Here is a 65,209-nt window from a genome sequence, read left to right as displayed (position 1 = left end):
CCCAGGCTGGAATGCAGAGAAAAGCAGAATTTCTAATGGAGGTGTCACATGTGGTGAAAATACTGATTTTTCTTTGCGTGGCTTCTACGCACTTTTTGCAGTGCTGCATTCAGATTGATGAGGAGCTGTTTGATGTGGCCAATTCCTCCCTCTTTTTGGAAAAAGAGCAGGTGCACTAAACCAGCAACCACAGCCAGCCCCGTGCTGTGCTGAGAGCAGCCACACAGGGGTCTCTACAAACAGAAACCCAAGAAGACCAGGACAGACGCAGGACCCAGACTCAAATATGAAAACTCTCTGGGCTCTGTCCTATGGCCTTCCTATGAGTAACTCATAGCCTTGATCCAGTGGAATCTGGCCTTCATTAGTCTCAGTGGCAAGTTGGTTACGTGGAAAGTCTCTGTTCACACACTTGTGCGAATAACTGTAGAGACTTTTGTATTGTTTTCACTTTACATTAGGCCGTGAGTATTTATGCCTGTGGCTGCAGTTTGTATTAGTTTCCTGCCCCAGGAATGTCCTGCAGCATGCAGCTTCCATCCTACCAGAGCCTCAAAACTTAAAAGCTAACACTATTACTAGGGAGGATTTCGCAGGAAGATGGAGAAAGTGTTGCATACGCAGAAAGGTTAAACTACTCTATGCATGTTTCGGCAATGTGTTATCTCAAGAACTCATCTCTGTAGTCCATCAGGGCAGGATCTGGGCTCACTTTTTGATAATATTCCATAAGCGAGGTTCTTCCCCACAGTGTTTAGTCTTCCGACCCTGGTACAGCCTGACATGATGACATCCTACTTTCATGTCGGTCATGCTGCAGGGAATATTCTGTGAGTGTCCTAATAGGCTGGAATCATTTGCTAGGGTGAACCCCATCTTTGGTGCTCACTTTTCTGTTATCTTATAATTAGCTTTATTCTAAGCAAATCCACGTCTATTTTATCTGTTTATTTACTTATTTTTTGTATGGAAAAACACATTTTTATTTACTTATTTATTTAGAGACAGGGTCTCCCTCTGTCACCCAAGCTGGAGTACAGCGGTAGAGTGGTGTGATCAAGGCTTATTGCAGCCTCAAACTCTTGGGCTCAAATAATTCTCTCACCTCAGCCTCCTGTGCCACCATGCCATGGTAGTTGATTTTAATTTTTTACAAAGAAGGACTCTCATTATGCTGCCTGGTATGGTCTCAAACTCCTGGGCCCAAGCGATTAATCTCAGCCTCCCAAAGTACTGGGATTAAAAGCATGAGCCACTGTGCTGAGCTGTGCCTACTTTAAAAGACTGAAAATAAAGAATAAATAAACCTTTGCCAAATTAAAAAACAAAGCAACAGTTTCCAGGTCTTACATAAAGAGAATTCTGTGTCACGAAGAACGACAAAAAGCTTATTTAGGTGTTAAAATGATTTGCTTATATTTCAAAGAAGAGGAGAAAGACGGTACGTATAAATTTTCCAGGCCAGGCACGGTGGCTCATGCCTGTAATCCCAGCATTTGGGGAGGCCAAGGCAGGAGGATCTCCTGAAGCCAAATGTCTGAGTCCAGTACAGGCAACATGGTGAAATTCTGTCACTACAAAAAAATAAAATAAAATAATTATGGCTGGACATGATGGCTCAAGCCTGTAATCCCAGCACTTTGGGAGTCTGAGGCAGGTGGATAATGAGGTCAGGAGTTCGAGACCAGCCTGGCCAAAATGGTGAAACTCTTTCTCTACTAAAAATAATAATAATAAAAAATTAGCCAGGCATGGTGGTGAGTGCTTGTAATCCCAGCTACTCAAAAGGTTGAGGCAGGAGAATTGCTTGAAGCTGGGAGGTGGAGGTTGCATTGAGCCAAGATCATGACACTACACTCCAGCCTGGCTCACAGAGCAAGACTCTGTCTCAAAATAAATAAATAAATAAATAAAGTTAGCCAGGCATGGTGGTGCATGCCTATAGTCCTAGGTAATTAAGAGGTTGAGGCAGGAGGACTGCTCAAACCCAAGAGGTTAAGGTTACAATGAGCTATGATTATGCCATTGCACTTCAGGCTAAGTAAAAGAGTAAGTTTCTGTCACAAAAATTAATAATAAAAGTTTTCTAAATTACATTAAGAAAAGGGAAAAGAGAAAACACTCTTTATTTTCATATGGGAGAATAGATCCTCTCATTTCTAACTTGTATTTCCTTCTGCAAAAACTTGGTCTAGGCCCATGGTCTTGAACTACTGGACATCTGAATTTTAGTAGGTGCTGGATTCAGGCAACTGACGGGTGGCCTTGGGCACACTGTGTGCACATGAAAAAAAGGGTTTGTGGGGAACTAAAAGGTAAAAGAGGGGAAAGTGCTATTAAGAACCCACAAGTGGGAGACAGTACAGGGTTGGTTGAAGGACTGGTTCATGCTACAGATACTGACCCAGGTGAAACTTTGCTCTGACTTATTTCTATGTCCATGCAGGAAGATGAGATTATGATCAGGTGGCACAGAAACCTGGGATGGTGAAAAAAAGGTTGCCTGAGCTCTGAGTGGAGAGACAGGAAAAGGCCTCCCTAGATCCAAAAAGCTGCCCATTCTTCTCCAGCTGTGCACCTGATTAGATACTTTCCCCTCCAGCATCCATGATTGGATATAGTTCAATTCCCCACCCCGCCCCCTCAGGCCATGAGTGACATATGTGATTTGACACTGGGTTGAATAAAGCAAGAATTACAGGTTTTTCCTGGATCCTTTTCTGGCAGGGCTTCCTGCATGCACCAGAAACTGGCCCTGCCTGTAAAATATTTGCATTTACATTTCTATGTAAGATTATTTGCATTTATGAATAATATACATGTGTTATTCATACATGGAAGCAATATAATGACAGTTATTTTAAAATTTCAGATGTTTTACTTTCCTGGCACATCTAGGCTTTAGAGCAGGCAACCTCAGATTTCAAAAGGGAGGCAATTCCTTAAGAAATAATACATGAGGCACATGTGAATTTTAAATATTCTAGTGGCTACATTTTAATAAATACACCTGACATGCTTGCTGGTGCCTGTAGGTTGAACTATTAGGAAGACTGAGGTGGGAGGATCACTTGAGGCCAGGAGTTTGAGACCAGTCCGGGCAACATAGAGAAAGCCATTGCTACAAAAAAAAAAAAATTGAAAAATTAGCCAGGCCTGGTGGTGCATGCCTTCAGTCCCAGCTACTCAGAAGGCAGGATCACTTGAGCCTGGGAGGTCAAGGCTGCAATGAGCCATGATCACACCACTGCACTGCAGCCTGGCTGACAGAGCAAAACCCTGTCTCAAAAAACTGATATCTGGAAAGGCATTTTCTTTTTCTGCAATGTAGCCAAACAGCTAAGTAGGTATTGAAGCCATCCTTTAATTTTTAACATGGCAAGAATGTTTTCTAAGACCCCGAACTCCAGATATGCGATGGGGCAAATCCTGAAGTGTACATGGAAGTCTCTCACAGCTAAAGCATCCCTCACCCCTATCCAGCGCTTCTTACCCCTGGAGCAACAGAATCAGATGCGGGGAGGAAAACTTTCAAAATCCCTTAAACCCAAGTTGTAACCGATCAATTCTATCAGAATCCTTGGAGCTGGATCTGAAACAAATACGGTTTAAAGTTGTGCAAGTGATTACAATGTGTAGGCAAGCCACAAAACCATGGCATTAACCAACAGCTTTCGTTAGAAATGATTTCTCAAATGAATGTGAAAACGTTTGCTGCCGAATTGTGACCTTTCAATTTTACCTGCTTTTCCTACAAAGTATATTGTGCAGACCCAGGCTCTGCTGCTCGCTCTGTTCCTTATTCACCCAGTGCCGTGTGTGCTCAGTGCATCCTGTTCACGGGTCACTGTGCTGTGTGCCCCGGCCTGGGTGAGCGTCATTCTTCCGGGAGAAGCTTGCTGAAAACAAAGCTGCATTCCAAAAAGTTAAAACCATGTTACTTACTGTGTTGAGGTAAAAATTAAAAGACCCAGAGGGGCTCACCCAAAAGTTTAAACATAAATAAATAACTTGGAACATCAATAAACACCTGATGATGTCCTGAGTGAACATGTCCCACTTTAAAATAAAACAAAATATTACTATTATTCTAAAATATTAATTTAAGATAGTTATGCAAATATGTACTCTTTAAATTTTTATTGATGTATAACATGCATACAACAATACAGGCACAAAACATTTATGGAATGCTTGATGAATTATTACTAAATAAGTACACTTGTGTATCTAAGAATCAGATTTGTTCATACCTTGACACTTTCTCCTTCCCAAAGGTAAACAAGATCTTAAGAGCTAAGTGTAGATAAACTCTGTCATTTTGTACAAGTGTTTTATTACACAACATTAAAAACGTATACAAAGTACAAAAAAAGTATAACAGACCAGTCACCCAGTTTTAACAGCTACTAGTCATGTGTCATTTTTGTTTTAGCTAAACTTCCATCCATGCCCCCACCCCCAATTTCATTATTTTTTAGGCTTTTTGGATAAAATGTATATTCATTGCAAGGTACAATGTGAACTGTAAATAGTAGAGAGATGGTGTTTCGCCTTGTTGGCCAGGCTGGTCTTGAACTCCTGACCTCAGGTGATCCCCCTGCTTCGGCCTCGCAAAGTGCTGGGATTACAGGGGTGAGCCAATATACTCGGCCTGAGAATTCATATTTCTAACAAAGTACAAATCCATAAGGTACATGACGACTGCAGTGTCTATCTTCAGTAAATACAGTTTGATGAATAAAATGAAAAGCAGTTGACCTAAGGTGGGAAAAAAAAAGATCAAAGCATGGGTACTATGTGCCATCTTTAGGAACATTTTGTTAAGAATAACAAACCAACGAATTTTATTGTTTTAATAATCGAAATTGGCAAAATTTCTGCTTTTTCTTTCATAGAAATGCCCTTTGCAAGCAAAAATTTTCATATAGTAAGAGCAAAAATGACAACCATTTCCAAGTAAATGTCTTAGGAAATTAAGTAGCAGATATCAAGCTCATGACCTTCAGTTAGTTACCCCAAACTCACTCATTTACATAGCAAGTGCCGATAATTTTCATAGCTTCCTGTTAAAATTATATTTTATTGCCCTTACAAATTGTGACTGTTTTTAAATAAAGTTCACTAACTTAAATTTTGTATATGACATATGATAAATTCCCTTTCAAGTCACCTTACATTTACTTAATTTCATTAGGCAGTGTCTGTCTACCACCCAATAATACTTGGGGATTCTCCCCATTTGCACAGTCATCATAGCTGGGGAAACAGGGATTCAAAAACCCAGGCTGTTCCCTGCATATTTTTCCTCCTCAGACATCAGTTCATCAGTCAATCAAGTCACGTGAGAGTGGAGGCCATGTATTCCCTGTAATTCCTGGGCACTGTCCTCCATGGAGGAAAAGGCCGGGAGGTGCTGTTAGAGGATGTGCTCTGAGAGGCCGGGCTCCCTAAGGTGTGAGAGCTCTAACCAGCAGGTGTAGACTTCTCAGGAGGGAGGAACGAGGCAAGCATTCCAAACCTGGAGCTTCATCTCCTTTTGTTTCATCTCAAGACAATTCTGAGGGGCTGTTTTGGAACGTGTCTGGAAGGTGAATGTTGAAGAAGAGTGTGGGCTCTGATGTGACTCAGATGAGATCTTTCATGAGGAGGCAGGAATTCAATGCCCAGAATCTGGGCTGCTGTCTTTGAGGTCAGTAGGTTGCCTCTTTATAGCCAAGTCCATTGTTACTAGGTTGGAGGCTGGAGATTCTAAATGGCTTCCAGACCGCCTCTCTGATTCTCTTTGGGAGATGGGGTCTGAAAAAGACAATGTCAGTATTTGTGGGAAATTCTAAAAAGTCTGCTTGGAAACCTGGGAAGACCTCTTGCCTAGTGCCTAAATTCTCAATTTGCAGCTCTAGCCACGTAGATGCTTGGTAGGTATAGAGCTGGGTTTGCATTTATATCAGGAAAACCTATGTCAGAGTTGAAGAAGTAGTCAGGACGAAGTGTCTTGGTCGCAGGCCGGGGAACATCTTAAAAGCAAACTTCTAGCCTGCTGACTCTTGGCAATGAGTGTTGGGTCCTGGCCAAAGTGCCTTGAATGCAGGATGAGGCCAATCCATAAATCCAACTTCTAATGGAGAAATAGTAATATTTTTTCAGTTTGAATCAATCAGGGTGAAACTACCATGCTATTGGTTTGTTTACTTTTTATTATTTCTTATAAAATCTAAGACAAAATACATTAAATGCTTATTGACATATGTATTTATTCTTCACCTGGCTCGTAATATTTGCCTAATTTTAAAGTTTCTTCTATTTTGTAGGTTTCAACTTATTTTATTGTAAGATATTGTTAAATCTAATACAGGCATTGTCACTTTTACATATAATTTTATTTTATTTCATATATTTCCTATTGGCTTTTTACATTTAAATTATGGACTATTTCATCATATAAAGAGCTTCATTTCTATTTTAAAAATAAATCTTTGGGTTTTTTTGTCTTGTAATTTCCATATTACATAGTAATGAGATAAACAATGTTTTCAGGGTATTTTAAATTTTAGATAATTATTCATTGTATCCATGTGAAATTTGTTTGTACTTCGTGTGTGGGTTGGAGAACTGTTTTCACTTCTGATTCATCTTTACTGTGATCTCCTCAGAACTCATACCTCTTGTAGTTGGGACATTGCAGTTTATAATTCCAATAAATGGGGCAAATTCAATAATAACATAATACAAATGAGTTTGAAAGCAGGACATGTCTTCAAAGCACACACAACATGGGCCTACCTATGTACAAGAATAATAATTTATAACTTACAGTTTGGATGGAAAATAAAAGTACAGAAAATTTGTTAAAGAAAATTAAAATGGGGATCATCTCTCAATAATCTCTGAGCAGACAAAATTAGTTAGGTCTCATAAGTGACCTCAGCCTTGCTTGATTTGCAAATACAAGCAAAACTTAAATTATTTCTTGTAGCTGCCTATTTAAAAAAGAGAAATGAAGCTCAACCAATCAAGAGTAGCCAACAACCTTATATAAATAGAAACTGTCCAACAAGGTAAACAGACAAACAAAAAACAATAAAAAAAGTTGTGCTACCACCAATCAAATGATTTCTTTGTTTCTACATTTTTCCAATAAATACTTGCTTCTTACAATGTCAGTGAAGCACTAAATATCTTTTGGTCTGGTATTTTATAATTTATCAATTGCTGTTACTCAAATAAACGCTTTACAATTTCATTGTGTCTCAAATTACTTTTCAGCAGAATAAAATAAACTGGAATAAATATTACAAAAATGTGTACAGAATATGAGAAAAAACATAGAAAGTTTATGAAATATCTGAATGTAGACATAAGCAAATAGACAGTTTGTATCATATTCTTAGGCAGAAAAACTCAGTTTTATCAACATCAGTTGTCCTTAAGTTTATTTATAAATTCAATTTTGTTCCTATACAGATACCATTAAATATTGGAAGTACATGTTACTATAAAATATTATTATTATTATTATTTTTTTTTTTTTTTTTTTTTGAGACGGAGTCTCGCTCTGTCGCCCAGGCTGGAGTGCAGTGGCGCAATCTCGGCTCACTGCAAGCTCCACCTCCCGGGTTCACGCCATTCTCCTGCCTCAGCCTCTCCGAGTAGCTGGGACTACAGGCGCCCGCCACCACGCCCGGCTAATTTTTTTTTTGTATTTTTAGTAGAGACGGGGTTTCACCATGGTCTCGATCTCCTGACCTCGTGATCCACCCGCCTCGGCCTCCCAAAGTGCTGGGATTACAAGCGTGAGCCACCACACCCGGCCTTAAAATATTATATAGATGAAAACACAAGTAACAATAGACAAGAAAACTCTGAAAAAAAAAAAAAAAAAAAACAAGACTGACAAGCCCTGTGAAAAATCTTGATTGATTAAAAAACTCACAGGTCACTGAAACCAAAAATTCAGAAATAAATCATAGTGCCTAAGAAAGTGTCATAGTGCATCCAGGCTGCTATAACAAAATACTTTAGACTGGGTAAAGGATAAATAACAGAAATGTATTTTTCACAGTTATGGAGGCTGGAAAGTGCAAGATCAAGGCAGCAAATTTAGTAGATGGTGAGAGCCCTGTTCCCCATAGATGGTACCATCTTGCACACGGGACAAGGGCATTCCCTTCAACTTCCTTTGAAAGAGCACTGATTCCATTCATGAAGATGAAGAACTCTTGGCTTCACCACTTCCCCAAAGGCCACATGCCTAAAATTATCCACATAGGAATTTGAAAGGGGACATAAACATTCAGGCCATAGCAACAAAAACTACATGGAGGATGGCATCACTAATACATGAGGTGTAAAAATGTGTTGTTCTTATCACAAAGGAAATAAATGATTTATTCTTCATGGCATATAACAAAATAAAGGTCCAAAGAAAATATTTTTTTATAAATAAAAATCTATATGCTAAAAAACTAAGTGTTGATAAGTTTAACCCTAGAGCTTGTATCAGGATGTTCAAGGTTTCCGGGAATGAGCAAGGCCCCGGAGTTTCCTCCTGTGACATTTTCCTGGAAGTTGCTCATGCTGTTATTCAATTTGAAAGTAGGTAATATTGTTTGTTTCTGTTCCAAAATTTACTAAATTCCAAATAATATAGGGCTCTTTATGTGTAATTCTCAAACAATCATTCAGTCAATGGTGCTCTGCTGAGGAAGAGCACAGACACATCCACACGCGTATGATGCTCCTCAAATAGAGGACTTCTGCCTGTGCCGGAGCCACCTATGTTGCCCATGATCAGAGGCTTTCCCAGGCGAGTGTTTCTCTGCAGCCCTGCCACAGACTTAACCCTGAAAATCCCACTCAGAAGGTGACGGATGAACACCCACCCTAGCGTTCTAATCTAATGGATCCTCTCTTAATAATCCCTTCCAGGGATCTGGGATCTTTCCTGGATTCATCTGGCACACACAGCTAGGCTCAAAAATTTGGACAGAAGCTTTGATCCTCACTGGCCCTCCTGCCCTGTCCTACCAGCTTCTCTAGAAGTATGCTTCTCTAATTGCTCCTGAAAGACACCACCGAAGGGTATCTCTCTGTGCCAATATAATTGATGTCATAAAGTGAGAAGAGAAATAGGCAAGAGTCCAGCTATGCTAGAAGCTGTGTCTACTGTTCCTTACCTGATTTATGTCTCTGATTTACCTAAATATTGACAAATACAGATTCATCTCTAGGTAGTAGAAAAACAGAAGGAGAAATCCCAGTTCATAGAGGAAGAAGAAAATGCAATCAATGCTGCTTGGAGTCTCGCTTAAGCTCAGCCACAGGGTACTAAGTCTCTTCAGGAAAAATCAATGGTTGTCCATCATCTGAAAAACTGTATCCTTGAGCCTTGGGCACCGAGAATGCACACTGTCCACTAGAATTTTATGCCTACATCACAGAGAGATAGAATAGTCTCAAAGTATTCTTAAGAGTAATGTGAGGGGCCAAAAGGAGCTGAATACACAGCCTCTGCTTCACCGTCTGGTCAAACTAATAGTATTCCCAGACTCTTTTGTGGGCCTCACAAGGGGTTATTCAGAAAGAAAAAAAGTTGTTAATGTCCCACCATTTGCCGTAGCTTCCGAGGTCTAAGATGTTCATTCCCCAGGTTCCAGGTTCTCCCTCTACCTCCACAGAATCAGTGTCTCATTCCGGTACCTATAATCTCACCTAAATTCTAGTCGCCCTCTACTTTTTTCTAGACATTCTATATCTAGTAGAGCCAGGTAAAATAGAGACAAGAATATTTACATAAAACTTAACCAGAACTAAGTTGGAGTCCCATAACTGCTACTAGGCTGGGATGCAACTCAGAGTGTACACAAGCCAGGCTGGCCTAGAATTGCAGTTATGGGAAAGAAAGACATTTCACCCAGGAATTATTAGCATGAAATTCCAAATTTGAGAAATAGATTCCTAGATCCCCCAACCATTTCATCCTTATCCCTGGAGGCAGTCAGGAACAGATAATCCCCTTTTAGAGAAAAGCATACCTACTCAACAAATTATCTAACCAACATGTGTGGAAAAGGAGGGAACATCATAGAGTTGGCCAGTTTTAGTAGATGTGGTGATAAATGCCAAAAAGTCAGATCTCAATTGGTCTGAAAAGCCTAAAAGGTGGGACAGATTAGCTTCAAGGGACACATGGTATGGCTGGAGTCAGCTGACTGTTATGCTGAAGATGTCAACAGTGGTGACTGATATCTCAAGAAGTGGGCTAAAAGTCCACTTCTGGTTATTCTGCTAGGTATGGTCTAGGAATTGTTCAACCATGAGACAAATAGGTCAACTTTCACCAGCAACCCCAAGTCTGGCTTGCAGTATTAGACTCTGTTAGACACAGATTTAGGCTCAATCTGCAGCTTGATTGTGGTTACTCTCTAGAAAACAAACACTTACCATGGACTTCTAGATGAGTGGCCCATTTAGATCAGCATCTGAGATTTTTCCGGTTTGCAGCCCTAAAGACATTCAGACAGTCTACGGTTTCCATTGTAGATAACCAAACAGATAGAATATGGGCAATTACCCCAAACCCTGAGTTCTGACCTTTGAGAGGAGCAACCACTCATTTCAGGTTCTGTATGGCTGGCACAGGTTAAACAGCCACAGCAGCCCAGTGGACATCATGAGGTTTCAGCTTTCCTGACTCATCTGTGAACCAGGACCAGTCATACAGGAAATGCTCAGTCAATTGGGGGCCCCACAGAGACAGCAGCTTTGCTTCAGACGATAGAAGGAGGCACAAAATTTCAACCAGCTGGGGATGCCCTAGCCCGCTATAGGTCAAACTTAGTTTGTCAGGAGTTCTGTAGCAAGCTCTTAACTGACTTTCAAATCAGCATAACCAGTAGTAGTGTCAAGATGGCTCTGAGTCCAAAAGGCCAAAGAAAACCTCTAGGTGGAGGCTAATCCTTTACTGGAGGCTCTAAATGACAAAATACAGATTTTCTTGACTTCAGGATGAATTGATCAATGCAAATCTCCCCAAATATTTTCACTAAACCTTAATTGGAAAGTAAGACTCCAGATTTTGTAACCCTCACTAAAAATAAATCTCTGATTTTTTCACCTGGGATCTATGTATGTGTGTTGGAGCACGCCTTTACCAATCAGCGTAAAGTTACAACTCTCCTTACGCCTCTACTTTCTACTTGTGCAGAGTTTAAAATACAGAGGTGAGAGCTTAGGGTTTTGTGGGCCTTTGGCTAAGCGTGTACCTGGCCCTGAGCATCCCCATTTCCCCATTTTCTTCTTGATCCCGAAGACCATTATCACAGTCCTCATTCCCAGCAGCTTTTCCTCCTAGAGCTTTTTGGCATGATTATTCTTAGACCCAACTGATATCCTTTGTTCCTGGTGGACTGGGTAGTTCATTTCCATTTAAATGCTTTTACAAACATTAAGCTATCGATTTAAGATTTCTCCACTTTTTAAATTAAGTAATGCTGCTTTTAGCTTTCCAGGACTTCAGGGTTATAAAAAAGGAAGAATATAATTATTTTATACCAATAGTATGAAAAAGAGACTGGGATGACTATATTAATAGCAGAAAAATAGACTTAAAAAGTTACAAGAGACAATAAGACATTATATAGTCATAGAATGCCATTTGGCAGAAGATATAAATAGTTTAAACACTTACATACCTAATAATAAAACATTTAGACATAGAAAGCATAAGTTGACAGAATTAAAGGGACAAATAGGCAGGTCTAAAATAATAGTTGAAGATGTTAATACTCCACTTGAGTAATGAATAGAAAAATGAGATAGATGATAAATTAGGAAATAGAGGACTTGACTAACTCAATGAACCAAGTTGATCTAACAGATATATACGATATACTCCATCCAACAAAAGAGAGTTCACACTCTTCTCAAATGCACACGGGGAGTTCTCCAGGATGGGCTGTATAGTGGATCTCAGATTAAATCAATAACAGATGAAACGCTAGAAAGTTTACAAAATTGTATAAATAAATTAAACAACCAATAAGTAAAGGAAGAAATCCAGAGAAGTAGAACATACTTACAGAGGAAGAAAAATGAAAACAAAACATATCAAAAGTTATGGGAAACAGCAAAAACAGTGCTAAGATGAAAAGTTTGCAGCTAAAATACATTTAAAAAGAACAAAGATTTCAAATAAATAATAACTTTATCACCTAGCAAATTAGAAAAAACACCAAATTAGATGCAAAGCAAAGAGAAAGAGGAAATATTAAAAATTTTAGCAGAGATAAATGCAATAGAGATTATACAAACAACAGAATTCCAAAAAACAAAAGTTCATTCTCAGTTCTTCAAAAAATTAACAATTGGCAAACTTTCAGCTACACACACAAAAAATTAACAGCATATTCACATACTAAAATGAGAAATGAAAGTGGGACATTAATACTAATTCGAAGAAATAAAATGTTTTAAAAAGTGTACTGTGAACTATGATAGGATGATAAATTGGAAAACCTAGATAAAGTGGGCAGATTCCTAGTTATACAAGACTTGATTACAAAGAAATACAAAATCTGAATAGATAAAAATCTGCTAAGGAAATGGAATCAGTAATTAAACACCTCTTCATGAAGAAAAGCCCTTGTTTTGTTGGCTTCACTAGTGATTTAGATCAAGCATTTAAAGAAGAAAAATCCTTTCCAAAGTCTACCAAAAAACTGAAGAGAGCAGTTCCAAACTTATTCCATGGTGCCAGCATTACCTCATACTAAAGCCAGACAAAGAGACTACAAAAACACATAGACTAATATCCCTTATGAACATGGATGCAAAACTACTCAGCAACACCCTAGCTAAATACATTCAGCAGTATACTAGCAAGATTACACCCCACAACCAAGGGGAATTTATTATTGGAATGCAAGGAAGTTTTAGCATTTGGCTGGTTTCAGTGCAGTGGTGTTTACAACTAATTGATCACAACCAGTATAGATTTCTTTATTCTTTTTCCAGTCTCACTGGTTCACTTAGCTAGCCTTTCTTAACAAAAGTTTTAGCATATGAAAATTAATCAATGCATATGCCACATTAACAAAATTTTTAGAAAACTTTATCTCATTAATACAGAAAATGTATTTTACAAAATTCAAAATATTTTATAATAAAACACAATAAATTATGAATAAAAGAAAATCATCTTTGTAAAATTCACATATAAAAACTCACAGCAAACAACATGTTCTAGAGGAAAAGACCAAAATTCTTTCCTCTAAGCTCAGAAGACAGACAGAATGTCTGCTCTTGCCAGCCACTTTTATTCAACAGAGTATTACAAGTTTCATTCAGAGAAATTTAAAAAGACAATGAAATAAACTGCATCAAAATTTGTACAGAAAATATGTTCTTTTATGTAGAAAATCTTAAAGATTCCACACAAAAAATATTAAAACTAACAAATTCAGCAGAATAGTAGCATACAAATCAACATAAAAAACTGTTTTATGTAGTAATATGAATAATATGAGAAGGAAACTCTGAAAACAATTCAATTTACAATAGCATCAAAAGAATAAAATACTTAGGAAGTAACCAAGAAGTAAAATGCCAATTACTTTTGTGTAGATATAAAAAAATCAATTTTTAAGTTTATGGGGAATCTCAAGGGGCCCTAAATTGCAAAAATAATTTAAAAAAATACCAAAGTTATAGAAGTCACACTTAATGATTTCAAAACGTACTACAAAATTCCAAAATAGGATGCTACAAATAGACTAATGGAGTAATATAGAAAGCCAATATAAAAAACCCTCATATATATGGTCAAATGATTTTTATGGGAAATGAACTGCCTTTACAACAATTAGTGCTGGAGAAATTGGGTACCCACATGTGAAAGAGTGAAGCTGGACCCTTAACTTATACGATAAGAAAAAATTAACTAACGGGATCAAAAACCTAAATGTAAGAGCTAAAACTACAAAATTCTTAGTATGAAATGTAGGTAAAACATGTCATAACACTGGATTTGGCAGTGATTTTTTTTTAACAGGACACCAAAAACACAAGGAACTAAAGACAAATAGATAAATAGGACTCTATCCAGAATATAAAAAGAACAATTCAGCAATAATAAAACAAACTACTTGTTTAAAATATGGGTGAAATACTTAGACACTTCTCTAAAAATTATGTGAAGTGGGTAATAAGTCCATGAAAAGGTGCTCAACAAAATTAATCATTAGTAAAATGCAAATATAACCCCAAATGATATATCACTTAATACACATCAGCATAGCTACTACCAAAAGAAAACAAAACAAAACAGAAAATCAAAACAACACTTGTGTGTTGGTGAGGACGTGGAGTAATTAGAACCCTTGTACGCTGTTGGTGGAAATGTAAAATGCTGCAGCTGCTATAAAATAACAGCATAGTAACTAAAAAATTTACACATAAAATCACCATATGATTCCGCAATTTCACATCTTGGTATGTAGCAAAAGATGTGAAAGCAAAGACACAAAATAATACACGTACACCTAGGTTCACAGCAGCATTACTCACATCACCCAAAAGGTTTTTGAATTACCCGTGTTGTCTGAATTATCATCAATGAATAAATAGATAAAATGTGATTTATAAATACATTGGAATATTGTTCAGTTATGTAAAATAAGGAAATTCTGACACATAGTACGTCATGCACGAACCTTAAGGACAATGTGCAAAGTGACATGAGCCAGTCATAAATGGACAAATACTGTATCATTCCACTTATGAGATACTTACAGTAGTTAAATTCTGGCAACCCAAGTAGAAGAGTGGTTCCTAGGAGCTGGAGGGGGAGTCACAGGGAGCTTTTATTTAATGTGCATTGAATTTTGGTTTTGGAAGTTGAAAGAAGGTCCCTATGAATGGGAATAATAGTTGCAAAACAATGTGAGTGTAGTTAATTTTTCTCAGCTGCACACTTAAATTAGCTAAAATGGTTAATTTTATATATACTTTACCACAATGTAAAAAATATTTTTAAATAACCAAGCTATAGCTATCTGCAACAGCATGAATTAATATCATAAATATAAAGTTGAATAGAAGAAAGTAGATGTAAAAGTATACATATTATATAATTTCACTTATATAAAATCCAAAAAGTGAACACAACTGAGTTCTGGCTTCCAGTAATAATGAAGTAGACTAGTTCGTTGAATAACTATTTCACAGATAATTATAATAAAGCTTAATAAAATACTATATTTTGCTATATAGAAACGCACACTGTTTAGAAGAACTGAAGATTTTACTATGGCCACTGTAGATAGATAAGGATTGGGGTTTAAAATCTATTCAAAAACTAACTCCTCTTAAAATAATAGTTTTCAAAAGAAATACAACAGAATCCAGCAGTCCCTGTAGTTCCTATTACACAATTTAAAAATTCATGAGATAAGTTAAGAAGCATGAAAATGTAATCGATTCACAAGATAAAAAGCAGACAATAGAAACTATTTCTCAAGAAGTGCAAGATGCTCTAATCAGAGTAAGATTGAAAGAAGCTATTATAAGTATTCTCATGGGGGTAAAGGAAAACAGTCTCATGACAAGTGAACATATGTGTAACTGTGGCACTCCCAGTCCTTTGATCACAGGGCTGCGGGACTAAGGAAGGAAATTGAAATAAGTTTTCTTGTATTAGGCTGACTTGTCCCAGAGGCAGCAATAGGCACAGCCCAGACCCAGGAAAAGTCTTGGTAATAGTTATCTAATGTTGCGCTGGAGGCTCTCCCAACACTCCCCCAACACAGGGAAAAGAAAAACAAATTTCCTTTGTTTTATGAATGAGTTTATAGATTCTTGTTCCGGTAATTAGTGACTTCAAGATTCTGTTTTATCTAAGAAGTACACTGAAAGTCATGAGAAGCCTGAGTAGGCTGAACTGCAGCTCACCATAGTGAGGGTTATAGGATAAGCAATGCCCGGGAACCTAGATAATGGACATGTGTGGTTGCTTGGCAACAGTCATGTGCAATCATGTCTTTTTCCTGCCTCTGTATTCCTGCTTTCACGCCACTGTAAGTTTGCTTTCAAGCCAGCCCACCCCCTTTGTGAAGTGTGTATAAAAGTCAGGTGCTGTCTTTGTTCCAAGCCCAGTCTTTTTCAACGTGAGTCAGCTGTCCTGAGTGCACTCAATAAAGATTCTCCTGTTCAACCCGAGATCTCTCTGGTCCTCCTGATCCGCAACAGGATAATTCCAGCATGACCAGGTTCATGGGACAGTGCACGGCACTGAAGGAAAGTGGGGCACGAGGGGGTGCTGGCTGTGAGCACCTCTTGGGCTTGCTGGGAGATGTAGTCTTATAAAGACTCCCAGCCCCTTGATCACAGGATTGCAGCACCACAATCCCAACATACAACGGAATCAGGACAGTGCACGTCACTAGAGGAAGTGGTATATCTGTGCATGACTCGCTGGGCTTGCTGGAAAATGTTATCTCATGAGCACTCCTTAGTGAACAGTGCGCGTCACTGGAGGGAAAAGGCGGCTGTGCAGGCCTGGCTTTTCTTGCTGAGAGATGCGGTCTAATAAACACTCCCAGCCCTTTTGTCACAGGGCTGCAGGACTACATTCCCTCATGCACGGAGGAAGAGGCGGGTTATTTGTTACTCGCTGGGCTTGCTGGAGATGTATTCTCATAAACCTGCCCTTTGCTCACAGTGCTATAAGACTACAATCCCAGCATGCTTGGGGGCTCACGGACATTACCCTTCACTGGAGAATGAGGGGAAGGGTTGTGCGCAACTTGCTGCGCTTCCTGGGAGATGTAGTTTCATAAAGGACTCTCAGACCTTTTGTCACAGGGCTGCAGGACTACAATCCCAGTATGTATCAGGATCAAAAAAACAGTATCGGGATCAAAAACAGGATCAGGGACAGTGCGTGTGCCTGGACCGAAGAGGCAAAGCTTTGTGCGCCTCCTTTTGGCCTGCTGGGAGATGTAGTTTCATAAAGTCACCCAGACCTTTTATTACAGGGCTGCAGAACTACGATCCCAAGTATGCACCAAGATCAAGGATACTGCCGTTACTGGAGGATGAGGCGGGATTGTCCACGGCTCGCTGGCTTGGTGGGATATGCATTATCATAAACACTCCCAACACTTTGGTCGCAGGGCTGCAGGACTACAATCCTAGCCAGCACCGGGTCAAGGAAATTGCGCGTCCCTGGACGAAGAGGCAGGGTTATTGCTACTCGCTGGGCTTGCTGGGAGATGTATTCTCATAAACCCTCCCAGCCCGTTCGTCACAGGGCTGAAGGACTGGACTTCCAGTCCAGCATGCACTGGGCTCAGGGAGCGCGCACGTCACTGAGGAAGAGGGAGGGCTGTGCGCTTCTCGCTATGCTTTTTTGGGAGATGTAGTCTCATTAACACTCCTAGCCCTTTGGTCATAGAGCGCAGGACTGCATCCCAGCATGCACCCAGCTCAGGGACAGTGCGCCGGTCACTGCAGGAAGAGGCAGGGCTGTGTGCACCTCCTGGGAGTACTGGGAGATGTATTCTCATAAACACTCCCAGCCCTTTGCTCACAGGGATGCAGGACTACATTCCTAGTATGCACCCAGCTCAGTGACAGTGCGCTAGTCTAAGGAGAAAGAGGCAGGGCAGTGTGCACCTTGCTGGGCTTCCAGGGAGATGTAGTCTCATGGCCTCTCCCCTGCCCCTTTGGTCATAGTGCCTATAAGACTACAATCCCAGCATGCTTGGGGCTCATGGACAGGCCGCGTCACTGGTGAATGAGGGGAAGGTTGTGCGCACCTCGCTGCGCTTGCTGGGAGATGTAGTTTCATAAAGACTCAGCCCTTTTGTCACAGAGCTGCAGGACTACAATCCCCAGAATGCATCGGGATAAAAAAAGGTTGCGTCACTGGGAAAAGATGAGGGGCCTGTGTGCCTCTCCCTACGTTTTCTGGGAGATGTAGTCTCCTGCCCTCTCCCTGCCCTTTGCTCATAGTGCTATAAGACTACAATCCCCAGCATGCTTGGGGCTCACGGACGTTCCCCTTCACTGGAGAATGAGGGGAAGGTTGTGGCGCACCTTGCTGCACTTCCTGGGAGATGTAGTTTCTTAAGACTCTCAGACCTTTCGTCACAGGGCTGCAGGACTACAATCCCAGTATGTATCGGGATCAAAAACAGTATGCGTCACTGGGAAAAGCTGTGGGGCCTGTGTGTCTCGCTAGGTTTTCTGGCAGATGTAGTCTATAAACACTCTTGGCCCTTTGGTCATAGGGCTGCAGGACTACAATCCCAGCATGCAGTGAGTTCAGGGACAGTGTGTGTCACTGGAGGAAGACGTGGATCTGTGCTTGCCTTGCTGGGCTTGCTGGGAGATGCAGTCCCATAACCACTGTAGTCCTTTGGCCACAGGGCTGCAGCACTACAATTTCAGCATACATCGGGCTCAGGGAGAGTGTGCAAGTCAATGGAGGAAGAGGCAGGTCTGTGCGTGCCTCGCTGGGCTTGCTGGGAGAGGTAGTCTCATAAACACTCCCAGCCCTTTCATCACATCACTGTAGGACTACAATTCCAGCATGCACCAGGCACCGGGACAGTCTGCCTCACTGGAGGAAGAGAAAGGGGTGTGAGCGCCTTGCTGTGCTTTCTGGGAGATGTAGTCTCATTATTTCTCCCAGCCCTTTGGTCACAGGGCTTCAGGACTACAATTCCAGCATACACCGTGCTCAGGGACAGCACGCGTCACTGGAGGAAGAGGTGGACCTGTGCTCTTCTCGCTATGCTTTTTGGAGATGTATTCTCATAAACACTCCCAGCCCTTTGGTCACAGGGCTGCAGCACTACAATCCAGCATGCATGGGGCTCAGGGAGCGTGCGCTAATCAGTGGAGGAAGAGGCGAGGCTCTACACGCCTCTCTGGGCTTGGTGGGAGATGCAGTCTCATAAACACTCATAGTCCTTTGGTCACAGTGCTGCAGCGCTACAATCCTAGCATGCACCAGGCTCAGGGAAAGTGCGCGTCACTGGAGAAAGAAGCAGGGTTGTGCGCGTCTCGCTGGGCTTGGTAAGAGATGTAGTCTAATAAACACTCCCAGACCTTTCATCACCGGGCTGCAGGACTACAATCCCAGCATGCACCCGGCTCAGGGACAGTGCGCACTACTAGAGGAAAAGACTAGGCTGTGGACGCCTCCTTCTGCTTCCTGGACATGTAGTTCATAAAGACTCCCAGAACTTTCGTCACAGGGCTGCAGGACTACCATCCCAGTATGCACTGGGGTCAGAACAGTGCGCGTCAGGGGAAAAAGAGGCGGGGCTGTGTGCATCTTCTTAGGCTTACTGGGAGATATATGCTCATAAACACTCCCACCCCTTTGGTCGCAGAGCTTCAGGACTACAATCTTAGCATGCACCTGTCTCAGGGACAATGAGTGTCACTGGAGGAAGAGACGGGTTGTGTGCGCCTCCCTAGGCTTGCTGGGAGATGTATTCTCATAAACACTCCCAGGCCTTTGGTCAAAGGGCTACAGGACTACAATCCCCAGCATGCGCCAGTCTCTGGGATGAGGCATAGCCCTGGAAGAAGGGGCAAAGTGGTACACGCCCCACATAATACGCTGGGAGCTGTAGTCTGTTAACTGCTCTCAGCCTGTTTGTTGGTAGGCTTTAGAACTATAATCCCATTATGTACCAGGATCCAGGGTGCATAGCCCTGGAGGGAGGGACAGAGCAGTGTGGACTTCCCAGTGTCCAAAGCACTGCTGAGTTCTTATGCTATGCCGACTCTTTGACACGGACAGTGAGTACAGAGGTGGACCTGGAGGGCAGGTCTGGGCTGAGCGTTGAGGAGGGTATTACCCTACGAAGACACCTTACCTTTGCCCAAATCGGAGGGTTGTCCTCAGCCGATTGGCTCTATGCTTCTCAGGTTCCTCTTTCAGCTGCAGCCAGGGTTCCTTCCAGAGCATTGTACCTTCTGGAGCCCAGGGCGCTGCCTTCTTTCCTAAACTGCTGTGGAAACTGTCCTGATGTCTGAGACACTGTCCATTGTGCCGCAGCCTTCTTTTTTCTCTAGCCAGAGAGCGTGCTCAATCGCTTTTTAGAGACATCTTCCACCTGGCCTGCTTGTGAACAGCTTCGTAGCTCTGCAGGGGCTGACAAGGGCTGTGCCTTCCTGGAAACGTCACTCTCAATGGCGCCTTTTTCACGAATGTGAAAGTCGAGGCATCAGGAAGGTTAATTATTGGGTTGCAGAAAATCTGCTAAGAGCAAATGAGAAAACCCCATTTCCAAGGCATGAGTCTTGTGAACCATTTTCATCAACCCATTTAAGTGGACAAGCTCCAAAATGCAACCTGAAGCTGCTGACTAGGCATTTTACACTTGAAATCAATAGTCTCATCTCAAGTCAGGCCTGACTTGCCAGTGTCTCAGAGCCACAAATGGGACCTGATCCCTCAGAACAGATAGTGTTCCAGCTTTGTGGAAGCGATTTTTAAGTTGTGGAGCACTTGGGGTCGTTTGAAACCCACTATCTTCTGAAGGGACTTTACTTCTAGAATCATGTGCATTTTGATTTTATCTGTCCTCAAATGAACCTTTGCTCATTTAATAGTAAAACACATTCTTGGGTGGAATGTCATTGCATGCTAATGAGACATGCAATATATGCACAAATATATACAGCTACTGCATGTGTGTACCCACAAGGCCACTCAAAACATGCTTACTATAAACACTCTTTCCACCTTCTTATGAATAATCATGTAAAACTCCCAAGGAGTGTTTCTCCAGCAACAATTAATGCTGTCTCACTCTTATGAGCAGGCTGCCCTGGAATCTCTTTCTCAGACTGTACCGTCTATTCTGCAGTTAATGTTGAACGTATTCTTTTTCTTTTTGTGTGCAATAAATTTTGCTGTACTTCTTTTGCTGTGTGTCTCTTGTTTAAATTCTTTTAAACTAAGAAGAACCAGGTATTACATCAGCCATCAACATTTTTGGTGCCATGGCCCAGAGAGAGGTTTGTCCCTCTTCCATTAATTTCAGTTTCCTTTACTTACAGTGAATACTATGGCAGTTCCAGACTACCTGGTTAACTATCGCTGCTTGTTCCAGCGCTGTTTCACTAAAGTTCTGGGGGGAAACGTGTTTAAGTCACCTGTATTCTCTAGAGGGAGAATACATGTCGCTCTCCTTTTGGCTGCTGCGTCTGTACTAGCCATAAATACACTAACCGCATGGTTTGTCTCAACATTTCATATTCGGGCTACTTTGCTGCTTAGTTTCACATCTTTCTGGCCACAGTTCAGACTCAGCTTATCGTTTGCTGTCCTTCAGCAATACTCGATCGCCACCTAGTGGCTATTGTACTTATTTTCTGGTCAGGTTTTCTGTTTAGAATTTTGTTTTGTTTAGTTTTGAGTGGAATATTAAGAGAACCCTGTCCCTTCAGGCTTTATGCATTTCCCAGCTCCTTGAAATTGTTCTTCAAAGGTTTTCTTTGCTGAACAAAAGACGCCACAGTGAGGTAGGTGCCCGGCCGTGGGGTTTGAATCTGAGCATTGCAGGTGTTGTAATTGGGCATCATAAATGGCAAACCAGTAAATTAGGGAGAGGCTTGTCAGCCAGACATCTGCCCCCAGCCAGAAGCGGGGGTCATCTTGGTAGGGCTGGAGATGTTCACCGCTGGTGAGAGCTAGGACGGTGTATGGCAAATGCCTATTGACCTCCTAGAGCTTCAGTTAATGGGATCTCGAGGGGATGCGCTGGACACCGTTGGTGGTTCCACTTGTCCCATTGTGATGCCATGGCCTCCTGGACTTTAGTACATGTTTCTGACGTTGCAAGATTCTCTCGGCACCGTGGGAGCCGCTTCCTCTACTGTCACTGAAACATCCCCAGGATGTATATTTAAAAATTGAAACAGCTTTTTGGCTAGATGAACCAAAAAAAAAAAAAAAAAGAAAAAACTTATCTTCTTTTGTAACACTATTTAGCCTGCAAACAGATTAGCTGAGAAAACATGGCTGGAGAATGAGACTGTGAACTTTAACTCCATCCTACGGCTAGAACTTTTCTGTGGAAATCACGGAAAATGGTCTGAAGTATCCTATGTGCAAGCCTTTCTGGCCTGACAACAAAAACCCAGCTCTATGCAGCACCTGTGGGCTACAGCCTGGTAAGCCAGAAAGCCCCTCAGAAGCATTGGAAGATCATCTCTTATTAGGGGGAAGGGACCCCAGACCCCACAGCCCAACACCAGCTCCAGACAGGGGCCTTCAGGGGCCCACACCTCCTTTAGAATCCCCAGCGTCCCCACACTATCAGAGTCTTCTGTAGAATCTAAGCTTGTTTCACCTCCTCCTTATGCTCCTCTCTATCAGCCTTTGCCAGGTACAATAGAGACCAGCCCAGCTGTAGTTACTCGCAGTGGAGCTTCACACCGTGCAGGGCCAGAGGAATTGCTCCCCTTACAGAAAGTCTCAAATGGAGAGAGCACCATCAGAGTGCTTGTTCTCTTCTCAATGATCTAATCCAATGTAAGCAACAGCTCTGATGGCTCTCAGAGAACTTAAGTGCATTTAGTGAAGCCTTCCAGGCTCTAACTGTGACCACCATTCAACTTCTCCATCCATAGATGGACCCAATGACTGCTGACCACGTAGCTGCACAAAACTTTTGCTTATTGCCAAAAAATAGAAAAGACTTAAAACTTTTGCTGCTTTCACCATTTTAATGCAGAATTCCTTTGCAGCACAAATGTCACCATAAGGTGGAGCCTCGGGAATCCAGTAGAAACTATCTCAGAAAACCTCAATGGGTCCCCAACAAGCAGCAGAGGCCTCAATATAGTTCAACAACGTCGGGACTCCATGGCCACTGCAGTCCGACAAAACCAAAGAGCCTGGGATCTTCTCCCAGCCGGGCAAAGAGGAGCATGTTTATATCTAGAAGAAGAATGCTGTTTTTGAGATCATTCAGTCTGGTTTAGTCCAAGAAAAGATTAATAATATCATCACCCAGGCAGACAAAGCTGAATCCCTAGGAAATTCCATGGGAACATGAAAGCAACGTCCATTGCCTGCCTGGCTCTCTTTAATAGTACCAATCATTATCATACTTTCAGCTTTTGCTTTTCTTCCAATTTTGTTTTGAAATGTTAACTGATTTCCTGCTCTCTTGCTTGCGGCAACTCCATGTTTGCGTGATGGTTTTGCGAGGGCTTTCAACCTTTGGCTGCCAATATCTTGCCCTCTGGTCCCATGAACAACATGGTTTACACCCTGTTAGATCACACAGGGGAAACTTTAACGCGCAGCTAGGCAGAAATAACACCCACTCAGCAGGAAACAGCTCCAGAAAAAAATGGCCTAACCCTCAACCTCAAATATGATTATGGCCCTAAAATCTCTTCGGGTGAAATTGAGACAGAATAGATAGTCCAGAAAATGACCATGATCTCGGGATACAGAAACCGTGCTGACTGTACAGCCAACACAATGAGCCTTAGCATTCGCATTGCAATTGGGCTTATTCAAGCAAAGCAATCCTTATTAAGGACTTTCTGTTCTAGAAAGCATGTGCATTTTGATTTTACCTGTCCTCAAACTTAAGTTTTGCTTATTTTAATAGCAAAAAATACACCCCCCAGCCAGGGCACGGTGGCTCACACCTGTACCCTCAGCACTTTGGCAGGCTGAGGAGGATGGATCACTTCAAACCAGAAGCTCGAGACTAGACCGGCCAACATAGTGAAACCTCGTCTCAACTAAAAATACAAAAATTAGCAGGGTATGGTGGTGCATGCCTGTAATCCCAGCTACTCAGGAGGCCGAGGCATGGAGCATGGTTTGAACTCAGGGACGGAGGTGCAGTGAGCAGAGGATCACACCACTGCACTCCAGCCTGGGCAACACGGCGAGACTCTGTCTCAAAACAAACAAACAGAAATACACTCCTGGGTGGAGATCTAAGATGCTAACAAGACATGCAACACATGAACAAGCATGTACAGCTACTGCGCATGTGTACCCAGAAGACCACTCAGGACATGCTTACTAGCAGGCTCCTCTTCCCTCTCCTTATTAAATAAGAATGTAAAACTCCCATAAGGGGGTTTCTTCAGCGACAATCCACACTGTCTCACTCTTATGAGCAGCCCGCCCTGGAGTATATCTCTCACCGTGTACTGTATTCTGCACTTAACTTTCAAATATTTTTTTTTCCATTAAATTATGCTGCATTTTTTTTCTTTGTGTTTCTTGTTTAAATTCTTAAAAAACTAAGAAGACAAGAACAGAGATATCACATCAGCTGTCAACACGGCAATAAGTCACCTCCTTCCTGTGGGCATAGCCCATGCAGAAAGGGAGAGTCGCATCACCTAGGTGCTGGATCCAAAGATATGTCACAATTTATCCCATGCACAAAGTTAAGGTCATTGAGGAGAGTCGTATTAAATAGTTTCTCGGCCCAGGAATATGTCACAATGGCTCCTGTGAGCAGAGATCAGGCAGCATAATCACATAACTGGTGTTGCTGGACACAGCGATAAAGCCACGCTTTCATCTGTGAGCATGACACCGGCAGGGAAGTAGAGCCACAGCATTTAGGTGCTTGCTGCAGAGGTACTTAACAATCTCTCTTATGGGCAAAGCTCAGGTAAGAGAGAAGAGTCAAATCTCCAAGGTGATTCACGTAGAAATTTGTCACAAGAAACTTTTTAGGCAGGGCCCATGCTGGATCTTGTTATATTCTAGATATTAGTTCCAGGGATAAGTCAGAATACCCAAAATACACAGGGCTCAGTCAAAAAGGAGAGTCACATCACCCAGTGCTTCGTCTAGACATATGTCACATCTCTTTTATGGGGACAGCTCAGGTAAAAAAGGAAGGTCACATCAAATAGTTGATAGGGCCCAGAGATATGTCACATCGCCTCCTGCTTAAAGTGTCCAGGCCAAAGACGCACATCACCTTGGTGCTAGGCCCATGTTCATATATAAACATTCACCGAGTTGAAATGGTGGCTCATTTCTAAACTCAGCTCATAGGCAAGGGAAGACTCTCCTATCCTAACCTAGTTAATTGTACTGATGTTGACTCTGACACCTGGGCTTAATGCTACAAGTACGATCATGGGTCCCTACCATTAGGAAGGTCTCAAAGTTGATTACAACTCTCATTCATACTGTATAGGGCCATTGGGTAGTACACAGAGTGTGCTAACTGGGCCGAGCACACAGGTGAGATGTGACACTCATATGCACACCCAGCCAACAGTAACTATTGTCATCCTCTCACAGGAACACAGGTCAGTCTGCAGAGGAATGGAGGCTCTCATGCACAAATCCAGTCTGGTTGTTGAGATGATTATTCTTGGGCTTTGACCCAACATACAGGAGGTGTTGAATGTCATGCTACAACTGAGACAGCTGTGGCATTGTTAATCTAATTCCTGGACCATTCTGGCAGCTTTCATTGTGAAATTTGCCAGTGCCTAGCACTGAGTGGCTTGACGGTCTTGCATGGACCCAGCCCACAGATGGGATATTAACATATTTGCTGGATCCAGCGCATTGAGGGTGTAACTCTATTCTCCTTCACTGGCACTGCCCACAGTGAGCATTTTGACATATTCGCTGGACCTTGCACCCAGGTGATGTGAGTCTCCTCTTCTGCCTTGGGTGCTGCCCACAGGAAGCGTTGTGATATATAGCTTGGCCTCTCACCCAGGTTCTGTGACTCTCCGGCTTGTGCGCTGCCCATATTGGACACTGTGGTATGTTGCTGGGTCCACTACTCAGGCGATGTAACTCCCCTTCCTGGGCCTGTCTTACAGGGGCATTGTGAGATATCTCTGTGCTCATCAGCCGGTAATGTGATTCTCTCTCCTGCCTGGTCCCTTTACACAGAAGGGATTGTGACATGTTGCTGGGCTTAGCACCAAGTTGATGTTGATGTGAATCTTCTCTTGGATCGAGCTCACAGAAGGCATTGTAAAATACCTCTGGGTCCATCACCTATTTGAAGTGACTCTCCTCTCTTACCTGAGCATTGCCCATAAGAGAGATTGTGACACATCTCTGGGTCTAGCACAGGGATGATGTGACTCTTCTCCCTGCCTGGGTCATGCCCACAGAAGGAAGTGGGACTTATAACTGGGGCACAGCACACGGGTGATGTGATTCTTCTGCCTGGTCCTTACCTACAGGAGTCATCGTCAAATACCTCTGGGCCCATCATCTAGACTATGTGACTCTCTACTTCTTCCTAGGGACTGCTCACATAAGGATTGTGACATATTACTTTGGCCCCAGTACCTACATCATGTGACTTTTCTCTCATGTCTGGGCTCCATCTTGGAGACGAATGTGACACATAGCTAGGTCTAGCTCCTAGGTTATGTAACTTCTCCTTTTTCAAAGTCCTACCAACCAGGGGCATTGAACCATCTCTCTGGGCGCTTCACTTAGGTATGTTACCCCTGTTGCCTGGAGCCTCCCCTCAGGGGATATTGTGACATATTTCTGGACCCAGTACCTAATGTGATATTACTCTCCTTTCTTTCCTGGGCCTGTATACATTGTGTATTACAATATATGGCTGGGTTCAATGACTAGTGAGCAACTCTTATGCATAGGCCCTACTCACAGGGACATTATGACATTTATTTACCTCTGACTCTCCTCTTTTTCCTTAGCCCTGCCAAAAAGAGAGGTGGTGACATATAACTGGAACCTAGCAACCAGCTAATGTGAGCCCTTCTTTTGCCTGCACCCAGCATATTTTGGGTATTTTGATGTATCCTTTATCTCAACACCTGCAGGATGAAAGTCTTCTGCCTGAGCCCAGCCCATCTGTCAAAATTGTCATTCTCCCACACGAACATGGACCATAATTGATGTTCTGAAACTCACACTCAGAGGCAGTCAAAAGTTGGAAAATTTGCTCTTATATGTGGATATTGTCCGCAAGTGAGTCTGTGACTCCCTGACCAAGATCCAAAACACTTGTGAGGCTGTGACTACATTAAGATAACTCAGTTTTCAAAAGGGATTAAGGCTTTCATGGAAAAAACCCATTCCTCCATTGAGATTGTGACTTATGCATTTAGATGCAACATACCGGAAGTGTTTGACTCTCATACCTAGAACCGCACTTATGTGGGATTGTTAATCTCATCCATGGACCTTCCCTGCAGGTGAGATTCTGAAGTACACCTCTAGCCAGCACCTTAGTGATTTGACTTTTTGCCTGGTGTAGCCCACAGATGAAGATTGTGATATATCCCTGAATCTGTCATCTAATTAATAGTTAATATCCTTCTATTCTCCTGTCTTGTCACTGCCCATAATGGATATCATGACCTAACACTGGTCCTGGCAATTTGTTATGGTGACTCTCTCCTGTGCTTTGCCCGCACGAGCCATTCTGACATATTGCTGGGTCCAACACCCAGGTGATGTAACTCTTGTCTAGGCTTTGCCTACAGGGGGCATTGTGACATATCTGTGCACTAATCACCCAGGTGATGGGACTCTCTTGTCCTGCCTGGTGGCTGTTCACAGCTGGGATTCTTACAAATCGCTGGGGACAGACTCTAAGTTATGTGACTTTTACTGAGCGCTACCCACAGGAGGCATTGCAAAATATCTATGGGCTTCTCACCTAAATGATGTGACTCTTTGCCTGGGCTCATTTCTCAGGTGTATTGTGACATGTGGCTGACTTCAGCATCGAAGGTGATGTGAGTTTCTTCTACTGCTGGGGCTCTGACCAAAGAGAGATTACAATGTATCCCGGACCCAGCACCTGGGGGACTTGACTCTCCCCTCTTGGCTGGGCCCTGCATATATTGTGTATTGTGACATATCACTGGGTCCAACACCTAGGTAATGTGAACTCACCTGCATGGGCCATTTCCACATGGGCATTATGACATATCTTTTTGTTCACCGCTTAGGTGATGCGACTTTCCTCTTTGCCTTGGGCCCTGCATAATTTAGCTATGTGATGTATCACTGGGCCAATCGCTAGACAATAGGAGCTTCTGCCAAGGCCATGACTACTGGGGGCCTGTGACATAGCTCCGCATTTATCAACTAGAAATGTGATCCCCCATTTCTGCCTGAGCTCTGCTCACAAGAAAAATGTAGCATATTTCTGGCCCAGCAAACAGTGATGTGTTTCCTCCTGCCAGCGCTTAGTTTCACAGGGAAAATTGTGACATCGCTGGGCCCAGAACTCAGGTGAGGTGACTCTGTCGCATGTGTCGTGTTTTCAAGAGGGAGCAAGACATATCCCTGGCAGAACACCTAGGGATGTGACTCTCTTGCTTGTCCCTGTCTCAGGGGAGACTGTGACATATCCCTGACACAAACCCAGGTGATGAGACCCTCCTGCTTGCTGACTACCCAAGTGTGAGATTGTCACATGACATTCATACCTTAAACCAACCAATAGGAGAGATACTTTGTCTCATAGCCAGGCATAACAAAACGTGCAAAATTATGAGTCTTCTTTTACTATGAAGGTCAGAGGAAATAAGCACTCTTGCATACCATGTAAAGCACTCAGTTGGTACAGTGTCATCACAGGGCAGAACACAGGTGAGATTGTGTTCTCTGTATGCCACCCACCAATCATCAGAATTGTCATTCTTACACAGGAACAGAGTTGATTAGGGAGGTCTAAATCTCATACCTGAATGCAGTCCACAGTTGGAATTGTAACTATCATATGTGAACATCCAGTCACAGTTGGGATAGTGACTTTTTCTGAACCCAGGTAACAGCCAAATAAGATCCTCTTGTCTGGATCCAGCCAGCTGGAGAGATGCTGACTCTCATACCTGGGCTTATGGCCACAGGGTAATATCATAGGTTCATGTCAGCATGAAGACCTCAGAGTGGATGATGTTTAATGCACACTGTACAAGGCCCACAGGAGGTACATAGTGTCCTAACAGGGCCCAGCAAACAGGTGAAATTGTACCTCATGCACACTCTGGTAACAATAAGAGCTATCATCCTCAAAAATGAGCACAACCGGCCGGACGCGGTGGCTCACACCTGTAATCACAGCACTTTGGGAGGCCGAGGCAGGCAGATCACGAGGTCAGGAGATCAAGACATCCTGGCCCAACATGGCAAACCCCGTCTCTCTACATTTATTTATTATTATTATTTTGAGACAGAGTCTTGCTCTGTCACCCAGACTGGAGTGCAGTGGAACCATCTAGGCTTACTGCAACCTCTGCCTCCCAGTTTCAAACATTTTTTTTGTCTCAGCTTCCTGAGTAGCTGGACTACAGGCTCATGCCACCATGCCCAGCTAATTTTTATATTTTTGGCAGAGACGGGGTTTCACCATATTGATTAGACTGGTGTCAAACTCCTGATCTCCGAGTGATCCAACCCACTTCGACCTCCCAAAGTTCTGGATTACTGGCATGGGACACTGCCCCTGGCCATCCATCTCTACTAAATGCAAAAATTAGCTGGGCATGGTGGCATGTACCTGTAATCCCAGCTACTCAGGAAACTGAGGCAGGAAAGTCGCTTGAACCCAGGAGGCAGAGGTTGCAGAGAGCCGAGATTGTCCCACTGCACTCCAGCCTGGTGATAGAGTGAGACTCTGTCTCAAGGGAGGAAAAAAAAAGAAAAGCAAAGAAGAAGAAAGAAAGAAAGAAAGAAAGAGAAGAAAGAAAGAAAAGAAAGAAACAGAGAAAGAAAGATAGAAAGAAGAAGAAAGAAAGAGAAAGAAAAAGAAAGAGAGAAAGAAGAAAAGAAAAGAAAGAAAAAGAAAGAAAGAAAGAAGAAAGAAGAAAGAAAGAAAGAAAGAAAGAAAGAAGAAAGAAAGAAAGAAGAAAGAAAGAAAGAAAGAAAGAAAGAAAGAAAGAAAGAAAGAAGAAAATTGACTCTCATATATTGATCTTGTCCCACAGGTAGTGGGTGACCTCAAACCAAAATTCATTACATCTGCGAGACTGTAACTCTCCTAATGGACACAGTCAGCAGAGAAGATTCATTTATGAATCCAGTTCACTGTTGAGATTGGGACCTGGTGTACTTAGGCCCAACATACAAATTCTCATACATGGAATCTGGACATGTGTGGAGTTGTTCATCTCATCCTGTCACTTTCTACAGGTGGGATTGTGACATACATCTCTGCCCAGCTCCCGAGTATTTTAGCTCTGTTTCCTGTGTCCAGCTCACAGATGGGATTCTGGTAATCACTGAAGCCAGCACCCAGGTGATGTGACTCTGCTGCCTGGGTCCCTAACTTAAGGAGTGGATTGCAACATACCCATGCCTGAGCATTCAGGTAATGTGACTCTGTTGCCTGGTTCCTGTTCTCAGGAGATGACAATATCCCTGGCCCAGCGTCCAACTGATTTTACTCTCCTGCTCTCTTCTATATGCAGGTGTAATTGTGACATGTATCTTGGAGCACAACTCACAGGTGCAATGATGACTTCATATGTCAAACCAGCCAATAGGAGAGATCCTGCTTCTCCTACCTACACTTAGGGAAATGAAAAAAAACCCTTGGTCTCCTCGTTCAGATCATCCACTCTCTCACATATTACATAAAGCCCTCAGGTGGGACAGAGTCTCATCACAGGGCCCAGCACACAGGTGAAATTTGTTTCTCGTATGCACCCCTGCACCCCCTGACCATTTTGATTTTCACCCTCACATATAACAAACCCACTGGTGAGGTCCTGACTTTCACACATGAATGCAGTTTATGGTTGGAATTGCGACTCTCATATGTAAACATCTGGCCACAGTTGGAATGGGTACTTTCGTTATAAACCCAGCATGGAGAAAGGTGTGATTCTCTTATCTGGACCCCGCCAACTGTAAAGATGTTGACTCATATATAGGCTTAGGGCCACAGGTATGATGATGGGTCCATACCAGCATGAAAAATCTCAGAAAGAATTGAGACTGTCCATGCATACCATATAACACCCTCAGGTGCAACAACAGAAAGTCCTAATATGGCTCAGCACACAGTAATAAATGACATTGGGAATGCACACCCAGCCCAACATTTCAGTCCTCTAGACTACAATTTAATACTCATCAACTTATGTCTAACACTCAAATCATTATCACTCATTACACCATTATATATATTGAGTTACTCTTATTTCTAACAATTTATCTATACTCACCCTCTCTGTAGACATATTCAGTTATCTTTCTATATATTTATTTATAAAAACTAACATTCTTTGATATTAAATATTGATTAAAATTAAGCTCCTGCTACAAGCACTTGGAGCTAATGCCATGGGATTTATTTTTAATAATACATTCTTTTCAATCAAATCATTATTATTAAAAGACATAATATACATACAAATTGTAATGGTGTTACTTATTTTGTTACTATAGATCTCATAAAATTGCTTGTCTGTGAATGGCATGCATTATATGGATGAGTGTTGCTTTCTGCTACAAGTGTCAGAAAAGTGTAAGATGGATTGAAACAGGAATTTTGTTCTCATGAACCCATCTGGAGGTATCACCTGTTAACTCACATAAATGGCTCAATAAGGTCAGGGATGGCTTCTCTGTCATTTCCATCCTGGGCAATGGAAAGATGGCTCAACCCAGCCATCACATCCAGGTCCAAGACTGAGGAGGAGCCAAGAAGAGCATCAGTGATATTCACACAGGATCATTTTATCAGAAAAGCTTCCGCTTCCCCTTGAGCCTCTCTGCAGTTTCCATTATGTGTTTCTTAGCAGAGAATAATGCCCCAGGAACATCCCTGCCAGAGAGAAATGTCAGCTAGAGGAGTGGCTGCTTAGATTTTTCACATTCTCATTCCTGGTGCTATGTACCTTCAGAGCACCTGATAAAACAACTTCCTGCCTCATCAACTGCCTAAGATACAACTTTATTAAAACATATTTTTATTATAAATATTTCCATTATTATCATAAAATGTGAATTGTCAGAATCTCTGTTGCAGGCAGAATTCTGGATGACCACGGTATTAGTCTGTTGTCACACTGCTATAAAGAAATATCCGAGACCGGATAATTTATAAAGAAAAGAGGTTTAATTGACTCACTGTTCTGAATGGCTGGGGAGGCTCAGGAAACTTACAATCATGGCAGGAGGGGAAGCAAATGCATCCTTCTTCACAAGGCGGCAGGAGAGAGAAGTGCGAAGAGTGAGAGGGAAGAGTCCCTTATAAAACCATTAGATCTTGTGAGAACCCACTCACTATCCCAAGAACAGCATGGGGGAAACTGGGAAACTGTCCCCATGATTCAGTTACCTCCCCCTGGTCACGCCCTTGACATGGGGAGTATGGGGACTACAGGGATTACAATTCAAGATGAGATTTTGGGTGGTGACAGCAAAACCATATCAACCACCACCTATGATCCATCCCATAATGCATACTCCAGATATCTGCCCCTCTTTTGAGTGTTGGAGGAACCCTTGAACTTAGTTTTTCATACCTTGATTAGGTTACAAATCTGTGAACCTGTAAATACAATGGAAGGTAACACCACCCTTGGGTGTGGCACAACCCATAGACTTGATAAGCTTTCACTGTGGGGGAAGGGGGGGAGGGGGGAGAACCTCAGTGGTGCTCCTTGCCCTGCCTCCCACCTCAGGATGATGCAGAGATCCTTTGAGCTGACACCTGGGCATGTCATCCCCTTACCCCCAGGACAGCACTCAGCCCTGACCAGCTACTTTGTAGGGTGGGATGGGGACAGCTCATTCTCATTAGGTTAAAAATCTCCTGAAGCAATGAGTGCAATGGAAGCTAGCCAGGTGGCTCTAATGCAATCATCACAGCAAATTATAAGACTCTAAACTTGGTTGAGACCACAGAGCAAGACTAGCTGCAGGAATATTCCCACTGCGGGTGTGTAGACCTCGGAAGCCCAGGACCCCACAGGGTGAATGAGCAGCCTGACCTCTGACCCACAGACCTGTGAGCAGGTAAGTCTAGGGCTGGATTGAAAGCGGCTAAGCGTGAGGATGCGTCTTCTGCACAGATCTCAACTCACAGGCTCTCTGAATCCTGTTCACAAACCCACCGCCCTCGCTCCCTGACGCCAGAGCCGCCTGCAGCTGGTCAGGCTCAGCCCAAGGACAGGGGAGAGGCCGCGGCCCGCACCACAGCAGACATCAAGCAGAACACCCGCAAAGCCACCACCTGGGAGGCCCCCAGGAAGCCCCTGGCCACCAAAGCTGCCGGCAAGAGGGCGCCGCCTACAGGAGGGATCAGGAAGCCCCACGGCTACAGGCCTGGCACCCTGGCGCTCTGCAAAATCAGAAAGTACCAGAAGTCCACTCAGCTGCTCCTGCGCAAGCTGCACATCCAGCACCTGGTGCGCAAGATCACCCAGGCCATCAGCCCGGACCTGCGCTTCCAGAGCGCAGCCACTAGCGCCCTGCAGGAGCCCAGCGAGGCCTACCTGGTGCGCCTCTTTGAAGACACCAACCTGTGTGCCATCCATGCCAGGCACGTGACATTTACGCCCAGCGACATGCAGCTGGCCCGCCACCTCCGCGGAGCGGGTACTTAAGAGCTTACTCTCCTGGGATACCTTGCACTCTAGAGGGCTTCGCTTCTGTTTTGTTTTTTGTTTTTGTTTTTTTTTCTCTCTTCTTTCAGTTACTGGTAGTTCTGATGTTAGAAGTTTTATTCCGTTCTGGTTTGTTTTCCCCCATGGGGTCCAAAAGTAGCTAAGAATATGATTGGGAGTGGAAACATAAGCAGAAATCACAGGTAGTGACTGTGTTTCTATTTGCTTTTATTCGTAAACTTTTATTCTGCATTGAGGGTCTAATGCATTAGTGTTGAGTGGAAATGTCTCAGTGAGCAAGTTTCAGCACTTCAACTCTACATCAATTGTCAATACATTTGCTCTTTTGTTTGGAGAATGCCTCATTTAGACTATTTACAAGCAAATACATTTCTTCTTGATGGAAACTCGATGATATTTGTCGCACTTGATCAAACAGTAGATGAGACCCACACTTTGAAATTTTCTATATGCAGCCACATGGTTTCAATGTTCCCTGTCTCCTGGGCTCTTCCTGCTAGTTTGCTATGAAAATACATCCAACTCTACTTTCTAAAAAGTGAACAGACTCTCCATCCACAAGTCACTTCACATTACAGGAAGCAGAACAGCCAGTGTGGGTCTGTTTGTGGGTAGGAAAGAGAGAGACACTTATTAGAAGTTTCTAATGCAGTCCGTCACTGGTAGGTCAGTATTCTAGAACATGGTGATGGCCATGGCCATGACTGGAATAACCAGGGTCTTATTCAGGGAGGTGGTAGAAGCAGCCCTCGGTGTGTGTGAGATGGGGAATCAGACGCCCCACTGCAGCCCAAGCATTGGAAGGAGGCTGTTCACAGATGAAAACCCAAGGGCCACTTCAACATCTAGTACAAAATAATTGTCTTCTTCTGGGCCCCAGTCTAGATAGAAAGGCCTGTTCTTAAAGGACAAAGGACTGAATCCACTGTTTCTATGACAGGACTGCCTGTGCCCTGCACCTTCTGTGTTTTAGTCTAGGCTGAATTGACCTACGATTTTAACGTCTTTCTCCAACTGTTTCATTGATCTCATCTAGATGAAGGCAGCGGCTTCTTTCATAATTGCTTTGACTAAATATTTGTGCTTCTGAGGGCATATAGACACATTTTTCTGTTTCTTTCTACCTGAAAGAAAAAAGTTGTGTGGGTCCAAAGCATCCTGGGGACAGAAAGCTACTTTCAGAGAGAAAACCTCTTCCAAGAGACATGTGTTTTCATACTGAAGCCTGGAGTCGCAGTGTCTTAGCTTTTATGCTTGCTGCTTGATTTCAATAGGTGAAGCCTCCAGAAACTATTTCCTTATGGTAGTCTATCCAGAAGGCTGTGTCCTGAGCAGGAGACTGGAATTGATTTGAATGAATGAAAATTGAATTTTCATTTTGTCATCCACTGAACTATTTTCTGACTTTTGCAAGAATGAAATTAAAATTACACACCAAATTGTTGTCTAAAATGACTTTATTCACATTGCTACCAAGATTGTTTTATGTCAGGGAGGGCCCTTTGATAATATTAACATGGTAAAGTATTCTAGAAGTTGCATGGAAAACTTCAGAGAGAAAACAGACCCTAGAAACACTGTCTAGTCTCTGCACTCATTTCCATGCCTTCAGCTCTGAAGAATCGGTTTTACTGTAAACTATTTTTATAGCTAAGGTAATATACTGATCTCTCTCTTGTCCTTCTGAGAAAGAAAAATACATCTGACATGTAATTTTATAGTACATAAGATTCTCACATATTTTAATTTTCTATTATGGTGTTAAAATGCAAAAAATAAAGAGAAAATTCCTATGATTATAAGATTTAAGCATTAAATATTTTCATTAAAATAAAACACTTTTTCTAATTATACTGACATATAATTCATCAAATTCATTCTTACTCTGAATGTAAGAAAAATGGGAACAAATGTATAGTAAAAAATCAAATGAACTTCCTGTGTTCATGGTGGCATAGATGGAGCTTAGTCATCATCACTCTGCCCTAACAACAAGTATAAAATTTAAAAAGTGCAAAATTGGCCAGGCATGGTGGTTCATGCCAGTAATCCCAGCAAGTGGGATCACCTGAGGTCAGGAGTTCAATACCAGCCTGGCCAACACGGAGAAACCCCGTCTCTACTAAAAAAATAAATAAATAAATAAATAAATAAATACAAAAATTAGCCGGGCATGGTGGCGCATGCCTATAATCCCAGCTACTCGGGAGGCTGAGGTAGGAGAATCGCTTGAACCTAGGAGGTGGAGGTTGCGGTGAGCCAAGATCACACCATTGCACACCAGCCTGGGCAACAAGAGTGAAACTCTGTCTCAAAAAAAAAGTGAAAATCAACATCTCTTTTGACATTTCTCTGAGTAGTGAGGTCATAGGGCAAACTGCGGAGAAAATAAAAAGATCTGTGCTTTCCTCACTTCAAAGTATGCTATAAAATGATAGTAACCCAAGCAGAGTAACACTGGCTTAAAAACAGACACTTAGACCACTGGAGCAGAGTAGAGGCCACATGTACAGCCAACTGAGTTTACACAAAGGTGACAACAACAACAATGAAGAAATGACTGTCTTTTCAATCAATGGTGACAGGAAAACTAGATATCCACATGCAAAATAATCAAATTACACCCTTTTCTCTTAGCATATACACAAATACACTAAAATCTCTTTCAAACTTTAGAGCAGGACCCTCAACTATGACCCTATTACAAGAAACATAGGGAAAAACATCCCCAACGCTGGTTAGGCCAGTGATCTTTTAGATATAACCCAAAAACACAGACAACAAAAGCAAAAGTAGACAAAAGGAATTACATCTAACAAGTTTCTGCACAACAAAGGAAACAATCATCAGAGTGAAGAGACAACCAGCAGAATGGAACAAAATATTTGCACACCATATATCTGACAGGAATAAATTTCCAAAATACCTAAGAAACTCAAACAACTCAATAGAAAGGAAACAAAAATCCAAAATAAAAATAACTAAAAGACCTAAAGAGACATTTATGAAAAAGAGACAGAAAGGTATGACCAGTGGGTGTATGGAAAAATGCTCCACATCACTAACCATCACAGAAATGCAAATTACAACCAAAATAAAATATTGCGTCACACCCATTAGAATAACTGTTATGAAAACGTCAAGAGATAACAATTGTAGATGAAGTTGTGAAGAAAAGGGAAACCACTTGCCCTGTTGGTGAGAATGCAAATTAGTACAACCACTACAGAAACTAGTATGGCAGTTCCTCCAAAAACTAAAAATAGAGCTACAATATGTTCCACCAATGCCATACTGCTAAATATATATCCAGAGGAAATAAAATTAGTATACTGAAGAGCTATCTGTATGCTCATGTCTATTGCAGCACTATTTACAATAACTAAGATATAAAATCAACATAAGTGTCCAAAAAAAGATGATTGGATAAAGAAGATGTGATATGTATACACAACAAAATACATCTCCAGGTTCATCTTTGTGTTCTTATATTTTAAGGCTACTTAAGGAATAGCCTAAAAAAAATAAGGACACAAAGATGAACCTGGAGATCACTATGCCATGTTATGCTATGTGAAATATGCAAGGCATAGAAAGACAAATACTACTTGACCTCAATCTTATGTAGAATCTAAAAAATTGATCTTATAGAAGTAGACAGTAGCATGGTAGTTACCATGGGTTGGGGTGGCAGGGGTGGGGTATTTGAGGAGACAGTCGAAATATACAAAATTTCAGTCACACGGGAGGAATAAATTCAAGAGATCTATTTTACAGCATGGTGACTCCACCTAACAATATATCGTGCTCTTGAAAAATGCTAAGAGTGAATGTGAAGTGTTCTTACAAAACTACAATAACTATGTAAAAATTAGCTAGATTTTGACATTGTAAAATGTATATAATACATCATGTTGTACATAACAAGTATATACAATATGAAATGTCAGTAGACAAGATTTACCAATAAATAAATACAGAGATCCATGGTTGGAAGGGGTTGGTGTTGAAAGAAGGAATAGAGAAGCTAGAGACAAAAGATTTTTAGAGAAGTGAAACTATTTCATAGGACACTATGGTTGTGGATGCCTGTCATGATGCATCTGTCCAAACCCATAGAATGTACAACAAAAACATAGTGAACCCTAATGTAAGCTACAGATGTTGAGTAATAATAATAGGTCAATGTAGGTTCAATGATTGTAACTCACATACAATCTGGGATAGGGAGTTGATACCAGAGGGAGGCTATGCATATGTGGGGGAAGGATATAGGGGAACTCTCTAATTTTTGCACAATTTTGCATAAAACTAAAACTTTTCTATAAAATGAGCACAAAATTCTTAGCTAGAGCCATCAGGCAAGAGGAAGAAATAAAAGGTATTAACATTGGAAAAAAGCAAGTCAGACTATCTCTGTTGCCTGGTGATCTGAAGGTATACATAGTAAACCTTAAACACTCCTACAAAAGACAGCCAGACCTTATAGGTAAATTCAGTAAAATCTCAGGTTACAAAAGTCATGCACACAAATTAATAGCTTGCTATACACCAACAACAACCAAGATGAGAATTAAATCAAAAACTCAATCCCTCTTACAGTAGCTACATATGTATATGGGAATATACTTAAAAAAGAAGGTAAAAGATCCCAACGAGGAGAACTACAAGGCACTGCTGAAAGAAGTAATAGACGGTACAAACGAACAGAAATACTTTCCATGCCCGTGGATTAGAAAAACCAGTATTGTTAAAACAAAAAACCATGCAGCCCAAAGCAAACTACAGATTCGATGCAATTTCTTCCCAAATAACAACATCATTTTATGCAGAGTTAGAAAAAAAATTCTAAAGTTCATATGGAACCAAAAACAGCTAGGATAGCCAAGCCATCCTAAGGAAAAGGAATAAATACGGAGGCATCACATTACCAGACTTCAAAGTATCCCAAAAGGCTATGCCAAACAATGTGGTATTGGCATAAAAGTAGATCCATAGACCAATGAAACAAAATAGAGAAAACAAAAATAAAGCCAACTGATTTTGACAAAGCATACAGAAACATCAACTGGGGAAATAACACCCTATTGAATAAATGGTGATGGGAACATTGAATAGCCACACACAGAAGAAGGAAACTGGATCCCTATCTTTCATCACACACAAAAATTTACTTAAGGTGAATTCAAGACTTAAATCTAGGTCCTCAAACAATAAAAACTCTAGAAGAAAACACGGGAAAACTCTTCTAGACATTGGCCTAGGCAAACAACTTATAACAAAGACCCCAAAAGCAAATTCAAAAAAAGCAAAAATAAATCAGTGGGAGCTAATGAAAAGAAAAAGCTTCTCCAAAGCAAAATAAATCATCAGAGTAAACAAACAACCAACAGAATGGGAGAAACTACTTGCAAATTATGCCTCTGGCAAAGGACTGATAGATCCAGAATCTACAAGAAATTGAAACAAATCATCAAAGAAAACACAAATAATCCCATTAAAAAGTGAGCAAACAACATGCATAGACGTTTCTCAAAAGAAGACACACAAATAACTAATAAACAGGGAAAAATGCTCCACATCTCTAATTATCAGGGAAATACAATTTAAAGCCACAATGAAAAACAGCTGAGTTTCTCACCCACCTTTCCCCAACAGGAATGGTCATTATTCAATAGTCAAAGAACAGCAGGTGTTGGCGTAAATGTGGTGAAAAGGAAATGTTTAGGCATTGCTGGTGAAATGTAAATTAGTACAACCTCTGCAGAAAACAGTGTAGAGATTTCACAAGGAACTCAAAGCAGATCTACCATTCCATCCAGAAATCCCACTACTGGGTACACACCTGAAAAAAAGAAGTCATTATATCAAAGAAACCTGCACACATATTTTTATCACAGCACAATTCACAATTGCAAAGATATAAAATCAACCTAAGTGCCCATCAACTGATGAGTGGGCCCCAAGATGGCCAATCGGAAGCAGCTGTGGTCTGTGGCACTCACAGAGAGGAAGAGGGGCGAGTGAATGCAGCACCTTCAACTGAAATATCCACGTACTCACATTGAGACTGTAGGAAAACAACCTGACCCATGGAGAATGAAGAAAAGTAGGGTGGGCCGGGCGCGGTGACCCACGCCTGTAATCCCAGCACTTTGGGAGGCCGAGGCGGGCGGATCACGAGGTCAGGAGATTGAGACCATGGTGAAACCCCGTCTCTACTAAAAATACAAAAAATTAGCTGGGTGTGGTGGCGGGCGCCTGTAGTCCCAGCTACTCGGAAGGCTGAGGCAGGAGAATGGCGTGAACCCGGGAGGCGGAGCTTGCAGTGAGCCGAGATTGCGCCACCGCACTCCAGCCTGGGCAACAGAGGGAGAATCCGTCTCAAAAAAAAAAAGAAAAAAACAGAAACCAGCCAATGCCCATCAATCGGGTCGATAAAGAAAATGTTTATATATATGTATATACACCACTGAATACAACTCAGCCAAAAATAGGAAAGAAAAAAAAAGAAAAGCAGGGTGGAGAAACGGTCCACCCTGGAGCAACACAGAGCCAAGGGAACCCGCACCCCCTGGTGGAGGGAAGCAGTGAGTGATTGCACGCCCCCGGGAAACCACACTTCTCCCGTGGATCTTTGCAATCTGTGGATCAGGAGGTCCCCTTATAGGCCCGTGTCTCCAGCGCCTTGGGTCTCATGCACACAGCTGTGTGGAGTCTCCGCAGAGCAGCTGCTCGAACATGTACAGAGACCCAGGAGCTTTACATATTCTGGCCTCGGGATCCCTGGCAAAGGCATCTGCAGCTCAGGCAAGGCAGAAGGTCTGTGCATACCCCTAGGAAGGGGACTAAATCCTGGGGGCTGAGCAGCATCAATCTGCAGGCCCCATTTACATGGCAACTCACAAGATAGGACCCACTGGCTTGGAATTCCAGCCAGCCACAAGAAACAAGGTGGAGCCTGCCTGAGACAGGACAGAGACCCCAGGAAAGGGCCAAGCTGCTATCTATGCTGTTTGGTCAACTCAGCTGTTTCAGTCTGCAGGCTTTGCAGAGTCCAAATGGTCGGGATGAGGTAGGGTACCCCCAGCACAGCACAGCTGCTTTCCCAGAATGTGGCCAGACTGCTTCTTTAAGCAGGACCCCAATCCACTGCTCCTTGTGGGGTGGGTCCTCCCAGCCAGGGCCTCCAGCCACACCTGCCTCTGTTCTAGAGCTGACAGAGTTCTAATTTCTCCCTGAGTCTAAGTGTCCATGGGGTAGGGCATGCTGCCACCATGACTGTTCAGGCATCTCAGCTGGTCCAGCCTGTGGGCCTTGGAGAGCCCTAATGGATCAAGGGCTGAAGGGATCCCCAATACAGCACAGCTGCTCCACCAAAAAGCAGTTAGATTGCTTAAGTATGTCCCTGATCCCATTCCTCCCGACTGCATGAGATTTTCCCAAGCAGTGTAACCAGCCACCTCCTACAGATACATTCAAGCCAGTAACAAGTTTAGTACCCTCCTGGGACAAAGTTTCCAGAGGAAGAAGCAAGATGCCGTCTGTGCTGTTTTGCAGTTTTCAAAGGTGATAATTCCAAGTATGGGAAAAATCCAGGTGACTACAATCTGCAGCAGACACCCAGCAAACTGCAGCAGCCCTACAGAAGAGTGGCTAGAGTGTTAAAAAAAAAAAAAAAAAAAATCAAACAGCAAACAATAACCACAACAAAACCAAAACCCCCATCTAAAGGTCAGCAACCTCAAAGCTTGAAGCTAGATAAACCCACAAAGATAAGAAAGAATTTGACAATGCTTTTTATTTTCTCTTACATTTCTTTCAGATGAAATTAAGCTTCAGAGAATAACATCTCCTATCACATTCATATCACATTTTTGCATATCTAACTTGATTTTTTCTCCTGAACTTTACTAAGTGATATTGATATTCATCAGTTTCAATTTTGAAGAAAAAAAAAAGAAATTCATGTTGCCTCTTTTAATTCTTAAAAAAAAAAAAAAAGGATTAGCACAAAAAAAAACCTGAAAACTCAAAAACCCAGAGTGCCCCTTTTCCTCCAAATGACCACAACACCTCTCCACCAAGGGCTCAGAAGTGGGCTGAGACTGAGATGACTAAAATGACAGGATGTGGATAAAAATAAACTTCGCTGACCTAAAAGACCATGTTGTAACCCAATGGAAAGAAGCTAAGGATCATGATAAAACAATGCAGACTTAGACTCCCACACAATAATAATGAGAGACTTTAACACCCCACTGACAATATTAGATCATCAAGACAGAAAATTAACAGATATTCAGGACCTGAACTCAGCTCTGGATCAAATGGACCTAACAGGTATCTACAAAACTCTCCACCCAAAAACAATAGAATATACATTCTTCTCATCAACACACAGCAGTTACTCTAAAACTGATCACATAACTGGAAGTAAAACACTTTTCACCAAATGCAAAAGAACTGAAATTATAACAGTCTCTTGGACCACAGCACAATCAAATTAGAACTCAAAATTAAGAAATTCACTCAAAACCATACAACTACATGGAAACTGAACAACCCACACTGAAATGACTTTTGGGTAAATAATGCAATTAAGGCAGAAATCAAGAAGTTCTTTGAAACTAATGAGAATGAAGATAAAATGTACCAGAATCTCTGGGATGCAGCTAAAGCAGTGTTAAGAGGGAAATTGGTTGCACTAAACACCCACATCAAAAAATTAGAAAAGACTTGTTAAAAACCTAACATCACAATTAAAGATCTAGAGGACAGGAGCAAACAAATGCCAAAGCTAATAGAAGATAGTAAATAACCAAGATCACAGCTGAACTGAAGGAGATAGAGACACAAAAAAACCCTTCAAAAAATCAATGAATTCAGTAGCGGGTGTTTTGAAAAAATTAATAAAATAGTTACACTTCTAGCTAGGCTAATAAAGAAGAAAAAGAGAAGACTAAAATAAACACAATCAGGCTGGGTGCGGTGGCTCACGCCTGTAATCCCAGCACTTTGGGAGGCCGAGGCAGGTGGATCACAAGGTCAAGAGATCAAGACCATCCTGATCCAAAATGGTGAAACTGTGTCTCTACTAAAAATACAAAAATTAGCTGGGCATGGTGGCGTGCACCTGTAGTCCCAGCTACTCGGGAGGCTGAGGCAGGAGAATCGCTGGAACCCAGGAAGTGGAGGTTGCAGTGAACCGAGATAGCGCCACTGCACTCCAGCATGGTGATACAGACTCCATCTCAAAAAAAAAAAAAAAAACACACACACACAATCAGAAATACAGGGGATATCACCACTAACCCCACAGCAATACACACAACCATCAGAGACTACAAACAACACCTCCATGCACATAAATTACAAAATTAGAAGAAATAGATAAATTCCTGGACACGTATACCCTACCAAGACTGATCCAGGAAGAAATCAAATCCTCAAATAGACCAGTAATAAGTTCTAAAATTGAAGCAGTAATTAATAGCCTACCAATAACACTTTCTGATTTTGTTTTTATTTCCTCAGGTTGGAAACAGTTCAATGCTGACTCAAAAAAATCCATACAAGTATTTAAAATATATACAAGGACAACAGTTGCAGTGCTCCTGCTCAGACACAGCCTTCAGGGCAGAAGAACACAAGAGAAAAGTCTCTGCAGGCTTAATTTATTGATACCAGACATAATCATAAAAGCTAAGACACAGTAACTCCAGGCTTCAGTATAAAACCATACAAGTACCCCGGAAGAGGTTTCCCTCTCTGAAAGCATCTCCCTGCCCACAAAAAAATCAAGGCCCATGCACCCATCTTCTTCCAACTAGAAAGACACAGAAAAATGCCTCTATATGCTCTAGGAAGCCCAAATAATTAGTCAAAGTGATTATGAAACAAGCCACTGTCTTCATCTAGGGAAGGCCAATGTCAGAGTTTGAGAAAGACATTAAAGTCATGCGTAAACCCAGGGTAGACTGAGATGCAGAAGCTCCAGAAAACACAGTCCTGTCACTGGAAGATGGATGCAGTACTTCCTTCACAAACAGAACTTTCCCTCTGGCCTTGGGCCTAAAAAGAACATTTTTTTGGTAGTTGCTGTTGGGGAAGAGGCCCTTAGGCTCTAACCGGCGAACAGCCTCCCTTAAATGCTTGGGCTGCAGCGGGGGCATTTCTCCCCCATCTCACACATGTCCAGGGCCTCTTCCACCACCTCTCCAACCAAGACCTTGGCTATTCCAGCCATGGCGATGGCCACGTTCTCAGGCACCGATCTGCCAGTGATAGACTGCATCAGACCTGCAATGCGTGCTTTTGGGAAAGCTGACCAGCGACTTCGTAGCGGGCCAGCTGCTCTTCAGACATGGCAGACAGCAGGGTTGCCATCCTCTGAGCCTCATCTGCATCCACGGTGGGCTTCCTCTCCTTCTTTCCTTTGGTATCTGTTTTCTGTCTTTTGGCTGCAGGAGGAGCTGAGGCTGAGGCTTCATTGTCACCTTCTGTGAGGTCCATGACATCCTGACTCCTGAGCTCACCTTCCTCACCCCTGGGTTCTTCCAAGTTCCCATCTAGGTCCTCAGAGATTCCATTCTTGTTGCTGCCCTTCAGACCTCGGGGCATGGCGAACATCTCAGCAGACGCAACTGCTTGCCTGCCTGTCTCCATGGGTGAGATTCAGCTCTGCTCCATGACAGCAGCTGTAGAGGCAGAAGTTCCGGCTGGGATGGTTTGATTATGGATCTGCAATGAGAACCTTTCAAAGATTTTAGCTGCTGTGTTTCTGCTGAGCCATAGTTTAGCCAAAACTGGACACAGCTCCCTGCCTCCCACTCCCACACACAAACACACACACTGGTTTTTCTCGCTTCCACAATGTGAAGAAACTTGTGGATGGAGAGTATATTAGTTTTAGATCAATGCAGAATAAATTCTCACTCCTAGAGATGTGACTCAGGTGTGGGCTGTGGGGATCTCTGGATCTGCACAGCCACCGCTGGGGACTCTCCAGTGGGGAAAAATTTCTCTCTGGCTGGAGATCTCTGTGATCTTAGGGAGGTTTATTTCCTTATAAAGAGCTCAGATGATTGGATCAGGCCTAGCACCTAATGTCCATTGGTTCAGGGTATCCCTAATCTAATCAGAGATTTGTGGGCTCATCAATTCACAATTCCGCCCACACTCAAGGGAGGGGCAGATGCAGGGTGTGTCTCTGAGGGACAGGAAATGTGTGGGGCATTTAAGAATTCTGACACATGGGTGCACCTGGAGAGCATCATGCTAAGTGAAATAAGCCAGGCAGAGGAATATAAATACTATATGATCTCAATGGTATGTGCAATCTCACAAAGTTAATCTACTAGAAGTCAAAAAGAAGAATGGTGGTTGTCAGGGGGTGGGGTGGCTGTGGTTGAATGATTTGAGAAGACGTTTGTCAAAATACACAACATTTCAGTTACACAGGGGAAAAAAATCTCAAGAAGTATTGTACAACATGATGATTGTAGTTAACAATAGATCGTATTCTTGAAAAATGCTGAAAGCATGGATGTGCAGTGTTCTCACCAGTATAGTACATATGTGAGGTCATATGGCTGTCAGTTACCTAGACTTAGACATTAGGCCATGTGTACATAATTTAAAACATCACTTTGTACATAAGAAATAGGTACAATGAGATGTCTCTATTTAAATATGAATAAATAAATCAATAGTTGAGTGGTTGCAAGGGATGGAAGGTGAAGGAGCAGTGAAAAGACACCGTGGATTTGGACGGAAGTGAAATTATTCCACAAGACTCTTCCTTAGGATACAATACTGGTGGATACATGTAATTATGCCTTTACTTGAACCAACAGAATGTACAACAGCCAAGTGAATCCTAAGGAGAGCAATGGTCTTGGAGTCAGAATAATGACTAGGGCAGAAAGTTGATAGTGTAGGTGGGTAGAGGATATAGGGGACCTCTGTTTCTTCTGCCCAATTTTGCCATAAACCTAAAGTTTTTCTACGATATGATCTCTATTTTTAAAACAAGTAGTGTAAACTTATTTGGTGAGTATTGATTATCCTGAAATTTCCTGTTCGGTGCATGGTACATGCATTGCATGCATGGGCATTAATTCCCACTACAAGTATAAGAAAACCCTGTTAACAGTGTAATGAAATAGAGGCCTTTGGTTGGTTGGTTGGTTGGTTGGTTGGTTTTGCTTTGTTTTGCTTTTTCTTACGCAGTCGGAGTATGAAGGTAGCAGCCATGACCTCGGTTCAGCAGTTCAGTGAAGTCAGGACTGGCTTCACTGGGCCTCATGGTATTTCCAAAGTGGGCAATGGAAACAAGGCTCAGCCCTGGCATTAGGGTAAAAAGGAGCCGGCCGGGCGTGGTGGCTCACGCTTGTAATCCCAGCACTTTGGGAGGCTGAAGCGGGCGGATCACGAGGTCAGGAGATCCAGACCATGGTGAAACCCTGTCTCTACTAAAAAATACAAAAAATTAGCTGGGCATGGTGGCGGGCGCCTGTAGTCCCAGCTACTCTGAGAGGCTGAGGCAGGAGAATGGCGTGAACCCGGGAGGCGGAGCTTGTAGTGAGCCAAGATTGCGCCACTGCACTCCAGCCTGGGCGACAGAGTGAGACTCCGTCTCAAAAAAAAGAGCCAGGGGGTATCAGTGACAGGCACATGTGACCATTTTATCAAAAAGACTTCAGCTTTCTCCCCAAGGCAGATTTTCATGAGTGTCACCTTTGGGGAGAAAAATGTCCCTGGGAGCATCCCTGATAGAGGAGTGACCATTTCGGTTTTCCATCCTTCCCTGCCTGTTTCACTTCATCCTCAGAGAATCTGAGAGACACCTCATGGTGGCACCCAGTGGAGTTCTGCAGCAGTCATGAAAGTCATTGAACGTGTGACTTTATTGAAATGTTTTCATTGTAACTATTTCCATGATGATCATGAGATGTAAACTTTCAGAATCACTTTCGCACCCAGATTCCAGCTAACTCACACCTACCATCCCTCTCACGAGGCACAGTCCAGAGGTTCCTTCCTCCATTGGGTGTGTGCAGAACCCAAGGACTTGATTAGGTTTTCACCGCCCTGATGAGGTTGAGGGTCTAGTGAAGCAGTGAGAGCAATGGAAGGTAGCTGGGTGGGTCTAATGCAATCATCTGAGCTCCTTATAAGAGGCTGGACTTGGCTGAGACCACAGAGATCTCCAGCCAGAGCCAGACAGCCTGGAAGGGAGATTCCTGGCTGCTGCTGTGTAGGCCTTGGAAGCCCGGAAACCCACAGGGGAGACTGAGCAGTGGGGCCTCTGACCCGCAGACCTGGGAGCTGGTAAGTCCAGGGCTGGGTTGGAAAGGGCTAAGTGTGTGGGTGCATATTCTACATGGATCTCAACTCACAGGCTCTCTGAATCCTGTCCACAGCCCCACTGCCCTCTCTCTCTGACGCTAGGGCAGCCTGCAGCTGGCCAGGCTCAGCCCAAGGAGAGGGGAGAGCCTGTGGCTGAATCCTGTCCACAGCCCCACCATCATTGCTGTCAGGTACCAGCGCTGCCTCCTGTTCACCAGGCTCAGCCCAAGGACACAGGAAAGGCCGTGACCCCGCACTATGGCGCGCACCAAGCCCACCTCCCGCAAAGCCACCGTCTGCCCCCCAAGGAAGACCCTGGCCACCAAAGCCGCCGGCAAGAGGGCGCCGCTCACCGGAGCGATCAAGAAGCCTCAGCGCTACAGGCCTGGCACCCTGGCGCTGCTCAAAATCATAAAGTACCAGCAGAAGTCCACGCAGCTGCTCCTGCGCAAGCTGCCCTTCCAGTTCCTGGTGCGCAAGATCGTCCAGGACATCAGCCCGGACCTGCGCTTCCAGATCGCTGCCATTGGTGCTCTCAGGGTACCAGCGGGGCCTACCTGGTGCGCCTCTTTGAAGACGCCAACCCATGTGCCATCCATGCCAGGCGTGTCACAGTCACGCCCAGAGACACGCAGCTGGCCCACCGCCTCCGCGGAGAGCCTATACTCCTGGCAAACACTGCACTTTAGACGGCTTCGTTTCCGTTTGATTGTGCTTTTACTCGCCTCTGCGCTCGTCCTGGATCTGATATTAGCATTTTTCTTCACTTTTGGTTTTATTTCCCTCACGGGGTCCAAAAGTAGCCCTGCGTATGATTGGGAGTAACAACAGAGGCAGATATAACCGGTATGACTGTTACTGTTTTCTTTTGTTTGTAAACTTTCCATCTACATTGAGGGTCTAATGCATTCATGTCAACTGGGAATTTCTCACTGAACACCTTTCAACACTTCAAATCAAGAACAATTGTGAAAAATTTGCTCATTAATATTATTGAAAACCAAATAAATTTATTAGTGGGAAATAGATAATGTCTCCTGCATTTGATCAAACAGCAGATGCGATTCACACTTTGACTTTTCTTATATGCGGCTCTGTGTTCTCAATGTTCCCTGTCTCCTGGGCTGTTCCTGCTACTTTGCTATAATATACATTCAACTCTACTTTCTGAAAGTTGAATAGACTCTCTATCCACAAGTCACTTCACATTACAGGAGGCAGGAAAACCAGCGTGTGTTTGTTTGTGGGTGGGAAAAGGAGGGAGGCACCCGTTACAAGTTCAGTTCAGTCCATCAGCTCCAGGTCAGTGTCCTAGAACCTGATCACGGTCGTGGCCTTGGCTGAAATGACCCAGGTTTTGGCTGGGGAGGTGGTAGGAGAGGCCCTGGACTTGTGTGAGATGTGGGGAGAAAAATCCCCATTGCAGCCCAAGCCTTGGAGGGCTGGGGACAGCCTGCAGCTGGCCAGGCTCAGCCCAAGGAGACGGGAGCGCTGAGGCTTCTTGATCGCTCCTGTGAGCGGCGCCCTCTTCCCGGCGGCTTTGGTGGCCAGGGTCTTCCTTGGGGGGCAGACGGTGGCTTTGCGGGCAGTGGGTTTGGTGCACGCCATGGTGTGGGGTCACGGCTTTTCTTGCGTGACCTTTCACAGGGGACAGCCCATGGTTCACTTCCCCAACACGGCGTACAAAATAAAAATCATCTTCCTCTGGGCCCCAGCCCAGATAGAAAGGCCTGAACTCAGAGAAGAAAGTACTGGTTCCAGTCTTTCTAAGACAAGACCCTCTGCAGGCTGGAGCTTCAGTATCTCATCCCATCCTGGACTCAACCATGATTTAACGTCTTTCTTATAGCTTACATTGGTCTCACCCAGATGAAGGCAGCAGCCTGTTTCACAATCCCTTTTAATCATATTTATATCTCAGACCAGGCACAGTGGCTCATTCCTAATATCCCAGCATTTTAGGAGGCTGAGGCAGGCAGATCACTTGCGCTAAAGGGTTAATGATCAGCCTAGGAAATATGGCAAAACCTCCACCCTGTAATTTAAGAAAAAAAATTAGCTGGACATGGTAACTGGAGCCTGAGGATTCATCTACTCAAGAAACTGAAGCAGGAGAATCACTTGAGCCCTGGAGTTGGAGGCTGCAGTGAGCTGAGGGCACCACTGTCATTTCACCTGGCCGACAGAGCAAAACCCTGTCTCAAAAATAATAACAATCATCATCATCATGTTTGGATCTCTGAGGTCAATGCATGGGTAGGCATTGTTCTGGGGCATCCTAGTTAGAGGAAGAAAGGTACATGGGCTTTGAGCATCCTGTGGACAGGGAGCTGTTTTCAGAGAGAGAAAAGAAACCCTCTGAAGAGGCTATGGTGCATTCACACTGAATCCTAGAGCTGCTATGACTTAGGAATTTTTCTCCTATGGGATTTAGAGATAAAACAAACAGAAAGTCTTCCCTTACAATACTCTGTCCTGAAGGCCCTGGGCTTTCTAAGAGCACTGGAATAGTTGTCCTTGTAGATATTAAATACTTTTCCATAACTTTTCCTGGGGAATCAACCAACTGCTCTCCAGATTGCAAAAATAAAAATGAAATTGAAAACCAGTTTTCTTCTCTAAAATGACTCTTTTTACTTTCCTACCAAGACTGTTTCATGTCAGGGAGTGATGTTTGATGATGTTAGGATGGTAACACACTCTAGGAATTGCATGAAAAACTAGACAGAGAAACACAGACCCCAGAGACCCTGTCTAATCTCTGCATTCATTTCCATGACTTCACCTTCAAAGACTTGGTCCAAATGTAACCTATGTTAATGGCTGAAATAACACACTGATATTTGTTTTGTGCTTCTCTAATACAAAAATATGTATGAAAATAATATATATTATACTAGATAGTATTCTATTTTTACTTTATTTTTCATAGTATTCTATAAAAATACAGAAATTAAAAATAAAATTTCCTCTCACTATAAGATTTTAGCATTAAACATTTTGTGTAATTGAGCCTTATTTATAGTTATACTGATATGTAATTGATCCAATACCCTGAATATAAGATAAACGGTAACAAATGTATAGCAAAAATAAAATAAGTTACAGTTTTCAGGTTGGCACATAAGGGGATTCAATGTCATCACTCTGTCTTCAAAATGAGTTAAAAACTAAAATACTGAATAATCAATACCTCTTTTGACATCTCTCTGAGTGGTGATGCCCAGGGTAATTCACAGAGAAAAAAAAAAAAAGATGATGGCTGTCCTAACTTCAAAGTATGCTATCAAGCCGTAGGAACCAAAAGGGCCTAACGCTGGCATAAAAACAGACACCTCAGCCACTGAAACAGAGAAGCGAGCCAACTAATTTTTTACAAAGGTGCCAACAACCCACCATGACAAAAGGACAGTCTCTTTCATCAATGGTGATAGGAAAACAGGGAATACATGCAGAAAAATGAAATTGGACCGTTATCTCTTACCATACGCAAGAATAAACCAAGTTATATGAAAAACCTTAAACTGTGGACCCACTAGGAAAAACAGGGGACGTACTCATGGACAGTGGTTAAGCCAGTGATTTCTGAAATATGTCCCAAAAGCACAGACAGCAAAGGGTAAAGTAAACAATGAATTGCATCTAACTAAAAAAAAAAAAAAAAAAAAAAAACTGCAAAGCCAAAAAAAAAATCAACACCATGAAGAGACAAAATCATGAGACAAAAAATTTGCAAACCCTACATCATATAAAGGATTAATTACTGTCCAAAGTATACTAGGAACTCAAACGACTCAATAGCAAGAAACAAAAACAAAATTTAAAAACCAAGCAAAGGACCTAAATAATAGACATTTCTGAAAAGAAAACATACAAGTGGCCAACAGGTATATACATATACAGATATGTATACACATATATACAGACACATATATACATATATACACACATATATACACATGTATATATATGCTCAACATCACTAATAGAGAAATGTAAATTAGAACTGAAATAAGATATCACCTCACACTCATTAGAATGGCTATGACCAAAAGTCTAAGGTCAACACTTGTTGATGAGGATGTGGAGGAAAGGGAACCCTTATACTATTCCTGGGAATGTAAATTAGGACAGCCATTATAGCAAATACTATGGGCCTTCCTCCACAAACTGAAAGAATAGAGCTATCATGTGAGCCAGATTTCACTCTGCTATGTCGATATCAAAAAGAAATGAAATCAGTCTGCTGAAGAGATGTCTGCCCTCCCACGATGTTGCAGCACTATTTACAATAGCTAAGATATGGAATCCACCTAAATGTCCACAAACGAATGACAGTATGAGGAAAATCTGACATTTAAACACAATGGAATACTATGCAACCTTAAAGAAGGACATTTTGGCATTTGTGACACATGGATGCACCTGGAGAACATCATACTAAGTGAAATAAGCCAGGTGTAAAAATACAAATACCACATGATCTCATAGGTGGACCAACAACGTTAATCTGATAGATGTAAAATAGAAGAAAGGTGGTGGTCTGGGGCTGTGGTGGCTGGAGGTGGGAAATTGGAGGAGACATTGGTCAAAATACACAACATTTCAGTTCAACAGACTGTATTCTTGAAAAATGCTATTAACGTGGGTGTACAGTGTTCTCACCACAGTAATACATATGTGAGGTAATGGATGTCCATTACCTAGATTTAGACATTAGACAATGTGTACATACTTTAAAACAGCATTTTGTATATAAGAAATACATACAGTGAGATGTGTCTATTTTAAATATAAATAAATAAATACATCAACAGTTGAGTCGTTGCAAGGCACTGAAAGTGAAGAAACAGTGCAGAGATAGGACACAGTGCATTGGTACTGAAGTGAAACTATTCCATATGATAGACTAACAGCAGATACATGTAACTATGCCATTGCTCCAGTCCATAGAATTTACAACACCCAAGTGAATACTAAGGAGAGCTATGTGGTCTCATCATCAGAGTGATGTGTCATTGTAGGTTGAATGATTGCAGCAAACGTACCACTCTAGGACAGAAAGTTGTTAGTGAATGGAACTATGCATCTAAGGGGACAGAGGATATTGGGGACCTCTGTTTGTCCTGCCCAATTTTAGCATGAATCTGAAGGTTTTCTACGAATTGAGCTCGATTTTTAAAATGGGTATATGAACTTATTTTGTCAGTGTTGATTATACCTGAATTACCTGTTGTCCGCATGGTATGTGCATTGCATGCATGGGCATTAAATTTCTTCGACAAGTATCAGAGAAGCCTGTTAACAGTGTATTGAAATAGGTGCTTTTGTTTGTGTGTTGTTTCTTTTTTTGTTAGTTTTTGTGTTTTTCTTTGCTATGCTTTTTCTCATGGAGATAGAGGTATGAAGGTAGCAGCTCTGACCTCGGTTCAGCAGCTCAGTGAACTCAGGGACTTCAATGGGCCTCATGGCATTTCCAAAGTGCACAATGGAAAGAAGGCTCAGCCCTGGCATCAAGGTAAAAAAGGAGCCAGGGGGCCCCAGTGACAGGCACATATGACCATTTCATCAAAAAGCCTCAGCTTCCCCCAAAGGCTACCAGGAGATTTCCATGATTGCCACTTTGGGGGAGAAAAATGATGCCCCCAGGAGCATCCCTAATAGAGGGGTGACCATTTAGGTTTTTCATCTTTCCCTTCCCGTCTCACCGCATCCTCAGAGAACCTCAGAGACGCCGCATGATCACACCCTTGGTGTTTTGGGGCAGTCATGGAAGTCGTCTGATGTGTGACTCTATTCAAACATCTTTTTTATTGTAACTACTTCCATGATTATCATGAAATGCAAACTTTCAGAATCACTTTTGCACCCAGATTCTAGCTAATTCGCACCTACCATCCCTCCCATGAGGCACAGTCCAGAAGCACAGTCCACACCTCCCTTGGGTGTGTGCAGAACCCGAGCACTTGATTAGGTTTTCACAGCCCTGATGATTAGGTTGAGGGTCTAGTGAAGCAGTGAGTGCAATGGAAGGTAACTGGGTGGGTCTAATGCAATCATCTGAGCCCCTTGTAAGAGGCAGGGCTTTACTGAGACCACAGAGATCTCCAGTCAGAAAGAGACTGCCTGCGAGGGAGATTCCTGGCTGCTGCTGTGTAGACCAAAAAACCCAGGACCCTCCGGGAAGACTAAGCAGCCTGGCCTCCGACCCACAGACCTGAGAGCTGCTAAGTCTAGGGCTGGGTTTGCAGGGACTGTGTGTGGGAGAATCATGCGCATGGATCTCAACTCACAGGCTCTCTGAATGCTGTCCACAGCCCCACCACTCTCTCTCTCTGACCCCAGCACTGCCTGCAGCCAGCCAGGCTCAGCTCGAGGAGGAAGAGGCCACCGCACCGCACCGTGGTGAGCACCAAGCAGTCCCCGCACAAAGCCACCACCTGGCAGGACTCCAGGAAGCCCCTGGCCACCAAAGCCTCCCGCAAGAGGGCGCCGCCCCCAGGAGGGATCAAAAAGCCTCACCGCTACAGGTCTGGCACCCTGGCGCTGCGCAAAATCAGAAAGTACCAGAAGTCCACTCAGTTGCTCCTGCCCAAGCTGCCTTTCCAGGGCCTGGTGCGCGAGATTGCCCAGGCCATCAGCCCCGACCTGCGCTTCCAGAGTGCGGCCATTGGCGCCCTACAGGAGGCCAGCGAGGCCTACCTGGTGCAACTCTTTAAAGACGCCAACCTGTGTGCCATCCATGCCAGGCGCGTCACAATCATGCCCAGAGACATGCAGCTGGCCGGCGCCTCCGCAGAGAGGGTGCTTAAGAGCCCACGCTCCTAGAAAATCTTGCATTGTAAATGATTTCCTTTGCGTTCTGTTCTGCTTTTCCTCTTCTCTGTTAATGATAGATATGATGTTAGAAGTTGTGTTCAGTATCGGTATCATTTCCCGCACAGGGTCTGAAAGTAACTAAGCATATGATTGAGAGCAAAAACCGAGGCAGAAATCACAGGTAGTGACTGTGTTTCTATTTTCTTTTAATTGTAAATTTTCAATCTACATAGAGGAGTTAATACATTCATGTCAAGTGGAAATGTCTGTGTGAACACGTTTCAGTAGTTCAAATCAAGAACAATTGTAAAAGGCCGGGTGCGGTGGCTCACGCCTGTAATCCCAGCACTTTGGGAGGCCGAGGCGGGCGGATCACGAGGTCAGGAGATCAAGACCATCCTGGCTAACACAGTGGAACCCTGTCTCTACTAAAAATACAAAAAAAAAAATTAGCCCGGCGAGGTGGCAGGCGCCTGTAGTCCCAGCTACGCAAGAGGCTGAGACAGGAGAATGGCGTGAAACCCGGGGGGCAGAGCCTGCAGTGAGCCAAGATTGCGCCACTGCACTCCAGCCTGGGTGAAAGAGCAAGACTCCGTCGCAAAAAAAAAAAAAAAAAAAAAAAGAATAATTGTGAAGAAATTGGTTCCTTAATTTTATTGAAAACCAAATAAACTTGTCCAGGCATGGTGGCTCACGCCTGTAATCCCAGCACTTTGTGAGGCTGAGGTGGGCTGATCAGAAGGTCAGGAGATCAAGACCAGCCTGGCTAACATGGTGAAACCCCGTCTCTACTAAAAATACAAAAAATTAGCCAGGCGTGGTGGCGGGCGCCTGTAGTCCCAGCTACTCGGGAGGCTGAGGCAGGAGAATGGTGTGAACCCGGGAGGCGGAGCTTGCAGTGAGCCGAGATGGCCCCACTGCATTCCAGCCTGGGCAACACAGCAAGACTACGGGGAAAAAAGAAATTATTGGTGTCAAACAAATAATGTCTCCTCTGATTGATCAAACAGCAGATGAGATCCACACTTTGGCTTTCTCCATATGCAGTTCCATGTTCGCAATGTTCCCTGTCGCCTGGGCTGTTCCTCCTAGTTTGCTATGAACATACATTGATCGCTACTTTCTACAATATGAATAGACCCTGTATCCACAAGTCACTTCACATTAGGGTTGGCAGAATAACCAGTGTGGGTGTGTCTGTGGTGGGAAAGGGAGAGAGGCACCCTGTAGAAGTCCGATGCATTCCGTCAGGTGCAGGTCAGTGTCCTAGAACCAGGTTACTGCATGGACATGGCTGTAATGACCCAGGTCTTTGTCGGGGAGTTGGTAGGAGAAGCCCTGGACATGTGTGAGATGTGGGAAGAAGCCCCTGTTACACCCCAGGCATTGGAAAAAGGCCTTTCACAGGGGACAGCCCAGGTGCCGCTTCCCCAACATCCAGTACAAAAATAAAATAAAATAATCATCTTCCTCTGGGAAGATATTGGTCTCACCCACATGAAAGCAGCAGCCAGTTTCAGAATCCCTTTCAATCATATTTATATCTCAGACCAGGCACAGTGGCTCATTCCTGTAATTCCAGCACTTTGGGCGGCCGATGGGGGCAGATCAATTGAGTTCAGGAGTTCCTGTCCAGGCCAGGAATCTTGGCAAAACTTCCTCTCCAAAAAAAAAAAAAAAATTAGCTGTGTGTGGTTGCTGGTGCCTGTGGTTTCACCTACTCAGAGGCTGAGGTAGAAGGATCGATTGAGCTCTGGAGGTGGAAGTTGCAGGGAGCCAAATTGACATCACTGCCCTTCCACCTGGCCAACAGAGTAAGACTCTGTCTCAAAAAACTAACAATCATTGTCATTATATTTTGTTCTCTGAGGTCCATGCATGAGGGGGTGTTTTTCTGGGTCTTCCTAGTTGGAGGAAGAAAGGTGCATGGGCTTTGGGCATCCCGTGGATGGGCAGCTGTTTTCAGAGAGAAAAAAGACATCCTTTTAAGAGACTACGGTGGATTCACACTGAATCCTGATTTGCTATGACTTTGGATGTTTTTGCTCAAATGTGATTTTAAAGAGATAAAACAAACAGAAAGTCTTCCAATACTCTAACTAGAAGGTCTCGGGCTTTCAAAGAGCACTGGAATAGTTACCTTGTAAACATTTAATACTTTTCCATAATTTTCCTGGGAAATCAACCAACTGTTTTTCAGCTTGCAAAAATAAAAATGAAACTAAAAATTACTTTTTCCTCTAAAATGGGTTTTTTACTTTCGGACCAAGATTGTTTTATGTCACAGAGTGATTTTTCATGATGTTAGGATGGTAACACACTCTAGGAAATGCATGAAAAACTAGACAGAGAAACACAAACCCCAGAGACCATGTCTAATCTCTTCATTCATTTCCATGCCTTCACCTCCAAAGAACTGTTCCCAATGTAACCTATATTAATGGCTGAAATAACATATTGATGTGTGTTTTGTGCTTGTCTAAAACAGAACTGCATACAATAACAATATATTGTTATACTAGATGATGTTTTATTTTTAGTTTATTTTTCAGATTATTGTATTAAAAATATAACGTCCTCTTACTGTAGGATTTGAGCGTTAAATATTTTGTGTAATTGAAGCCTATTTGTAATTATACTGACATGTAATTGCCAAATACCCAGTATATAATATAAACAGTAATAAATATACAGAAAAAATAAAATGGAGTTCCAGTTTTCAGGGTGACACCTAAGGAAATTCGATGTCATCACTCTGTCTTCACAATAAAAAAAAATGAAAAAGTAAAGAATCAATATCTCCTTTGAAATCTCTCTGAGTGATGATGTCAGAGGCAAATACAAAGGGAAAATAAAAAGATTTCATGGTTTTTTATCTTCAAAGTATGCTATCAAGCTATAGGAACCAAAATGGCAAGACATGGCATAAAAACAGAAACCTAAGCCACTGGATCAGAGCAGAGCACCTAGAAATCAGTCCATATATAAACAGCCAACTGATTGTTTAAAAAGGTGCCAACAACCCACCACAACAAAACCACAGTTTCTTCCATCAATGGTGATAGGAAAACTTAGTATCCACATGAAGAAAAATGAAATTTGATCCCTATCTCATACTGTACACAAGAGTAAATCAAAATAGATTAAAAACTTGAAACTATAAACCGACTAGAATAAAACAAGGGACATCCTCATTGACACTGCTTAAGCCAATAACTTTTGGAATACAACCCAAAAGCAGACAACGAAAGGGTGAACAGACAAATGCATTGCATCCAACTTAAAAAAAAAATCTGCAAAGCCGACAAAATAATCAACACCATGAAGAGACAAAATCATAATGAGAAAATATTTGCAAACCCAACATCATATAAGGTATTAATTACTGTCCAAAATACTCTAGGAACACAAATGACTCAACAGCAAAAAAAAACATAATTTAAAAACCGGGCAAAGGACCTAAATAACATACATTTCTGAAAAGAAGACATACAGTGGGCAACAGGTATGTGTGTATATATATATATATGCTCAACACCCTTAATCATCAGAGAAATGCAAATAAAAACCGAAAGAAGATATCACCTCACACTCATTAGGATGTCTATGATCAAAAAGTCAAAAGACAATTGTTGGTGAGGATGTGGAGGAAAGGGAACCCTTGCACTATTCATGGGAACATAAATTAGGGCAGCCATTACAGAAAGCAGAATGGACGTTCCTACAAAAATGGAAAGAATAGAGCTACCACATGATCCAGCAATCCCACACTGCCAGGGATATACTGAAAGGAAATGAAATCAGTATTGAAGAGATATCTGCACTCCCACATTAATTCACAATAGCTAAGATTTGGAATTCACCTAAATGTCCAAAAATCGATGACAGGATGGAGTAAATCTGATATACATGCACAATGGAATACTATGCAGTCTTAAAGAAGGACATCTTGTCATTTGTGACACATGGGTGCACCTGGAGAACATCATGCTAAGTGAAATAAGCCAGGTGTAAGAAGACAAATACCAGCTCATCTCAGTGATATGTGGAATCTCACAAAGTTAATCTAATAGATATCAAAAAGAAGAATTCTGGTTGTCAGGGGCTGGGTGGCCATGGGTGAAGGATTGAGAAGATGTTTGTCGAAATACACAACATTTCAGTTATATAGGGAGAATAAGCTCAATGACTATATTACAACATGGTGACTATAGTTAACAATATATCGTATTCTTGAAAATGCTATTAGCATGGATGTGAAGTGTTCTCACCACAATAATACATATGTCAGCTAACGGCTGTCAATTACCTAAATTAGATATTAGACAATGTGCACATATTTTATAATAGCATTTTGTACATAAGAAATATATACAATGAGATGTGTCTGTTTTAAATACAAATAAATAAATCAACAGTTGAGTGGTTGCAAGAGACCAAGGGTGAAAGGGGAGTGCAGAGACGGGACACAGTGCATTTGTACGGAAGTGAAACTAGTCCACAGAATATAATAATGGTGGATACATGTAATTATGCCTTTGCTCAAGTCCATAGAATGTACAACACCCAAGTGAATCCCCAAGGAGAGTTATGGTCTTGGAGTCAGAGAGATGTGTCCATGTAGGTTGAATGACTGTAGCCAACGTACTGCTCTGGGGCGGAAAGTTGATAGTAAAGGGGGCTATGCATATGTAGGCAAAGAGGATCCGGGGAACCTCTGTTCCTTCTGCCCGATTTTGCTGTGAACCTAAAGGTTTTCTACAAAAGTAGCTCTCCTTTTAAAACAGGAATGCGAACTTATTTGGTGAGTATTGATTATCATTGGATTTCCTGTTCTGTGCGTGGTACGTGCATTGCATACAAGGGCATTAAATTTCTACTACAAGTATCAGAGAAGCATGTTAATACTGTATCGAAATAAGGGCCTTTTGTATGTGTGTTGTTTGTTTATTTGCTTGTTTGTTTGTGTCTGCTTTACTTTTTCTCATGGAGCGAGAGGTATGAAGGTAGCAGCTGTGACCTGGGATCAGAACTTCAGTGAACTCAGGGCCTTCACAGGGCTTCATGCCATTTCCAAAATGGGCAATGGAAACAAGGCTCAGCCCTGGCGTCAAGGTAAAAAAGGAGCCAGGGTGCCTCAGTGACAGGCAGGGTGACAGAAGACTTTGTGTGCTGGAACTTCTGTATCTCAGTCTACCCTGGATTCACCCTCGATTTTAACATCTTCCTCAAACTCTGACATTGGTCTCACCTAGATCGTGGAAACAGCCTTTTTCATAATAACTTTGACTAAATATTTGTTCCTCCCCGAGTGAATTGAGTCATTTTTCTACATCTTCATAGTTGGAAGAAGAAAAGTGTGTGGTCCTTGAGCACCTTCTGGACAGTGAGCTGCTCTGAGAGAGAATCCCCTTCCAAGGGACTATGATGGTTTCCCACTGAAGCCTGAAGCTCTTCTGCCTTAGGATTTTTCCTGAGTTTTACTTTCTCGTCATGATGAGTTGCTAGTTCATATTTTCTGTTGGATTTTTTAGAAAGGCATTACTGATGAGATTATGGCTTTCTCACAAAAAATACTACTTGGTGAAACTATATTGAAATTAACAGTAACTGAAATTTCCAATACTTATCAAGTACAATAGTTGAACATGGCATGGTAGGTGAAAATGTAAGAAGCAGAATTTGGCAAACTCCATTTTTTTCAATTTCGATGGTTTCAGGTTTAGCCAAACTGAAGAACGTCCTAATGCGCTGTCAATTCACAGATCATTACAAACAATTTTTGAAACTAAATCACAATGTAATTTTTGGAGTACGATTCTAAAGAAATTTGAACAATCTGGTAGTATTGCTATCACAAAACAAGGTTGTTCAGCTCTTTCATCTTTAAAAACAAACAAAAACATGATGTAGAATTGTCGCATTTTACCAAACAGCAGTATGCTCCCTTGAATATGTGACTAACAAAAACTAAGTAATTGGGAAAAAAAAAATAAAGGAAACATCTCATCTGTCTCATTAATAGTTTCGTTGAGAAAAATTTATTTTTAAAAAAATGCTAGCTATGTCTTGATATTTCTAGACATGGCAATAAGTTGAAATTTCATGAATCGCCTCTCTAATATTCATGCTGCTTAAAATACTATTCCCAAGATTTGATTGCATTCATTTTATAAAAGCCCTGCCCTCTTCTCCCCTATACATGTATACTAACATTCTGCTTTGTACCCTCTTCCATAGGAAACACAAATCCATCAATTGATCATTTAAGCCTTTCTAGTTTGGGTACAACTTTTTGTGAGTTGTACTTGTAAGCTTTGCACTTTATACTTCTAAACACTAGACCCTAGATAATATGTGCTTGGGAAAATTGGAGCTAGCTTGCTTAAACTTTATTTAGACATATGCTAATTACTTGTGGAGGGCAAAGGCAGGCAGTGAAGATGTTAAACTTATCCCAAAATAGGAAATTATGGAAAATAGTCAAGTACAGTCATTTTATTTATTAGGTATCTTGTCACCACTTTACCAGCACAAAGCAGAGACCACAATTTTCTAGGCAATCTCCAAATGTACATTATGAGATAGACTTTAAGAATAGTAGTAATGAAGCTCCAGGAAAATCTTCATTGTCATTAACATGTAATACAATCACCCATGAAAGCTGTCAAAGATTTCTCCTGGAAAGATACCACTTTCTACAGATTTCTTTCTTGAGAACTGTGGCTGTATGATATTATATATTGAAAAGATTTAGTATGTGATTATTAAAAAGTCAGGAGACAACAGATGCTGGCAAGGCTGTGGAGATATAGAAACATTTTTAGAAAGTTTATGAGAATGTAAATTAGTTCATCTATTGTGGAAGACAGTGTGGCGATCCCTCTAGTATCAGAAATACCGTTGGATCCAGCAATCTCATTACTGGGTATGTACCCAAAGGATAATAAATCATTCTACTATAAAAACACATACACATATATGTTTATTGCAGCACAGTTTACAATAGCAAAGACTTGGAACCAACCCAAATGCCCATCAATGATAGACTGGATAAAGAACCTGTGGCATATATACATCATGGAATACATGGCAGCCATAAAAAGAATGAGTTCGTGTTCTTTGCGGTGACATGGATGACACTGGAGACCATCATTCTCAGCAAACTAACACAGGAACAGAAAACCAAACACCACATGTCCTCACTCATAAGTGGGAGCTGATCAATGAGAACACATGGACACAGAAAGGGGAACATCACACACCGTGGCCTGTCAGGGGGTGGGAGGCAAGGGAATGGAGAGCATTAGGACAAACACCCAACGCATGTGCGGCTTAAAGCCTAGATGATGGGTTGATAGGTGCAGGAAACCACTATGGCACATGTATACTTTTGTAACAAACCTGCACATTCTGTGCATGTATCCCATAACTTAAAGGAAAAAAAAAAAAAAAAGAATGTGTAAGGACACTGAACCTTCTCAGCTAATCCAATTTTCCTCTCTGAGAAAACAACGCTGTGTTCCTGCTCCTGAGCTGACCTCTGAGACCTTGATAGGAGCTTGTTTCTGTCTTCAGCAGTTCAGCCTTACTCAGACCCCACTGAAAGTACTGAGTCCTAACAGGGGCCAGAAAAATGTTCTAAGCTTGTGTGCGGAATCACCATCAGCACTGCTCTCTGCAGATGTTTGTCTCAACCTCAGGCTGCTTGGGCCAGGTTCTCTTTTCCTCTAGTGTTCAGAAAGTACTAGACCTGCCACATCTGCCAGAATACAGCTTCGAAGACCACTCAATGCCATGGAAAAGGAATGAGCTGAGAGCAATCGAAAGACTGGGAGATAATGAGTCTTTTGGATCTTACTTCTTTTGGTTGCTCAAGCACTTTAATTCCCGAGAGAGCCCTCCCATCTCCATCAGTTCTGCCAAGAACCTGTGCCCTCCTTGTGCCTCTAAGACACACTGGTTTAACTTGTTATACGCCTTTACAAGAAAGTCGGTAAAATAAAAGGAAAGCTAAACAATGTCAGAATATGGAGGTATGAAACAGAATTTCCCCATACTTGGTAAAGTTTAGAAATTTGTGTAATACCCAAAGGCAGATTCTGTGTACAATAAGTCCTATTTTAAGAGCAAAAGCTGAGTGTATGAGGAAATACAACTATATTTTATGGGGGTATCTTTGGCTTCAGGAAGAAAGAGTACATGTTATTCTCCATTCAATATTAGAGCTGAACTATGGGGTCTTTTCGATTCTTTTGGCTTATACTCTGTGATTCAGGGGGCACATGGCAAAGCTAAACAGACTGAAATAGCGCCATAGATATCTGTGAGCTGTGCTGGGAAGGTTCACAGTGATTCCATAATAAATCTCAGGTCTTTATTCTATAATGAAAAATTACTCTTTTGCATCATAAAGATAAAGCAGAGTATGCACAAGTAGAGTATGGAATAACTTTGTCACTCGTGATGAACCTACTTGGTCCGATATTTTAATAACTTCTCCCATGTCTCTGTACTCAGGTTTGATTTTCTGAGTGGATCATCGGTAGAATGAATAAAATCAAGAATACTCTAAAGCAATGTTTTGAACTAAATTTTAGTGTCTCTGGAAGCACTGGTAATATCACCATGTGTAGCAAACATGAAGTATCAATAGGCTCTCTCTATGCCTTTTAAACTACATATAGGTTCATTACAAATGGCGGCGTGAGGAAAGGTGGTTTTGGAATTGGTTTCTCTCTAGTCTTACACGATGCATCTATACTATCTTACATTATAAAAAAGTAAAGGATCACTTGCTGACATAAAGCACAGTAGGCAGGAATAGGAGAAGAGTCAACTGAGAGAAAAAAATGCTTTGTGACTTAATTTTTATTTCTGCAGTTTGGAAAAGAGTAACTGTTTTTGTGATGACTCACAAAAATACATATGAGCATGAAAAATACACAGGACAACAATTGGGAAACATTTCTGGAGGCTTCACTTACTGAAACTCAGACATAAGCATACAAGCTAAGACACGGCAACACCAGGCTTCAGCATGAAACCGTACAAATCTCCTGGAAAGGGCTTCCCTCTCTGAATGCAGCTACCTGTCCACAGGATGCTCAAGGCCCAGGTACCTTTATTCTTCCAACTAGAAAGACATACAAAAATGCTTCAATATGAACTCGGAGGCCCAAACATTTAGCCAAGGCTACTATGAAACAATCTGCTGTCTTCATCCAGGTAAGGCCAACTTCAAATTTTAAGACACTAAGATTATGGGTAAATCCAGGGTAGACTGAGATGCAGAAGCTCCAGCAAACACAGTCCTGTCATTGGAAGAGGAATGCAGTACTTATTCCTGCACAAACAGACCCTTCCCTCTGGCCTTGGGCCTAGAACATGATTTTTTTGCAGTTGCTGTTGGGGAAGAGGCCCTTGGGCTTCAACCTGCTAACAGCCTCCCTTAAATGCTTGGGCTGCAGTGGGGGTGTTTCTCCCCACATCTCACACACATCCAGGGCCTCTTCCACCACCTCTCCAACCAAGACCTTGGCTATTCCAGCCATGGCAATGGCCACGTTCTCAGGCACCGATCTGCCAGTGATAGACTGCATCAGACCTGCAATGCGTGCTTTTGGGAAAGCTGACCGGCGACACACTTCGTAGCGGGCCAGCTGCTCCTCAGACATGGCAGACAGCAGGGTTGCCATCCTCTGAGACTCCTCCGCATCCACGGTGGGCTTCCTCTCCTTCTTTCCTTTGGTACCTGTTTTCCGTCTTTTAGCTGCAGGAGGAGCTGAGGCTGAGGCTTCATTGTCACCTTCTGTGAGGTCCATGACATCCTGACTCCTGAGCTCACCTTCCTGACCCCTGGCTTCTTCCAAGTTCCCATCTAGGTCCTCAGGGATTCCATCCTTGTTGCTGCCCTTCAGACCTCGGGGCTTGGCGAACATCTCAGCAGACACACCTGTTTGTCTGCCTGTCTCCATGGGTGAGATTCAAGTCTGCTCCGTGACAGCAGCTGTAGAGGCAGAAGTTCCGGCTGGGGTGGTTTGATTATGGATCTGCAGTGAGAACCTTTCAAAGATTTTAGCTGCTGTGTTTCTGCTGAGCCATAGTTTAGCCACAACTGGACACAGCTCCCTGCCTCCCCTTCCCACACACAAACACACACACTGGTTTTTCTCACTTCCACAACGTGAAGAAACTTGTGGATGGAGAGTATATTAGTTTTAGATCAATGCAGAATAAATTCTCACAAATTTTGGATATTTAAAACAAACCCCAGCTCACAGGTCAGAAGTTCTACTAGGCCAAGTGACTGCCTCCTGCTCAGGGTCACACGAGGGACCTCCAGGATGGGTCTGGCTGTGTGGTCGTTGCCTTCACCTGAGAAGGGTCTGGCTTCGATCTGATTCGAGTTCCTGGCAGAATTCAATGCCTTAGGGTTGTGAAACCCAGGCCCACGTGTTTGTTCTGCCAGCTGCCGGGAGGATGCTCTGAGCTCCTACAGGTGTTGCCCAGGTCTGGGCTGTGTGGCTCCCTGGGTCTGCACAGCCAGTGCTGAAGAATCACCCACAGGGGAATGGAATCTCAGGGAGGTTCAGTTCCTTATAAAGAGCTCAGATGATTGAATTAGACAAAGCATTTAACACCTATGGGTTCAGGGTATTCCTAATCTAATCAGGGGTCTGGGCGGGCTCATCAATTCAAGGTTCCGCCCACACTCAAGGGAGGGGCAGACGCAGGGCTAGACTCTGAGGGGTGGGAAATGCAGGGGGCATTTCAGAATTCTGCCTTCCTCACAGAATCGCAAACTTCACATTTCACAGCAATAAAGAAAACGTTTACAGTAAAAATGAGACATTTTATGAAGTTGCACATTAGAAAACTTAAATGTCTGAGAAAAAAATCTCTAACTCATAGGGAAACAAGTGGTTTATCAGATACTCTGAAAACAAACTGGGCTGGGTGAGGGGAATATGAAAATATTATTTCAATTTTATTTTATTTTATTTTATGTATTTATTTTTGAGACAGAGTCTCGCTCTATCCCCCAGGCTGGATTGCAGTGGCCTGATCTCAGCTCACTGCAGCCTCTGCCTCCTGGGCTCAAGCAACTCACCTGCCTCAGCCTTCAGAGTAGCTGGGTCTAAATGTGCACACCACCACACCCGGCTAATTTTTGTATTTTTTAAAGTAGAGGGGAGGTTTCACCATTTTGGCCAGACTGGTCTTGAACTGCTGACTTCAAGTGATCTGCCTCCCTTGGCTTCTCAAAGTGAAGGGATTACAGGCATGAGCCACTGCGTCCAGACTTCAATTTATATATTACATATATATGTATACATAGGACACAGAGAAGCACCAAAGAGACATAAAACTATGTCAGGCACAAAGATATAAATAACATTTAGGGAAAATTATGTTG

At 42.5% G+C, this 65,209-nt stretch overlaps 3 protein-coding genes across 3 annotated transcripts; 2 read left to right on the top strand and 1 right to left on the bottom strand.

The window, feature by feature from the left end:
• Positions 1-19,701: 19,701 nt before the first annotated feature.
• On the top strand, positions 19,702-47,660 carry LOC105737520. Its single transcript, XM_030808917.1, is given in 6 exon segments — positions 19,702-20,046; positions 33,064-33,589; positions 43,864-44,032; positions 45,853-45,929; positions 47,219-47,518; positions 47,521-47,660. Coding segments are annotated over 6 exon segments (1,557 nt in total).
• Positions 47,661-48,577: 917 nt separating this feature from the next.
• Positions 48,578-58,497, top strand: LOC100599917 (histone H3.Y-like; the record flags this gene model as incomplete). Its single annotated transcript, XM_030808916.1, has 4 exons — positions 48,578-48,719; positions 52,329-52,372; positions 53,317-53,754; positions 58,486-58,497. Coding segments are annotated over exons 1-4 (636 nt in total), but the record flags the coding sequence as incomplete, so codon positions are not given.
• Positions 58,498-63,170: 4,673 nt separating this feature from the next.
• LOC115834155 (putative TAF11-like protein ENSP00000332601) lies at positions 63,171-63,767 on the bottom strand. The gene has a single exon (XM_030808915.1). It carries the CDS (start codon positions 63,765-63,767, stop codon positions 63,171-63,173), a length of 597 nt encoding a protein of 198 aa, XP_030664775.1.
• Between the last annotated feature and the right edge of the window lie 1,442 nt (positions 63,768-65,209).

This window comes from Nomascus leucogenys, unplaced genomic scaffold (assembly GCF_006542625.1).
Source record: "Nomascus leucogenys isolate Asia unplaced genomic scaffold, Asia_NLE_v1 000657F_136776_qpd_obj, whole genome shotgun sequence".
Lineage (NCBI taxonomy): Eukaryota > Metazoa > Chordata > Mammalia > Primates > Hylobatidae > Nomascus > Nomascus leucogenys.
This window is presented reverse-complemented; position numbering and strand designations above follow the sequence as displayed.

Excerpts from the sequence above, each read along its gene's own strand:
- LOC115834155 (XM_030808915.1), bottom strand. The coding sequence starts at position 63,767 with ATGGAGACAGGCAGACAAACAGGTGTGTCTGCTGAGATGTTCGCCAAG.